This window comes from Chondrus crispus, genomic scaffold (genome assembly GCF_000350225.1).
Source record: "Chondrus crispus Stackhouse genomic scaffold, scaffold_9, whole genome shotgun sequence".
Taxonomy (NCBI): Eukaryota; Rhodophyta; class Florideophyceae; order Gigartinales; family Gigartinaceae; genus Chondrus; species Chondrus crispus.
The window spans coordinates 66,316-120,059 of NW_005178873.1; the positions used below are offsets into that span (position 1 = coordinate 66,316).

Consider the following 53,744-nt stretch of genomic DNA (forward strand, 5'->3'; position numbering starts at 1 on the left):
AATTCCGGACCCTTCTCACGCGCCTCATTCGGCGCATCCATATGCGATACCCCCACCCCCGCCACCCCCGCCCCCGCTCCAGCGCGAAGGCGTCCGCGCGCCGCCCCGTTCTACGCAGCCAACTTGGCCACCGAGCTGTTCTTCGTGTTCGCGGCAGGCGGCGTGCGGCGCGCGCGCGACTGTATGACGACAGTGCGTTTGCGTGGCTTTAAAGAATCACATTTGAGTGGGACATTGGTGGTGCGCGCCCTTCAGGACCGTACACGCCACTGAGTGGCGTGTACGGTCCTGAAGGGCGGCAGTGGCGGCCACTGCCTCGCGCACGTGTCACGCGCGGACCCCGAAACTCCAGCTCGTCATGAAAGCAATGCAAGACGGTTGCGCAGCGACTGTTGCTGCGGCCTGTCGCTCCCGCCTCTTGTCGCTCGCCGCATTGTCTGTGGCGCGGCATAACTCGAGCCCCCGCTTCCGTCCCCGTCTTCTCTAATCGTCTGCACACGCGCCTCCCGCTCTGCCGCTCTGCCGCTCTGCCGCCCTTCCACTCTACCGCCGCCTTGCCCTGCCGCTGCCTCTCGCCAGACCCTCCCCCTCCCGCCTTCCGCCTCCTCGCCCCGCGCCCGCCGAGACTCCCCCCCGCCGCCATGTACGCCGAGATCTTCGGCGGCCTGGTCGTGACGTGCGCCCTGGTGCGCTTTGCGCAGTACTACTTCTCGGACGCGTCGCCTGCGTCGGACGCGGCCAAGCCATCGGACGGCCCGGCCGCGAACACGCCCGACTTCCGCGCCTTCCAGAACAACTAACTGGTCGTATACCTGCTGGCCATCGCGGCCGACTGGCTGCAGGGGCCCTACGTCTACGCGCTGTACGCCGAGTACGGCTACGGGAAGAAGGAGATCGCCCAGCTCTTCATCGCCGGCTTTGGCTCGTCCGCCGTCTTCGGCACTTTTATGTCTCGATCTTAGAAAAACAAGGTGCTGACGCTTGACAAGACAGTGTCTAAGACTGCGAAACAAGTGGGGTCAGCACTGAGCGGGGACCCAGTTGCGGAGTATGGGACAGTTGGACGTTCTACGCACTGGCGGACCGGATAAAATAATCGACGCGGGATTGCGGGAAACTGAGCTGGAGTTGCATGGAAAAGCAATACGCTGCATGTGCTGTGGCACAAATAGGGAAAACGCAGGGATCTGGTGCGAACGTGATGCGGTTTACGAGCCACTACCGGGACGAGCAAGTGAACCAATTTGTGATCCCCCCGGTGGGCCTCACAAACGACGAGGTGGCTGTCAAGAGTAAGACACAAACGGCTAGTGTGGACTTGGAGGAATTGTACGAAGAGGGGATTCTACAAGGTTACACACGCGCGGTCGCGTAAGCGACGGCAGTTTTGTGCGGTTTGCAGGTAGTGAAGAAAAAGTACGCAAACGGGAAAAGGGGATGAAGCTACGACGCGGCAGGGATGTGATCTGGAAAGCGACGGCCAAGAAGCGAACGAAGCTGTGGAAGGGACGGGCGACTACATGGAGAATGCGACCCGCAAGCGAAAGCTATGGAGCAATACGGCCGACGCGAAGGAAGTGAATGAGCAATGCGTGTGAGGACGAGTCGTGCGGAGAAAGCGGTTGGCCGAGGAGATGGAGGACAAGGAGATTGAAGAGCAGGAAAAGGAAAAAGAGAAGGAAAAGGATAATGCGAGTGAGGCCAAGACATCGGGAACGGGGATCGCAGAGAATAGTGGTGGAGAGAAGGAAGCAGCGGAGCTAGCAGAAAAGGATCAGATGAGTGCCTCGTAGTTGTGGTTGTGAGAGGGGAATGGTGCCCTGTAGAATGAAATGATTTCTGTTTTTACTGGAATAAGGGAGGCAGCTGCGCTGACTGGCTCGTCGGTCGCCACCTCAACGTGAGTGCGGGCGCAGCAGCTTGGGGGGCAGGAATGAAAGGGGGTGACTAATACCTAGGACGCGCTATCTACGTCCCCAGTGAGAATGGTATGAGATACAGCCACGCGTAGTGTGCGAGCCATATAAATACCTCTCGAAATGCCCGCCTTATCGCGGATGACGATGAAGCAAGACTGTTGGCTGTAGCTGAGCTGGCAGAACGGTAGAGTTGTCAAAATGGCCGGGCTGGTACGTTCTCAGGCGTGAGTTCGAGCCCGGTCCCGGAATGTCGCGGTCAAGGGGGTAAGTGTATGGTGTGCATGCCGGAGGAGAATTGGCAATTTTTCTTCCACTATACTGCCAGGGGATTTTAACCCCTGGTGCATTTTTGCCCTCCACTGTAAGCCGTTTTTTTAAACAAAAATTAGCATGCAGTGCAGCGCACTACCCTTCGCCTTATCTCAGCCATCTGAAACCATCTTCACGAAACGCAAAGCACAATTCCAAGAGAGAGAGGCATGTGTCGCAGACGGGTGGGGAAAAAGAGAGGCATATCAGCGTCCTCTTCGGCCTTCTGGGCCTCCTCCTTTCCATCCACCTCCTTCTCTCTAACCTCTCCCTCACGCTCCTCGACTTCATCAACCCCCCTCTCCACCGCCACCTCCCATCCTCCTTCCAACTTCCCGCCCCAGCGTCCGCGGCGCCGTACGCCACTGCCGGGCAGATCTTGTTCCTGGCCGTGCCCATGTCCCCGCAGCACGCCGCCCGCACCTTTGTTGCGTCGGACGCCGTGTCGTGCCTGGTGCGCTGTAGTGGCAACATCTCCAAAAGTGGCTCAGTGCCACTACAACCACTTTTGGAGATGTTGCAACTACATGCGGGCCGCCTTTGCGCGCGACCGCGCCGCGGTGCACGCCCTCTGTGCCGCCCTCGTGCGCGACCCGCTCGTCGCCTACGTCCCCGCCCCGCCCGACTTCGTCGACAATTCGCACCACGTCTACCCCTTCCGCGTCCACTCGGCGCGCGAGGTCTTCTAGCGCATCGGCGTCCTGCACGCCCCGTTAAGTACTCCCCGTTCACCCCCCCGCCATCCGCCCAGGCCCCCCCCGCCGCACCACCACCGCATAATCACTTCGAAGTATACTCGCTAACGTTTACATTCCGTTTTGTCTCTAACTGTACGGCTCCACGGCTCTTTTTCATTGCTCAATCACTCTGTATGTTTGAGGAACATTTCATTCACTTAATGCGCTCACTCTTCGCCAGTGCAGGTTCCGAACTCATCGCTTGAATACAACTCAACGCTTTTGCGCTTTCGCGACCCCTTGGATCTGGCCGTCCGCTTCCTCTTCGAAATGTTTTCCATCTCTCGAGGCTTTGGATCTTTATTTTGGGATTTGACGTTGTTGTGAATGAAATAGTGACCTGTGGAATAACTTTCTTCACCAAAGTCGTACGGGTTCGTTTGGATTACAATCAGGAAGTTTTACGCATCAAGAACACAGTCACTAAGTTTTGTGCTTGGTTTGTGCTTGGTATCTAACTATCATATGGACATGCGAGCAATCCATAGAGACTGAGATGCTCTACCAACTACGAACTTTCTTCGTCCGAGAAACTCTCATTGTCGATCTCATTGTCGATCTCGTCGCCTGAATACATGTCAGCACGCTTACGTTTTCCCCTGGTGACACGTTTGTTGTTGCCCCTTTTCTGCACTCCGCTTCCCTTCGCTTTTGTCGGCTCGGGAGCTGCATCGCGGCTTTCCAGCCAGGCTTGGAAATCGGCAAGCATTTTGCCATTGCTCGCAGAGACGCTTGATGCGCGACCGCTGTTATGTTCCGGAGCTCTCTCCGCCAGGTTTTCAACGGCTCCTGCGACCATAACATCATCATGTGCATCTAATGCGTCTTTGGGACGAGCAAGCAACTCATCGCGTTGGTTCCCCTCATTCCCTTGGACTTGTTTGGATCCACGCCGACTCGGTCGCTGACCTCTAGTCTTTGTTTCCTCCTTATCCTTTCTTCGCCCGCGCGCCAGCGGGCTAACTCTCACCCTAGATGCCTTCTTTCCGGATTGACGCGGAATGGAAAGTCTCTGCGAAAAGTTGATTTTCTTTCTAGCTCTTGGAGGCGCCCCACTGTCGTTTAGCAGCGGAGCTTTCAGGGAAGATGATCCGATCGGTCGCGAGTTGACGACACCCGTACTGCTCCCGCGGGACGGTGGAGTACTATTGTTCTTCGATGGCCGTGTCCGGGCGCTTGTAACCTCGTCAATATTCTGCTCGTGGGTATTTCTAGAATCGCTTCCATTCTCGATAAGACTATTGCTGTATGAGCCGTCCGCAATCATTGTCCGAATGCCTTGAAAGCGAACAGATCCAGAGTGCCTCTCTGTCGCAGTGATGGCACTGCTCATCACAGCCGCGGAAACGGGTGGAATAGGTTCCACATCGGGTGAGATGTCTGGCACTACCACGCCTGACGGCACATCTTCAATGCTGTATCGAGGTAAGCTGATTTTTATCTCTTGTTCCGATGCGTTTAGAGCGACTTCCCCACTTCCAGATGTGCCCACAGCTTGAAGGTTTCTTTTTCTCTCTCGTTCTTCGGCTGCCCTCTGTACCTTGCGTTTCGAATATAGCTTTGCAGCCACCATCTTGCGAGTTGGAAATATCCGCACTCCCTGTGTCAACGGATCAAAATTCTCATCTAGGGCTGTCATCAAAACCAACAGCTCTATATGCTCTGGCTTTTCTCTTCTGAGCATGTCATATGTCTTCATTCCGTACAGTGAACCTATGACGGATGGCGCGAGATCCCCAACAATGCGCATGAGAGTTTCCGCCCTGCTCTTATCTTCCACGTCGGTTCCATACCACCTATATTGCATATTAGGGTCGTTCGCATGCTTCTGATTGTGATCGCGAACAAAGTTTCCGACTTCCCGAAGTACATTGAAATATGAGTTCGTGTCTTTCCCTTTGGCTGACGACGGGTTTCGTTTATCCTTTTTTGTGTTTGTTCGTTTCGCGATCTGTTCTGGAATGGGTGGGGGTCGCGCTACATTGAGATCATTAGGAAAAAGTCCGGTGGGAGTCAGCTTTGGACGGAGCTCTCCTAGTTTTCGCCGTACGGTTTCAAGTGGCATGGGCAGTAATTCCTGATTTGGTTCCATCATGGAATACGTGGATGTAAGGATGCTTCACAGGCGGAAGAGGGGTTCGAAGTGGCGTGAAGAGGGGGCGGAGATATCGCGGATGGACGGTGGAGTAGAAAATGTAGAGTTATGCAGTGTGGATGAGGAAACAAGGTTGGATGTGAAAGAGAAGTGAAACGTGGACTTGTGGTCAGCTTTTCAGTAATCCAATCCGGTGTGTTCATGCAGCAACCGCGCTCTCAGATCCGAAGCGAAAGGATGTGCGATGTGAGAAGCACGGGTGCTCTCTCTCTATCTTTCGATTCATCGTTCCTTTCGATTCGTGTACATCTTGGACTGACCAAAGCCCTCCTCGGCTCGTTCTCACATCGTACCACGCAGGATGAAGCCACGTTGCGCATCTCTAGGTTTCTTCTGAGTTCAGAGATGTGGCACCGGCAACTGTACGTTTTCACTACCATGATCTAAGTCTCCGCAACTATCAAAGACGTTTATCTATCTAACCCCCTTCCCGATCTACAAAATGAATCTTTCGGAACACAAGTTCATCTGTCTATCAGCATATCGCTGCAAATGCAGCCATGTCGGAAAGCCGGTTGCACGAAGCACAATGAGAAGACACAGACGAATTGCAAATGCGCAAAGGAGGCAGGATGGTTTAACAGAGTTAGGGAACGGTCCAATATATTCTGCCGAACGCGAAGAGGAACAATTTCGAGCCCTGCTTTCTTCTGGTGAGACCCAGGCATCCTCCACACAAGGACATAGGTCAAATGGAGTTTCAGAAACCCATAACTACGCTTCCCAAAACCTGGTTCAGCTCGAAGTCGACATTGCGGGTGAAGGTGGGCATGGAAGTGCGCCATACGGCTTTGCGAGCGACGATGTCAGTGCACATTCAATGCCGGGAACCGAAGATGAAGCGGACGTTGTTCAGAGCGTCAGTGTAGTGGATGTGACCGAGTTAGATGGTGTCATTCCAGATACTCCGTACGGGGATGGAGCGGAACTTGAGGAGCTGAATGGCAGCGCAGGTGTATTTATCGGTTCAATTGGTAATGAGATAATAGACTCTCGTACAAGCAATGGGAGTAGTCTTATCGAGCAAGTTGGAAAGGAAAACAGTTGTGACATACCCGTACAGTATGGTCCCGCATTGATTGACTCTCAATCACATCATGATGATATTGAGCCTGCCTATCAGCCACAGGATGCATACACTTATGAACCAGGTATTGTTACCTTACCAAATCGTGATGTAGTTCCAGTCGGTGATTTGCTTGTTCAAAGCAGCGGAACAATCCACAGTTCTGAAGCTTCGGAATTCCCCGAAGGTGAACATGCAGCATCCGATTCAAAGCAATTGGAAAGGGGAGGTACACAAGCCAGCGCCGCGGATCGATTCGACGATTGGGTCACGCGAAATCGTGCGTGGATCAAGATCTTCCTCGACCACGGCCTGACACTTGGAGCACAAGACTCAATTCTTACGGAACTGAAAGCCCCCGTCATGGCACGCCAGCTGCGGCGAAACTTTGAGAAGTATACAAACTTCTCAACAATCAATTACCTTGCCTGTAGACGCCACATGCTCCTTAAATCTGTCGCGGGGGCTCTTCGGAATCCAGAGCTGCGTTGTGTGTCATGCGTCGAACAGGGCACTGCTCAAGATATTGTTATTTTTGAGTACCTCCCGCTCCTCGAAAGGATTGAAGCGTGGGCGGCCGATGAAAAGGCCTGCAAACAAGTGTTCTCATATCACCAAGAGAAGTTAGTCCGGCGAGTAGCAGCGGAGGGTGGTCAATCTCGTGAACGATACTATGAAGATTTTTTTGATGGCAACTTATATCACCGGATTGTAGAGGAATGCGGTGGGTATGATGCTGTGAAGTACGACGTGTTCATCGCACCAAGTACGGATGGGTTCCAAACGTTTGAGAACCACAGATATGACTGCTGGCCCATTGCCGCCCTGAACTATAATCTGGATCCGAGCATGCGCTACCTCATCAAGAACATCATTCCGCTCGGCTTCGTGAAAGGTCCAAAGGAGCCTGAATTCATAGACACATGGTTTACACCTTTGGATCAGGAAATACGGAAAATCAACAAATGTGGCGGCACGAGCATCTACTTCCATGATGGTGTTGAGCGAAAGGTTCGCGTTCATGTCATCCATCAAACCGGTGACAAGCTTGCTGTCAACAAGCAAGCCGGATTAGTCGGACACAATGGAAGATGCCCCTGCAGATTTTGTGTCTTCGCCGGCGTGTGGAGTCCTTTCCACAACCACATGTACTACCCTACCCAATGCACAGTTCTCGTTCCTCCAGAAGACGACCCTACTGGTTTCAGAATTCCTAAGGAAGGCTCAAGAGCACCTACGGAGTTCAAGATATTGTGGGATCCCCGAAGACCCACTTATCGCGCGGCGGAGGGCACCGCGCTGACACTTTCTCAGCTGGAAGACCCATACATCTCCAATGCCGAACGGGAACGAATCCGAAAACGAACAGGGATAAAGTGGAGAACTGTACCGCTTTCCATACATTCTGTATATCCTTACACCTCTTTCCCTCTTGACATAATGCACACCTGGATGAACATCTGCAAAGACATGATGGACATTTTCAAGGGTAAATGCATTCATCTGAAAGAAGCCTATCGTAGCGATGATCGATTTATCCTCAGCCCTTCACAGTGGCGGCAAGTAGATGAGGAGATGAATGCGATCCGGAAAGGTACTGCCCAGTCTGCTTTCCCTGATATACCCCGTAATACCGCGCACTACTCAAATTGGAAGGCCTCGGAGTGCATCGAGTTCTTATCGAACTTTGCCATAATAGTTTTTGATGGCATTCTGCCACAGCCGTATCTCCGGAATCTGTACCTTCTTTCTCAACTGGTCGAATTGTCTCGCAGACCCGTCATGTCGCAAAAGCAAGTGGAGGAAATGAAGCAGCTTGGAATAGACTTTGTTTGCGGGTTCGAATCTCTGTACTACCGAAGTGACGTGAGGAGAGTGGGGGTCTGTAAATCAACAGTTCACGACGTTGTCCATCTCGGTTGGATGGTTGAGCAATGTGGACCCCTGGTTAACTATAGTCAATTTTGGATGGAGCGCTTCATTGGCTTTATCAAGCATTTACTGCACGCCACGATCTTGGCGGCAGAGTCAATGAATGAAACAGCCAAAATGACCGAGCGTGTCAAGATATATTTTAGGAACCATTTCGTTTCGAAGAATGACCGAGGTGCTGGCGGGGAAGCTAGGGATGATGCGACTGAAGTGGGGGATTTGAAGCTGCTCTTCCCGCGCGATCGAGAATCACTCAACGATGCATATCACGCAAGAATGGGGACTCGAAAGCTCCTCGCTGCTTTCATATCCAGAGCGGAAGGCATCGTTGAGTCGGAAGCGAGCGCGGCGGTCGAGGAGGATGGGATATGGTGTTACGGCCGAGTCTCCCTGCCGGTTGGTGATGGTTGGCAGATCATTGGTGCGAGCAATGCAAGACGGCATCGCCGTGAAATGACTCGGTCAGATTGGTACATCGCGGCAGAGTTCTCTACAGAACACGGGCACCTCCGTGATGTATATTATGGAAAAGTACTGAAGTTCCTTCGCTACACCTTTCCATTGAATGGAAGCTCTGTCACGAAAGACCTCATTCTGGCTGCCTGGGCAAGCGGTTTGTTTATCAATCAGTATCAACAGGTCTTTAAAACAGGGACAGTGGATGTCGCTTTCAGGAACACAACCGTTGAAGACGTCTCAGTTATACTACACTCGATTGGACAGCTAGAGCACCGCACCAACAGAAGAAGCGGGAGGCATGTAGTGTTTATAGATCCCCAGCGTGCGGCCAGTATGCTTTTGGACAAGGACCAAATAGGATCAGACGGCGTGAATAGGACTTTGGTAGCGTCTCGAAGGTGAGATCTGTCATACTTGAACGCACGGCATGGAGTGTCGAGGAAGAAGACATGGATGGCATGCGAAAGCGGGAGGAAATTATGGAACAGCAAGGAGCAATGGGAGTACGAGGATCGGTAACCTGCTGAGTGTGATGACCATGGAGTTGGGCTCTAAGACATAGCATACGCTGAAATTCAGAGGCGTCCCTGGTTTGACATTCTCTGCAGGAGACTTTGGATCGTCTAGCACGAAAGGAGTGTCCTCATGATTGGCATCTGCAGAAGTGAAGACAATCAACCGGTGCATGGACGCGTCTTTAAAATCATCAAGCGTTTCGTTGAAGTCAACATATGCGTCAAAAATTGCTTGCTTTCTTCTTTCGGGATTTCCAAAAGCTTCATCCTGGGTACAGTGAGCAATACGAAGTACTCCCCAACTCTTGCTTGAGTGAAAATCGTCCCACTCCGAAAAAGGTTTCATGATAAGCGCGACAGACTGATCACGATGGATAATGTCCTAGCGCAAACAGAAAGAATAATCAACCTGAGGCCTTGTCATGTCCTGGTCGGCAGTATGGCGTGGAGAAAGAGGTGCTGAATTCTCCGTCTGTCGAAGTGATACAGATTGGAGCTCCACTTTTGTCGATGTGTAAGAGAGCTCGGAGTTACTCTTACAAACCATATGCCGAGAAACGCCTTTCTGTATGGAGAGGAACGAATTCTGTTGAGAGAACCGCGCAATGTCTTTCGAGGCAGAGTGAATTCGTAACAGAAGTGAGGGGGGAGACGCTTTTGCAAGAGCTTCTCTGAGGGCGGTTGGCATGGATGAGAATGTTGCGTTTCCTGTTGTTCGACGGACTGCTGCTCCTCATGGCAGTACACTGACTGGTACTTCTCGAAATTCAGTGAGGTGTGAGGTCAAAACGATGGTCTTCGTGTGCGTCCGTCGCCGTCCGCATCAGATGTTTCACATCTTCATCACGGTTCATGCTCCGTCTGTTTTCACGCAACACCTTGGAGCATCTCACGATTAAGCTCTCCAAACCGTCTACAGTCACTCCGGACGAGACATCCAGGACAAGTTTACCGAGCGCCATAACCTCCGAACGGCTCGCAACTACAACCTCGTCCACTGCCACCTCGTCTCCTTCGTCTTCCGCTCGACGTTTTTGCGACCCTTCTGAAGTCTTCGCCCCCTCAGATTCCACTACATCAGCAACGACCTTGCTGTTCATCTGGGACCCGCATCTGAGGGTGGTATATTGGACAAATGACTTAGGGTCATGGTGATCGTCATCCGGATCATCGTCATCGTAGTGGTGGCGGCGGTGCGGCGAGTGGCCATCGATATCGCTATTTGTAGTAAAAACCCTTTCATGCGAGGGTGAGGAGTGTCGACGACTGCGCTAGCGATTGCCGAGTTGAAGCTGGTGCTCGAGCTCCTCCTCGTCTGACTGTTTCTGCATGCTTACGCGTGCCATGGCGCGGACCTTGGACGAGCGGACGGGCCGCTTTTCGGCCCCCATGGTGTTTTGCGGCGGGGTTAGTCAAGAATGCGAGACCGACGGAACGGGGCGGAGAGGTGGAGAAAATTAAGACGTGGTCGGCTGGCGGCTGGTCGCACTATGAAATGGATCGGTGCAAGGTGGTGGTGGGGAGGTAGATGAGATGAATGGTGAAAATGCTTGAAAGGAGTACACGTGTGAATAGATATACGAATCTTAAGTCGACAATTGCTCAACGTGGAGTGTAAGTGCATGCGAGTAGAAAGCAAACACTTGGCTTGTGTACGATTCCCATACGGCGCCATCAGATGGCCTCTGATATAGGCGATGTATGAGGTATTTCATCTGTTAAAAGAAGCTCCTCTAGGGGGCTCATTTGCAGTGCACCCGCAGTGCACCGTAGTATGTACGCAGTAGGGTCGTAATGCCACTGTGGGTCACTCCCAGTATCAATACGGATTCCACGTGTGGGGAGCACAGTGCCATTGCTGCACCCCACACGTACTACGGGTATCCTACGGATGCACTGCACGGTACGTACTGCGGTGGCACTGCGTTTGGTTTACTAGGGCCCCGATATGGAGGGTCGAGGCGGGCGAACTTGTCGCGGCGGACTTCGTGGTCCTGCCAGCCTTCCCTGCCGGTTTCGAATCCGGCAGAGGTAAACCGCGCCGGGCGCGGTACGTTGTACCTTCCGCCGTGGCGATACGGCGGATGGTCGGAAGATCGGTCTTCTGACTGCCTGGCAGCCTTTGCACAGTTTCGGATACTGCGGCACGGGTTGCCGGTGCAAGTCCCCGCACGAAGTAGTGCGCGAGGGACTGTTCGGAGAAGACTGCCGTGCATCGGAACGCGGCAGTCTCGAGTCGGTCAGCAAACGTGCTTTCCGTCTCATGCGGTTGTTGTCGCGCCGTAGCGACAGCGTCGTACGCTTCACCCAACACGTCGTCCGTGAGGTAGCGTTTTAAGAATTGGTTCACGAGCCCCGGCCAGCTCACGTCGTCGTGGAGCTGGCCGGCGCGGAGGCCACGCATCGTATAACTCGTATACAAGCGCTCCGCGTCGCGTTCGAGGAAGTGAGCGAGGACTCGTACCGCAACACCTTCGGTCAGGTGTTTCGAGTTGAAGGTGATTCGGATATCCTTCAAAAACGGCAGCAGCTGGATCGGGTCGGTACCGTCGAAGCTGCGCATCGTGGGACGGATCCCACGACAGCGTTGGACGTACTTCGCGATCCGTCCCGCGTCACCCGAGGTAACGAGCTTCGAGGTGTTATCCAAGCGGTACATACGATAGTCAGCAACGGCGCTGAACTCTTGGATCATCGTATGTACCGGCTCGAGCCCGGGTTCAGCGGGACCCAGCGTGCCGAAGGAGGTAACCGGTAGCGTACGGGCGTCTACCGGACCTGGATGCTCGGCGTAACTCGCCGGCGGGTAGCCGCCCCAGCGGGGATCGACGGAGAACAGCGGTTCTCCGGATCCGCGGGCGGCTCCTCCACGGTCCTGTTCGTCCGCGTACGATACGCGGTCCACTTGCCGCCTACTTTCGACGATAGGCGGCAAGGCTTGGGTCTCAGACGCGAAATTCGCGTCTATCGGAGGACGGCTTCCTTCTGCAGTCCGACTGGTAGCGGCACCAGTCGGACGCCAACCCTCGGGGGCGGCGGCGCTCGGAGGTACGGTACCACCGGGCCCTCTCGGGGGGGCACCGGGTAGCCTTTCGGTCATGGTACGTTCCATGTCACGAGCACGCCGACGAGTGGCGTCGAGCTCAGCGGAGAGGTGCGCGAATGCACCCAATTGCTCTGCGGACGGAGAGGTTCGGTCCTCGGGTCGTCTCACCGAGGTCGGCCTCTCAGGGCGACCTTGCCCGGACGGTCCGGGCGAGGCGAAACGGGAGTCTTCGACGAGCACGATCCGCGAGTGTAACTCGTCGATCAATGCTCGGAGATTCTCTAAGGACTGCGTCACTCTATCGAACCTCCCTTCACGCAGGGAGCAGAGTTCGGCCATACATCGAGTGTATACATGGTCCGATACATCGATCCGGAGGGAAGTACGGACTTCCTCGATGTATTCGGCTATGCGTTCGAACATCGCCGCCGCTCTTTCCTCGGAGGATCCGAGCGACGGTTCGCGGTCACGAGGACCTGCGTCGCCGTCACCCGACGGGGCGGATGGGGACTGCACAGCGGTCGGACTCAGATCCGCCGCTTCGGAGCGGATCGAGGTCTCAAACTCTTGGCTCATCTCGACGCGATCGGTTCGCGGAGGGAAGCGGAAGTCTTCTCGGAGATCGGACTCCAGGGTCTTCTAGGTCGGGAGACCACTGTAGCATAAACACCCCCAGCGGAGAGGGGTGTATGCACAGCTCGACGTAGACCCCGTCCGATCGGGAAGACGGGGGTGAAGCAGGACACCAGCTAACGGCACTGGGCAGCGGGCCCGGGTAGCGTGGTAGAGCGGGAACGGGGAGGACGCCGGTACGCGCGAGCGGTTCGACGCCTCGACGCCCCGGCGCGGTACTGGGTAACGATCCAGTACCGACGGGCGGAGGCGGAGCCGGCTCGTGGGCGTACCGCGCGCGTCCTCAACCCGCGCTCGGTGCCGCTCTAAGGTAGTTAGCGAGCGCTACCTTAGAATAAGCGGGAAGTCGGACCTTGACGGTCGGTGGGTGACAAGTCCGTGCTTGTCCTCCTCCACCGCCGCCGGTCCACTCCATATTTAATGTACATAATAACCTATCATAATAGTACAGTACCGATGTACTGTAGCGGTCGGTCGACGCTGTAATACTGTCAGCCATCGGGGCTGACAGTACACGTGTGTGCGCGCTCTTCGGTCCCGCGCGTACACGTGTACATGTGCGCCCCCTGTACTCGGGGGTACACGTGGTGGTACTGTAGAGCATCGAGCCCTACAGTAACCGATCCGATTCTGAGTTGATCTAATCTAAAATAAAGCCCCCAGGGGGGGGTTATACCACAGTGGCGGAGATAAGAAAGCCTTTCTGCCTCCACTTTGCAGAACTGGTCAACCAAGTATTGTTGAAAGAGTCGTGCTGCGTGCAAGATTGTGCTGAACTCGCCTGCTCTTTCGAACAAATGCCATCCGTAGTACATCATCGGAGTAATCTTGGTACGTCTGCCGTCTTGAACACTGGAGAATCGAAGCTCTGGATACCATCCATCTCTACCGTTCGGGAACAAAAGCACGTAACTCAATGGATCGTATGCGCGATGACTGACTGAATTCGGATCCAGCACTTCGTTCCCGTTACCGTTCAAAGTCCCTCTCCTGCGCACGACGATATCTCTTCGCCCAATCTCTCCGTCTCCATTTCCAGGGATCAATGCGGCGACTTCAGAAGCTTCGGGACCATTGTACCGGCGCACGTGGTCATGACTTGGCCTGCGGTTGGCATGGATGACCATCTGGTACGTGGCAGGAGTGTTGTTGTGAGGAGATTGAGCCCATTCTCGCACACACAGAAAAGTCTGCACGTAGTGGTTGCATTCGTGCAGCATGTGTGTCAGTTGCGTCATCAGTGCCTCTTCCAGTTGTCTAGAGTTTCCAAGCCTTGTGCGCGTCTGGGTGGCGTAGTCAGTGTCATGAATGTAAACGGAAGCATAGGAAGGTGCCCGCCCTTTGGATGGCATCATGGGACCCATGTAATGGTACATCCCGCCCTGCATCGTCATTGTGGGGTTAAAATTAGAAGGACCGGGACCTCTGTTCACCCATTTGGCGACCACGGATGCCATCGATAGCGCTACATTGTATGCTCGAATGTTCTTACGGAAGCTGCGGGCCCTTGGAGTATCATCGATGAGAAGAGAGCGCAGAAGAGCTGACGGGTCGGGGAGAAGCGGCAATGACAGCTTCCCCTTCCCACAGCATGTGGAAAAAATGGGCCTTGCGGCAGAGCTGCTCCCGATGCGTTCTTGGACGAAATGCAGAGCTTTGCAGTGCGAACACTAAACACGGATCATGCCGAGATCGCCGTACGAAGGAGAGGACTCGGGTAGTGGAGGGCAGAGCTGTGGAGAGGCACTTCGAGCCTGGCGGTCGGATCTTTGCCGCGCAGCTATGACGGGGGATATATCCACAGCTCTCGCTTGTCGCATTGCCAAGCGATTCGACTCCTGTCTCGAAGATCTCAGTGGAGTATTTTCCTCGGCTCGGCCTCTTTGCGTTGCAATAAGATCCGATTCTCGCCGTTCCTCACGAATAGGAGTACATTCCTCCGCTCTAGCGCCTCGTGTCGCAATGCAATCCGCTTCGCGCCGCGCATTTCGGAGGGGGGTGGTTTCTCCCGCTCTGCGCGCCCTGGCTCTCTCTCTCAGTCGACGGAGACGCTCCTCGCGCTGCTGAGACGTCTCTGCTGCTCTTCGTGCTGCAGTACGTTCACGGTTGGCTTGACGACGCGCTTCCCTCTGAGATTCGGTTCGTTGCCCCGTCCCGATTCTCGCACGGGCTCGACGTGCCTCACGACGTGCTTGAGCGTCAGATTCAGACTCTTGCGCTCTTCTTTCCCTTGCACGCGCGTTTTTTTGCTGCCGCCTTGCTTCTGCCACGTCTTCGCCCGCTGTTCCCGCCATTTATGTTCTGCTCGGCGCGCTAGTGTTATCCCTGCAAGTGCAGCTAGGGTTGACGCAAGTGCGAGGGGTCCGTTGTAGATCGCTATGAGTCGTAGCAAGCAGTCCTCAAAGGTCTAAACGCAACGTCAGCCAGCTAGGTCGTGCGCAAGAGCACTTAGCAAAAGAGTAACAATATAGGGCCTTTATTGTCTTGTACTATCCCGTGATTCAAAAGAACCAAAAACGAAATAGAAATAGAAATAGACTAATGGTCCTACTATACACAGGGTACAGTATTAATACTCAGAGTACGACCACCTTGTCTATTTCTACTCCCAGGGAGCCCGGTATTAGAAAGAACCTCTTGCAAGGCTCTTCCCGCCGGGGTCGCTATGTACGCGCGCTCCCTTTTCTCTCAGTGCGGTGGTTAGGTTTCCCAAGCCCTAACGGCACCTACACTGGGTCTTCTTGCAGCCTCTATAGTTTGACGGAGGCTGCGTTTGATCTTCGTTGTCGACGTTGAAAACAACGTCAGTCCGACGTCCGCAGATTGCTCTGCGGAGGCCGTTGTTCCGAGCCCGATACTACAACACCAAGAAATGGTGTGCTATCAGATTAGGCTTCCTGCACAGCAACAGACTACCACGCTTTACTAAAAGCAAAGCGCAATAGCACCTAGGGACTATCCGGATGCCGTCAAGCAATCCGGTAAACTTTTCGCGGGGAATGCCGTATTCAACCCACTACTAAGCCGGCATAGAATCACGATCGGTGCCTTGCCCAGACTCTGGTCACCACGCTACCAGGGAACCGTCACGTGGTGAAAAATTGCTGAAAGTTGTTGAACTCGAAAGCCGGTACTGTGCTGCCGACGTGCGGCTATGTAAAAAACGTTTCTATTCGTGCGCGCTTTCGCCTCACCGCCACTTGTCACCAGGGGCGGCGCCACGTGTCGCCACTTGTCACTGGCACGCTACTGTAGTGCCGCATTGGTGTAACAGTTCGAAATTCAAAATAAAATTAATTTTACCGCCAGGTGTCGCCATTTGTGACTCAGCGTGGCCGCCACTGGCCACGTGTCGCCACTTGTCACCCGGGGCGCGCCACTTGTCACGACACGCGTCCCCGTGGCGGCCTGGCCTGCGGCCAGGATGCCCCGCACGTGGCCGCCACTTGTCACCGCAGCGCCGCCCCCGTGCGCCAATGGCAACGCGGAAGCGCAAGGACATACAGACAGACACACAGACACGGATTTTAGTAGTTGTGGACTGTACCGAAGGGTTCCCTAAAGGGTATCATCGGGTGCACTAAATCTGGGTCAGAGGACTAATTTGGGTCGCTTTGGCAATTAAAATTATCTAAATGCGCCATTTCAAACAGCCTTCGAAACACTGTAGTTCGCCTGCCGTCAGAACGGCTCATACGATTTCAAATCTGACAAGACGTGCCTTTTTGGCGGGCTTCATTCGATCGATCACCAACTTTGTGCCTCGATTTCCCTTCACAATCCGCCACAGCAGCCTCGCGACTTCGTCACTTCTCTCCTTTTGTCATTCGCATCCTCGGTAGCCTGGATGATCCCAAAACGCGTACTCGCTCCAAAACCTGATGCACGAAGCGAGCAGTACGAAAAAGCCCTTCACAGTCTACGAACCTCCAACATCTCAATACGCAAATGTGCGAAGTCACATTGTGTGTCATATTCAACATTTCAGCGGATGAGCAAACAAACGAACAAAGCACTTCAGAGACGAGGCCGCAAACCCCTCTTTACTCGAGATGAAGAGACCATCATCAAAAATGCACTACTGTCATTCTCACACAGCGGAACGCCACTATCACGCAGCTGCTTCAAGGATTTGGTGCAACATTTTGTAAAGTCACTCCAAACGTGCGCATCAGCTTTGGCTGGCGCATCGCAGTGAGCGCACTGTAGTCCTTGCTGCAAACCGCGCCTCTCGCAGAACTGAAGCGAGGCTACGAGCACTTCAGCGCCGCGCGGGTACTGAAGGTGGCCATTAAAATTGATAGTTTTTTTTGCTTCGGCACGCAACATTTGACCCATTATTTGTGCGTTGTAGGGCTCCTAAGAGGATACCGAACTGCCTTGTATTGACGGTGTTTATGGGACTTTTGCTGCGCCGGATTCGCAGTTCGAGACCTGTGGCTTACTTAACCGGCTGTAAGGGGCACATAAACGACTTTTGAAGGCATATAGTGGATTCCATCCAAAAAATATTTCAAAATCTCTCAAAGTGACCCATTTATTAGTACTTGATGATACAGCTGGATTGCCTTTTTATTTAAGAAACTGTCATGAGAGCCATATGCACACACGTTGCAGACGTACAATAGCGATCAGATCACCACGATCACGGGGTGGTGGTGAACTTTTTTTTCTGCAATAAATTTTTCTTCTGTTTCTTTTTTTTCGCACTTCTCTTTGTGAGGGGAACGGAGTGGTGCTGTCCGCACGGCTGTTCGCAGAGGTGTACCCTTGGATACTGTTCAGGTCATAAGTTGAACCGAAGTCTTGGCCCCACCCCGCCCGAAAGGTTTATACTGTACAGTCACATCCCAATACTGTAATGTATTCAATATTTTTCAGGAATTGCAATAGAAACCTTTCTTTTTGTTTCCTTTTTCTTTCCGCGGAAACGTCTAGGACTCGGGATGCGTGCATCGCAAAGAATTCCTAGACGTTAATCTAGGTGTAAGCAAGAAAAAAGGGGACTCGTTATTACACGTGTTCACTTTTTTTCTGTAAAGTACACGTGTTCACTTCTCCTTATGAGGGGAACGGGGTGTGAGGGGAACGGGGTGGTGCTGAACTTTTCTTCTGTAAAGTGGTAAAGTACACGTGTTCACTTCTCCTTATGAGGGGAACGGGGTGTGAGGGGAACGGGGTGGTGCTGAACTTTTCTTCTGTAAAGTAGTAAAGTACACGTGTTCACTTCTCTTTATGAGGGGAACGTGGTGGTGCTGTCCGCACGGTTGTTCGCAGAAGGGTACCACTCGGTACTGCTCAGGTCATAAGTTGAACCGAAGTCTTGGCGCCAACCCGCCCGAAAGGTTTATACTGTACCCTTCTCACAGGCTCAATGTGGGACGCATAAGAAGTTATGATAAATATGCGAATGCAGTGCGTATTCGAAGAAAATTGCTTTTATTTGGATGGGAGAGTTGGTCTCCGAAGTGTGCCGGGGTCAAAGTGGGACGACGAGAAATTTCATGTCTTGCACGCTTCATCTGTAATGGGAGAGACCCAACAAATGCGACGCTGCCGTGTGCTTGCGGGTCCTCAACAACTCGCCTTCCTCAACCTGCATCCGCTGTTTTCGGGCTCTTGGCCATTGCGAAATTGGCAAGTCGTCGCAAACTATGTCTTCGAGAGGCGACACTGCAGACTGCGCTTTCAGACGTTTCTGAGAGTCAATATTTTTTTGTTTGCAGTATCATTCTCTACATTAAATTCCTGAATGTGATAAACGTTGGGTACGGGCGCTTTTAGAGGATTCCGCCCCTCCAAACGAGGATCAAGAGGCGTGCAGTGCTTGTCTGTGCCTGTACGGCCGTGGACGGGCTCTCCCTCATTCGCGTCTGCCGTGCAGATGTTAGGGCCACCGCGTAGGATTTGATTTGTATTTTCGTCTTTGACGAACACAGTAAAAAGATACCCGATGAGACTTAGGTGCCGGCTGAGAGGGACGCCCGAAGACTCGCTCACATCTGCAAATTGCACCGGCCGCATGCATTGCTGACAATGGGCGTGTGGAATGCGATGTTGTGTCCGCTGAGCACAAAAAACATTCCCATGGTTAGTAAACCTTGTTCAATGTCTCGAGATAAACCAATTCTCAATGGCCTCACAACTCTCGATCGGGGCCGCTGTGCAACTTCTTACTTCGTCTGTCACATCGCCACAGAGAACTGTGCCTTTCGCAACGCGCTTGCGCTCTTCTTCTCGCAAGACGTCCATGTACGCCCCTTGCAATGCTCGATGTGCTTTTCACCCAACACGCGCTCCTATTCCCTGCAACATCTCTCAAACGACACCTTTCCTCTCTCCGGTCTCCCGACGCCTTTCTCCCCTCGCAAACCTATTCGCGGTCCCACAAAGGCGTTTTCTTCGGCGCCCCCGGCAACCTCGGAAACGCCCGTGCCGTTGCCTTCACCTTTCTTACGGCCACAATACACTTTTTCCTTCCGTCAACCTCTTCCGCCTCTTCTCCCTGCCCCTACATCCACCCCCACGGCCACGCCTCGCGCACACCTTCCAGCTTCCCGCCCAGCCTTCTGATAGCTCCCTTCGCGGCGGCCACCGCCTCAGCGCCCACGCCCACGCTTTTTTGCGTGAAAACGCGCCCCCCCACCTTTGCCAGCAGCACACACAGTTCGCAGCAGATGCGCATTTCCGCCAACGACCGTGCCACGACCGCGTCATACCGTCCCCGATGCATCTTACCCTGCCCGACCTTCCCTGCCCTCCCCTACACGGACGCGCCGTTGGGCAGGGTCAGCTCACGCTCCACCAGGTCATGGAAGCGCGTCTTCTTGCGCGCGGCCTCGAGCAGCGTGACCTCCCACTGCGGCCTCGTCATGGCCAGGACGAGCCCCGGGAACCTCGCACCCGTGCCGAGGTCAACGACGCGCACTGCGCGGGGGCGCGACAGCGGCCTCCCCCTCTAGCGCCAGTAGCCGGCGCAGCGCGTCCTCAACGGTCTTGAGGAACACGGCGTTCTGATCGCCGTGAGGTTGGACCGCTTGCTCTCGCTGAAAAACAGATCCGTCAGGCGCACGGGGCCGTTGAGCGGCGCCACGTCCAGGTGCTGCGAGTCGGCGGCGCGGCGCAGCACTGCGAGCGCGGGGGCGATGCTTCGCTGGGTAACGCAAGCGCGCAGGGCCACGCGCCGATGCGGCGGCGCGCGGCATGTGGGTCGCAGCACGTGACGCGCGCACTGAGTCGGCAGCGAGACGGCAAAAGGGATGCGGCAGGCGGTGAGCCACGGAGCCCTGCAGACGAAGATGGTGCGTTGGGGGCGGCGGGCGTGGAATGTAGGAAATATTTGCAATGAGACCGAGAAGAATCTGTGGGAGGGGACCCGATTTTGGCGGGCGTCGGCGGGCGTGTTGCCACACGGTGTGAACACGGTGTGAAGGATCTTATGTTGCTGTTCCCCACTTGAGGCCGCTGCGGCCACGGTCACGAGGCGAGTGGTAAGCCGGTGCGGCGGAGCTGTCGGAGGCCGACTGAGGGATGGGCTAAACTGGGCGACCGATGGATTCGGGTAAGGAAAGTCGGCTACTCTGCCTGGAAACAAAGTATCGCTAGAGTACATTTATGTTACCCGGACCGAGGGTGCTGGAGGTAAAAGTGTACTCCTGATGTTTCAAATCCTTCATGCAAATGCAACTTTATGAAATTGAACAATGGTTGGTGAATTACCACACCTTGGAGTCCGTATGATACTTCACTACTTCAACTACCACAACGGCGTGAACGTGCCCTAACCCCCTTTCTGGGCAAGACGCTCCTCGTCAGTATCGAGTTTGATTGGTACCTTTCCCCCGTTTCTCTTTGGGCATCCGACCTTCTTCCCAATCTTGCCATCATCATACCTCCCGCCTCCTCCTCTGATCGCCCGATGCACGGCACATGCCGTACATTCGTCTCAAGTGTACAATAGTACCGTACCGTTCTGTGCCTTTACATGCTCCCTTGGTGCATTCCCGAGGTTGAGCTGCCCACGTCCGAATGCTGTAGTCACCTGTACTGGGTGTCAATTACCGCATCTCCTAGTCGTACAGAATCTTCCTTAAGTGTACCCACTGGTTCTGGCCGAGGTCACCATCCATCTCGGCAGCGAGCGGGCTGCAGCCTACGACTTCATTTGTAGACGCAACCTGCTAGTTCATTTGTGCCGCCCTGCCTTTACCCTTCGGACCAACCATCAACTGCTGCCTTTCGCCAAATGCTGCAGCGCACTGATGGGAAGTAGGACGTGCTGTCTACATAGCTGTACTTCTACCATACATGTACAGCAGAATACTTGACCTCAATCCATGACACATCATCTAACCAGCTTTTGAGACTGCTCGGGTTCAAAAACGGGACCCACCGGCTCACGGACCGCAACATTTCATCCAGCTTTCCTTTCCGTTCTTCGAGAAGGCCCACATTGGCTTCCGAAAGATGCACCCTTTTGACATTTTGCAGGGAAAGCGCATTTGCTGCCGTACCCCGTAGCCCCGATGAGACCGACTCCAACCTACAGTTATATTTACAAATCGTCGCAATCAGGATTTGGAAGCGCTCGAAACTCGAGTCGGCCTGTCTGCTCAAAGAGACTCCAAAATGCTTCAACCGATTTCCAAGATGCCTCAAGACATCGACAACCCCTTCTGTGGGAATGCGCACATCTAAAAGCTCCAAACTTTCCAATACAGGCGTCTGTCGCACAAGCTGCATGACTGACTCAACCGTTTCCACATGGAACTCTGGGAAGACGGCCACACCTGTGCTGATGTTCCCATCTCGAGCTGTCTTGATATATCTGCACTTTAAGAAATTCGTTCCTTGCAGGCCACAAGCCCATCTGAGACTCAAGTACTTTAGTACCGGCATGAAGTGCACTGCATGATTGAGCGCACGAAGGTCGCGGTCGTCAGGCCTTAAGCTTAGCCGCAAGTCAGATAATCCGACGCATTTTGAAAGCGCGCGTATACTGGGATCGTCGCCACTGCGTTGGAATCGATCTGATATGCTCGTGACGACGGGACCGAGAAGCGCAGCATGCTCTAACATATCCTTAATCCGAACCGACTCCAGAGCTTTCAAACGATCAAGCACGCGAGGCTCGATGCCGCAACTGCGGAAATAGTATCCTTGGAGAGTGGCCGTGCGAATATTCGGCAGCGTTTCCCAGATCCTCCAAAAAGGGCTGAACTTGCTTCCTCCACTACAACGGGACGAACATTTGCGGAGCGAGCCAAACTCGATGAGGTGTGGGCAGGAGCGGGCAAGCATGAGCCCCGCCTCGTCTTGCAGGCGTTGCATTCGTTGGAAGATGCATTCGCGACACTTGTTATAGTGCTGGAGCCCTTGGTGGCATACAATGTCGAGCTTGCGCAACGACATAGAACTCGGTGTCACAATTTGAGCCTTGTCACAGATTGAGCCTGTGAGAAGGGTACAGTCACACCCCAATACTGTAATGTATTCAATATTTTTCAGGAATTGCAATAGAAACCTTTCTTTTTGTTTCCTTTTTCTTTCTGCGGAAACGTCTACGACTCGCGATGCGTGCATCGCAAAGAATGGTAGAGCGGTAATTTCTGTGTCCTGTCTTACACGTGTACATAGCTCACCTACAGTACTTAACACCGTCGTCGCTCCTCCCACTAGTAAACCCGACCAAAGTCTTGAGTCTCTCCTACATTCTGGCTGCACCCAGTACAGTACAGGAAGGGGGGCCCTTAAATGGGACAAATCGAAAGATGGAAGAAGTATTTGTCCTCTGGGCGTCCGTATAATCTGAAATTTATATGGTTAGAAAGCTCTTTCATGGGCCTGTATGACTCTTTGAAATAGTTGGCAATGGACATTTGGGTAGCCAGCAACACTAGTGCAAAGTCCGGGCAATATTTAGACGAAAAGTCGGCAACAAGTGGGACTGCGGTAAAATTTGCAGAATGCAAATTATCGTGCAATTTTTAATCGATCACTGGGCCAATCTTGGATTTCATGTCCTTTGCGACTGCTGCGCGAACTTTGAAAGAGCGAGGCAGAACAGCAGCATCGCCGTACGCAAGGACGCCACGCTTCATACCGGACATCTCAAACTCCCTGCGAGCCGTGCGCTTCAATTTGCGCTGTTTCGCATAGGCTATCTCCTCGTCGGCCTCCTTTGAGGCCTTTTGCGTATTCTTGCGGCGCTCTGTTGACTCCTTCTCAGCAATGTCACGTATGGCCTCCTCCTGCGAAACCACGAGACCATGCGTACTGTTCAAAAAATCTCTTCTTATTTCAATTGGCTGTAGACAATTCCCCTCACGCACCTGCACTTGCTTCGCATCCAGCATCGCAGAGAGTTGGTCCGCAGTAATCATTGCATCGGGCTCGAATGCAATAGCAGGGCGTGGAACCCCAAGGATAGCGGATCCGTCAAAGGACCACAAACCAGACTTCCGGAATGAAGACCGAGTATTGGTCTTCGTGAACGACGCCGCGTATGCCCGTGTAATCATATGGAGTAAATCGAACTGGTCGAACTCCGAACCATACCCACACTGCTCTGCGGTATGGACCTCGTCATGCAAGCGGGACTTAACGGGCCGTATATTCCAACGTCTAACGGCTGTGTTCTTCCACTCGTATGGGCCGGGAGGTAATACGCGATAATACCGCCCTTGCTCAGAATATCCAGCGCTCGCAGAGTAATGTGACATCGATATCCATCGTAGGTGAGGAGCACCTTGCGCCCATTCATGGTCTTCGGCCTCATCGCAGTTACGAAATGTCTAGCCCAATTCGCAAAATTCCACTGATCCACAGAAGCGGTTTCGTTGCAAACCGTCAGCAGTGAGCCGTCCGGGAGGCAATCAAAGACTGATTCCATCTCGTATCGGTTGTCGACGACGATTTCCCTGTACGGAATGCGCATTGCTTTCAACACAAAAAACGGAGGAATGATGAACGATCTGCGCATACAGTCGCCATCATCGTTATCCTGTCGACATTCTTAAAATGGGTGGTGCGCACTTGGGTGGTCTTGGACATAGACGTGCGCAGAAGCATCTTTTGGCATGTATGCTTGGCCGTATCGCGGCTCGGAGCAACTCCGGTGTCATCTAGGTTCTACACCTGTGAAGCAGTGATTCCATTTTCCACCAGGACGTTCTCCAAAGAGGCTAGATGCGTTGTTAGCGTATGGGGCATTGCACGCTCTCTGTCGCTCTTCAGTCTCTTTTGCGGGACGGCCCAAGCGAATCATTTCGGCGTTCCGTTTCAAGAAGTTCCGTAGAAAATCCCTTCCTGGGGTGAGGTTGTCGAACGGAAGTTTTGCCTGTCGCTCAACACTCAACGCAGATGCAAACATGTAAAAAGCGTCATTGAGGTCCCGCCGAGTGAAGGGACGCCCGCGGTCTGCTTCACGAACAAGCAGTTGGCAGATGGTAGCTTCTTCTTCGTCCAACAGCGCGCAATTCTGGCCGCGTTTGGCTGATGAGGTGGCCGGATGGTCCTGTCCAATCATGCTGTTCCCACGCCCATGAAAAGCGGACTTGCTGAGTTGCGCAATGCGGGGGGCTTTGCAGACTGGCAGGCCTTGTTTGTCGGCATTCAATGCAGCGCGGAGCCGAGCTTCTTGACGCTTCTGATACCGCTAGCCTTTGTAATCGCGAGGCAATGACGTACCAATATCACGGGACAGAGCCGTTATGCTTCGCAATGCTCCACTATTATATGCATTATATTCTTACATTTACTGTTTCCCGCGGAATGGACTTCCGTTCTTTGGATTCTTTCCGGTCCTGTTTCGCTTTGCCGCGAAGTATGCTTTGATATCCATGTTGTGTGGCCCGTATCACCTGTACTTTTGCATTATCGTTCTCAGTTCTTCGCGAGAACTGTAAAGAGACTGTCTCATCAAGCGTTGTATGTATTTAGCTTTTACTTTCATGGAGCCGTTCAGCTACAACGGAGAACCGTTGAGCCGAAAGTCGGTCAGGGAGAGCTGTTTTCAGACGAAATATTTAATTGAATTAAAAAATACATGTCCCGGGTTATACCCGACTTGTCCCACTTGTACCCACCCCCTCCTGTACTTGTATCCCCACCAACTCCCCGTCCTGGTGAAGGTGGATCCACCCTGTGATGATACCCGTACACGTGCACACGCACACAAGTACCACACTTCGCACAGCCACTCACCGGCGACGGAGTTTCCACCACTGAAATTGTCGTATGCTACATGTGTACACAGCTCCCAGTACTTAGCACCGTCGTCGCTCCTCCTCCCCCTCAGAGGGCCGTCAGTAAACCTGACCAGAATCATGAGTCTCTCCTACAGTAATCATATTAAACTGAGTACTGTACGTGTTCCTAGACGTTATTATTCCTAGACGTTAGTCTAGTCTAGGTGTAAGCAAGAAAAAGGGGACGGCTTGTTACACGTGTTCACTTTTCTGTAAAACACACGTGTTCACTTCTCTTTATGAGCCTTTATGACGGGAACGGGGTGGTGCTGAACTTTTCTGTAAAGTAGTAAAGTACACGAGTTCACTTCTCTTTATGAGGGGAACGGGGTGGTCCTGTCCGCACGGCTGTTCGCAGAGCTGTACAGTCACACCCCAATGCTGTAACGGCTGTTCGCAGAAGTGATGTGCAGGGGTGAATGCAGCCCGCCGAGCCCAGCGCGCTGCGCGTCGTGGACGTCGGCACAGGTGCGAAGTTCCCAGGGCTCGTCCTGGCCATCGCGAGGCCGCAGTGGGACGTCACGCTGCTCGAGGCCGCGCGTAAGAATACGCGCCTCCATGACATCGTAGAGCGCGAGCTGGCCCTGCAAAACGTCACGTCCGTGTGGGGGAGGACGGAGAAGGTCGGGTAGAGTAGGATGCATCGGGCCGGTATGACGCGGTCGTGGCACGGTCGTTGGCAGATATGTGCGTTTGCTGTGAGCTGTGCGTGCCGCTGGAAAAGGTGGGGGCCGTGTTTTTCTGGCAGAAGAGCGTAGGCGCGAGAGCTGAGGAGATTGGCGCCGTGAAGGAAGCCAGCAGAAGGCTGAGCATCGACACAAAGTACCTGAAGTCCGTAGCTTCAATTATAAGTCCCACAAGAGGTGTTACTTTTGGAATTGATGAAGGTCCCATCAATGGCGTGCTCGGGTCCGGTTCTCCCTTCTCACCGCCATTCTCGGAGAAACAGCCCTTTCCTCAGAGCCCCGATTTGCCCCCGGCTGTCACGCCAGCTGCCTCCGGGCCGAAATCTCTTGCTCACAATCCGATAGATTTGAAGTTCTACTTATAATGCTTCCTTGATATGACCCATCCCGTCACATCCTTCAAAGAGATATGTATTTCTACCCGCCCAAACGAGTGGTTGCAAGACCCCTTCCGCGAGGACCAACCCATCGGCCAAGTCAACGTCTCCTTTGAGGAGCTGTTCCAGAATATGACCACTTCCATCGTTCGCGGGGACCCCGCCGATGGCGAAGAGAATACGAAGATCGCCTGCGTGAAGTTCCCTAGATGAAGCCGCAGTACTACAACGCTGATGGCATGCCTGAAGGGCCGGCAGATCCCTACGACTCGGGCGTCTCCGTCCGCGGATGCGTCCTTATCGTCGTCGGAGCCAAGCCCGGAAACGTCGAGGAGCCAATCCTTGGGCCATGCCCGCCCGTTACGCGACCGAAAATCGAGTTTTACAAGATGGAATTTTCCGTCTTACGTCCGACCGAGCTCCCGCTCTTGGGCGGGAAGTTGGAAGGTGTGTGCGAGGCGTGGCCGTGGGAGTGTATGCAGGGGCAGGGGAAAGAGGCGGAAGAGATTGACGAAAGAAAGAAGTGAATTATGGCCGAAAAAAAGGTGATGGAAACGCCACGGGCGTTTTCGAGGTTGCCGGTGTGCGGAAAAAGAGGCGTTTGTGACACCGCGAATAGGTTTACGAGGGGAGACAGGCGTCGGGAGACCGGAGAGAGGAAAGGTGTCGGTTGAGAGATGTGCCAGGGAATAAGAGCGCGTGTTGGGTGAAAAGCACACCGAGCATGGCAAGGAGGGTACATGTACGTCTTGCGAGGGAAACAGCGGAATAACTTGGCCTCGTAGAGCTTCACAGCGCCTGCGACACCATTTTTGTACTCTATCCCTTCCGTGCCTCGCTAGGTTGCCTAGCCTGAACAGGGTGTTGCCGTCGTTGGCATGCTGACGACTGGTGAGGCTGCTCTGCTCGGAGGCCGCCTTCTCGTCCTGTTTCATGCTCTCTGGGGCTGCTATTGGTAAACTGATGCTCGGTACGAGCTACCCTTGAAGGGTGAAGGGTAGTGTTTGAGGGGGGGCACGGTCACAGTGGCGCAATTGTCAACCTCGGCAAAATTCAGCTCGTGCTGCCAAGTTGTTCGAGAACGCCATCGAGAAGGCTCATGATTGCGACGCTATGTTCAACCTAGCAATCTTAGTAAGGGATGGAAGAGACGGTGTTGTGCGGGACGCACCGCGCGCTGTGAAACTGTTTGAGGATGCGATTGAGGAACACGACGATGTTGGTGCCATGGTGCTTCTCGCCAATCTGCTGCTAGATGGTGCGGAGGGATTCGAGGCGAATTAAGTTCGCGCTACGGAATTGTACTTGCGCACAATTGAGAAGAGTGATGATACGCAGGCCATGGTGACAGCACAGGGTGGCGTACTGTTCAAGTGATATGTTGAATCGAAGTCTTGGCGCCAACCCGCCCGAAAGGTTTATACTGTATAGTCACACCCCGACACTGTAGTGTATTCAATACTTTTCAGGAATTGCAATAGAAACCTTTCTTTTTGTTTCCTTTTTCTTTCTGCGGAAACGTCTAGGACTCGCAATGCGTGCATCGCAGAGAATCTACGTGCAGCAAGAAAAGGGGACGGCTCGTTACAAGTGTTCACTTCTGTAAAGTATCTTCTGTTTACAGAAGTGAACACGTGTAACGAGGGGAACGGGGTGGTGCTGTCCGCACGGCTGTTTGCAGAGGTGAACACTTGTTTCTGCGAAAACGTCTAGGCAAAGAATGTTGAGACATCCTTGTTGGTGTCTACACGTGCCCAGGAGACGATCTGGCATTGTTGTAGACATTGCTGTGTGATTTTCGGCCAGGATGGGACGATGACGATGCACCCCATTCCCGTCTTCGTCACATTTTGCTCTCTCATGGAGCACTTACGGAGGATTAGTCGGTCATGGAGCCCTCATGGGAAATTCGGTGTGTGAAGCCGATAGGGATTGGAAGAGGGCACCCTCTTCTTTGCTGTATGGTAAGGTTGGCCCAAGCAGGTTCATCCTGGTCACATAAAAGGGCTTTTCGAGATGCGTTGTGCTAACGTTTTCATCGAGTTGAGGTTTGTTTTGCGACTCTATGAACTGAACTTTGCTCAGATCAAAAGTAAGGTGCTGCGCCTAGAATATCTTCCTCTCACCTTAACTACTGTATATGCTGTACCTGAACTTGTCGATTTTGTGTACACAAAAACGACGAGTACAGTATGAGTAATAACGCGTACGAGTACAGCTGAAAAGTGAGGCTCTGTCTTAAGACAGTTTGGACGGCCTTGGACAGCCTCGTTTTGGGCGGTCGTGGACACTTTTTTTGAAGTACATAAAATAATCGAGCTGTAATTATGAAGTGTGCGGAAATCAGGATCTCGTCTTTCGCGACACGGTCAACACAACAAAATTTCAGTTGTGTGCCCTCTTCCATGTTACGCTCTCCTTCAATGTATCACCGTACATACACGCACACATCCCCGCGCCTCCTTTTCACCACACACGCTCATCTACAACTCTTACCCCTCTCATCTCTCCGCCCTCGCTCCGCCCTCCCGCCCACACCCCCTCCCCCGCTCTGCCTCCACACATACGCCATTTCTTCATCCTTCGATCTTGTATACATTCCTTCCTCTGGAGTATACATTCCTTCCCCCTCCATCCCCATTCAACTCCACTCCGTCCCTTGTCACACCTGTCTTTCAACCCCAATTCATTATGAGCAACTCTTCATCCCTGCCGCCGGGTGCTCACCTTCCCCACCGCCTCGCCCTCTCCGCCCCGCATTTCCAGGACTCCTCCTCCCTAAGAGATGCAATATCTCGAACAGAATGGCTTGTACCCCACTTGTCAGTGGCACCACGAAAACGGTGCGGCGTCTCATTCTCCGCCGAGGGCTCGCATCTCGTCACCCCGGTATCGACGAGCATTCAAAATCGATGCGCGGAGAATGCCCTATCCGCAAACTTCTGTACCCCGTCCTGAACGAGGGTCTTTGCTGCCACGGCGTCTTTGCACCAAGTGCTATCTGCAGATCCGTCCCCCGCACCACGAAAAGGAGCCGTGTCTGTTTTTCAAGTACAAGCAGGTCGCGGCGTCGTGGAAAAGGCTGTGGGACAAACGAGACATGGACCGCGAGGAGCTCAGCTGTTTCCGACATTCTCCATCTCACCCATCGGATGCTTGCTGTTCCCGATGCAGGCCTAACGAGAGTTGTCCCGCCTACCCACAACTTTTCTCCGGTACCTGTAGGGAGAGCAGACAGAGAAACGTTTTTGGGATTTGTTCCAAGGCTGAGCATACAAACTATTTCTACGTCCCATGGCGGGTGAAGAAATTCAGTTTCCCAAATGTCTTCAATCCACGGTCTTCTTTTTTGCGACGGTACCATATTCATCACCATTCCAGCGCCACTGTGTAGCTCGGCAGATCTATTCACCTTCATTTACAATAGACACCTTCTCTCTAATCTTTTGCGATGAATATGGCTCCGGACGGACTTCAATTCGTCTACGACAAACGTATAGGGCAGCCCGTTGGTTCCCTCCCTTACGATCGTCGTTTGATGGCACGGTCGGGCTTCCCTACCGAAACTCCGATTGCCGAAAACGTCCTCAGCCAGGCTGAGAAAATTATTGAAACGCTGAAAGTTCGTCCTCTTGGTAGCGACGAAGCATTGACAGGGAGCTCGTATTCGTCCGAGGAGGAAGGCTACTCAGCTATTGCGGCCGCAATCTTTTTATCTCAGCAGAAACGAGGGTCAAGCATCGTTGAGCCAGCTACCCGAGAACCGAGCTCCCATTTATGTACACGATTTCTTTTGAAGATGTGGTCAAGAGGTTCTCCCCGCCAATGTTCGGCAAGGCTTACCGGATGTCGCTTCCGGCATTCAGTGCGCTCCTGAGCCTGGTGCGATATCTTTTGGATAGGCCTTTCAAAGGCCCCAGTGAGTACAGAAGGGGAACTATTCCATCTGACAAAAGGCTCGCAGTGACACTGAGGTTATTGGCAGGGGGGAGCTATTGTGACCTAGTGCTTGCGTATCAGATCCAGAGGTCTACCATTTACAGCATTGTCAACAGCACTTGCAGAGCCCTTAACGAGCGCCTACGTTTGAAAGGTTTTCCTGAAACCACTGCTGAACTGCAGGAGATTGCGAATAAATTTCAAACCTCTCCAAATCCAATAAGCCCCTTGTCTGGATGCGTGGCGCTCTGGATGGGATATGCTTCAAGGTCAAGAAACCTTCTAAAAAGGAGAACCCTGCACAGTTTTAATCCCGCAAGGGCTTTTACGCAATTCCTGTTCAAGCGCTATGCGATTCGAGCTATATTTTCCGCTTTTGGTCCGCTCTGTGCACCGGCTCCACGCATGATGCTCTGGCATACTCTGTGTCTGGACTGAAGAGGGAAATAGAAAAGGTGTGTTAGGAGAAATCTTCTACATTGTAGGAGACGAGGCTTACACATGAACGGAACAGGTGATCACACCCTTTCCTAAGAGTGAAGCAGACTGTGACCAGGACAACTTCAACTTTTATCAATCCTCGTTACGCATGCACATTGAGCAGGCTTTTGGAATGCTCGTCGGGCGATGGAGGATTATGAGAGGTGGATTGGAGTTTTCAGTTAAGAAGAGTACCAATCTTATCTGTTTATTAATGAAACTACACAAGTACTGCCTGGAAAGCGATACCGAGAGAGCGCAGGTTGTTTATGAACTAACGAACAGCGAAAGAGAAATGCTTGAAAGTGATGTGCGGACGTGGTCCGAAATATCGAGGGGAGTTGCCCGGGAATTCCAGAACCTGCCGGATGACGAGCGTCCAGCACATGAAGGGATCCTACTCCCGCTTAACATCAACTCTATCTCTAACAAGCGGGATAAAATTGTGGCCGTAATCAAGGGGAAAGGGAAAGAACGTCCATATCCGGTGGTCACTTTGTTGCATACTGTAGGTCAGCATTGTAGTTCGGGAGAATCTACTGATGGGAACTCTGACTGAAGGGGGTACCCGCGCCCCGGGGAGTCAGAACGGACGAAGCGGGCGACGAGGGAGGCGCAGAGGCGTGGGCGTCGGCAGACGTCCAATCTGTTGCGGTCTGCGTTCCGCGCGTGTGCGGAATTGGAATGGCGCAGGCTGCCCCATTCCAACTACACATCTGTCTCACTCCGCCGGAGTACTCCAGCCCGCACCTGCACCCGTCCCTCAGGGATAGGTGCAGGTGGCGCGATGAGAGGGCGTGCACCTAGGGCGGGAATTTGTACCACGGGGCGTGCGGCAGGTCGTGAGCAACGCGCAAGAGAGTGAGATTCTTGCCCTTGCGCTATCGCGGGAGGCGTCCGGGGATAGCTGCCCACTCGCAGCGGCGAGGGAGCAGCGTCCGGCGGGGATGACAAGACGGTGCGCATTGATGCGGGCAGCGGCGCTTCGGAGTGCGTGCTCTCAGAGGGCGCGCGCGCGTCTGAGACGGCACTAAGCGTGGCGGGGGGCAAGTCGCAGACTGTGTAGGCTGGCGGAATCGAAAGTACCCTGCGTTCGTACGCTTCCGGTGCGCGGACTAGGGGCTGCTGGGCGCCCATCGCAGAGGTCCACGCTCGCAGTGGGGTCGTGCGCGCGCTGCCTCTGGTTGCACGACCAAGACGACTTTAGGTCATATGCAAAGATGACTGGGGAACTAAATGAGTTAATTCAGATCGTTGGAGACGATCTACTCGTCACAAATCCTGAACGAATAGAAAGGGCTATCGAGACGAGTGCCTGTAATGGCTTGCTGCTTAAAGTGAATCAAATTGGAACAGCGACAGAAGCTATTGAGGCCAACAATCTCTCACGAAATGCGGGCTTCGGCGTGATGGTGAGCCACAGGTCTGGAGAGATGGAAGATGCTTTCATAGCAGCGCTCTGCGCAGGACTCGGCACCGGCCAAATTAAAGCGGGGGCACCTTGTCGATCCGAGCGGCTTGCCAAGTACAACGAACTACTGCGAATTGAAGAAGAGATGGGAGATCAAGCTGTTTTCGCGGGTGAATATTGGAGAGACCCGTGGATGCTGCAGGACTCCTCTAAAGGAGCTTCGAATTGGTAGTCAACTCCCACGTATTGGGCATTCCTCCACGATTACAAACGGTCGTCGCTGTTTAAATGATGCAATTTGACGAGTTCTCGCCGAGACGAAGCTATTATCCTCACCTTGAATCGGATGTCGCATACGGATTAGGGCTGGAGGCTTCGCTAAATACGGAGGCCGATTAACATTTAGAGATGAATCTGAAGATAACCGAAAGAAAAAACACAGAAACCCGTTTGGCGTAAACTCTATTGATCCTGAGACTCGTCTTCCCCTTCGTTGGCAATGGCTTCCGTCCACCTGTCCGACAATTCCAGCGACGGATGACACAGGATGTAGATACCATCGGTTTCCGCACGTAAAGTACACGGTTCTGGCATAGTAAATACGTACGGGAGGAATTTTTGTGCCGGCGGGCTCTCTTTGTACTTGCACCCTCCCGGTACTTCATATTCCCCTTTTCCCGCCTCCATGTGTTTCTCGAATAAATCCCCTTTCTGCGGCAATGCAGGAGACGTTGCATGGTTCGGACCCGTGTCCCCAACAGGACCTGGAGCAGTATTATCCTCGAGGTTCTTTTGGTGTTTGTCGACTGACAGCCCCTTGAGTCTGCCTTCCATATTTTCCTTCTCGTCATCTTCCCCACTTGTGCCTCAATCGCTGTCGTATTCATCACTGGTGCTTGAATCCTGTTGACCCCCGTTGATCTCATGTCGACCTTGCGCCTCTCTCATGTGTTGGGGTGAGACAGCTTCTACAATGCCTAGCAAGTGCTGAAACAGTTACAAACGGCCCTTTGTGACAGACGCAGTACCTGCCTTCGCAAGTCCCTTCCAATACAGCGTTAGCTCTTCTAAGAGAGCCATTCCGCGCCGGTGCCTCTGTCTTCCGGGCACTCGAACAGGGGCATCTTCTGATCGATATATTCCAAGTGGTGTTGCACCATGACGAATAAGAGACCTAAATACTGAGATGTAGGGTAAAAACAGTTGCCCATTTTTGAAAACAGCACCGCGGTCCATCCTGAAGAGCGTTTTTGGGATTTGAACGAGTCAGATTTTCAAGCTGGGAGTTGGTTGTACCGTGCCCAGCATGTCAGAAAAGAAATGGATAAATCCGGGCTCGACACACTCTCGCACAAGCAACTTAATTGCACTTGAATGAATAAGCAACTCACCGGACGCATACCGACTCCGTGAAAACAGAGAGCTGCACCTGGCTCGAGCCGCGCCGGGCTTATTTGATGGATCTACTGCAGCTGCTCCATTCTCAGGAACCAGGTTTCCTGGCTCGAGCAACCTAAAGGACATTCGTCTCAATTGCTTACTATGTCGTGATTCTCCGCTCTTCACAGAACCGTGTCCCTTTCCGACTACTGCAGCTACTGCAGACTTCTTGCGGTCCTTCGCTGAAGTAAGGACGACATGCACCGGATTTGCCGCACCTCGACTATTAGTAGTGGAATCTTCGCCTGGTGGGCTTGGCACATTGATATGGAGTTCCGTGCCTGAAGCTGCTTTCGGCGGCAGTTCTCCTGGTAGATCTGCCCCTGGCAATTCTCTACCTTCGCTTCTAGTACTGCTGCAGGCATTGATTGAACTGCATCTTGTTGCTCCCCAAGTCGGGAGGAAATCTCTGGAGAAGCAACTGAGGAATGTGCAGGAGATGCAGAAAATTGGCTGCGAGATACATTGGCAGACGTTTGGCGTGACGTCTCTCCCAGACTTGCACCACGTCTACGGGGGTGTGATGGTTCTCTCAAAAATTCTAACGATTTCTCGTCAACTAATTCAGAACAAATGAACAAATCGTGGTCATGATTGGTGTTGACATCAAGAGTCAAAAGCGTGAATATGGTTCGAGCATCTGATATACTCCACGGACGGGTGCAATCCGCCATAGTAGCAACTGACTTCGCAGTCTTTAGCCTTGCCCTTGCCCACGGGTCAGCAGAAGACGGAGACCCTTCCGCAAAGAATAAAGACTCCCTTTCGTGTCTCGTGAATAGTTTGCGATACTTGTCAGTAATGGATGAATGGATTACCACTTCTTGAGATCGCCGTGCGTTCCTCATGGTGTTGTGCGGCATGTACCGGCGCGTGACTGCGTAGGACGTCGGCGGGCGGCGCGTGCGGGAGGCGCGAGCCGCGTCGGCGACCATGGACGTCGCGAACGGCGCCATGGAGGCAGTGGTCTTCGCGCACAAGGGCGGGGCCGTGCGGCTGTCGGATTATATTACCCTCTCTGTTAACATACAACGCAAGGATTACAGAAATTCGAGGCCACAACTTGTTGCCGGGTGCGTACTTTCTTTACTCACGGTGAGAAAGAACGGCATCCGTTTGCACCGTTGGCACGTCATTTCTTAAGACAGTACCATCAATTGATAAAGACCCAGTCGTATCGCTGTCTTTTGCAGGTCCCACAGCAGCTGCAACTCCATCACTCCTCTCTATTCCACCGCTATGAAATTTCTTTTGAGACCTGGACTGCAGCGTTGAGCTTAACAATTTCATAAATTCCTTCGTCGCGTCCTTCAACATCGCGTTTCCAGTAGCCTTGAAACCATCTTCCAAACCTCCCGCAGCATGAGCATACGTGTCATTTGCGAAACTAAAGAGCTGCAAGAGCTTTCCTTGCTCCTCTAAGTCCCGCAGCTCTTTGCTGGAACCAGCTTCCTCTCTCTTCTCAACTCTTCTCTCATCCATGATGCACTGTGACTCCGCTCTCATTCGATGAGAATCTGTCACAACGTTGACCAACTGCTTGAAAGATGTTTTCATAGACTCCCCACTCTCGGTGTCACGGCGTTTGCGTTTCTTTCCTTTGGCGAATCCATCCCCATTCCCTTGGCCGCTGCCACTTTCATCATATCCCCCTCCATGGGGTATAAACTTTGTGCACATGTTTGTAAAGTTCTCTTCGGCATGATCTGTGCCTTGTCTTGTACAAGTAAACAGTACCATCAACCTTTTTCCAATCGCTTTGAACTGACCATTCGCGCCATAGGTGAGAAAGTTTCTGAAGTTATCGGGATCGTTCTGTCCAGACGCTCTCCATTTCTGCAGAATTTCTGTGAATTGCGCCCTGCTTTCCATAAACGTATCCTTTAAAAACGATGCACAGCGATGACAGGGCGGCAAAAAGGTTGAATCTGCGTCGTCAACACTGGAAAAGCATTCTCCTCAACCTTATTTGAGAGTTAAAGCGTGACTCTATAATTCCCCAGTATGAGTCCCGTGTAAAACCCGTGTCCAACTGGGCTCTACTGATCTCTTGTCCTGTACTTGCTAATGCGGCCTTTGCAAGTTCATCATCTCTCATAACGACACAGGCGCGAAAACTCGCTAATGCTGAACGGGGGGTGGCTCCTGCACTGGGAATTTCATAGGTAATTTGTTCTGGCTGAGAAGATGGACTGTACGAGGGATAAGTTGCTGATTCTGTATTTTGTGCACGTTGTCCTTGATGGTCTTGATTTATCGGCGTACGCCCTGACCTCTCAATTGAGTTGCGTCGACACCTCGCACGTTCTAGCCACAGCTTAAGTCGCTTATACGCAGCTGCCTATCCAAATGAGACTTCTTGCAATAAAGTTGACTCTTGCGGCGCTCGTCGGATCATCATAGGGGAGAGCTCATCCCTTTCAAGCTTTCTTTGAAGCCAGGCAGAAAATCGTGCTGTTTGTGGATGTGTGTGTAAAGTTGCTTGTAACGTTTTACCAGACAAGACCGCCGTCTTTAAATACAAGAAGGCCCTTGATATGTAAGCGAGCTTATTTTTTCCTTGCTTACAACCCCAGTGTTTAAGAACTGGCCTCAAATCCTTGACCGACAAAGTCCAGAGAAATCCGTAAACTGCAGAGGTTTCATCAGCTTCAGATATTCTCATCTCTCCAGCTCCGCCCTCTTTGTCAGAAATATGCCCATTTGCATTTCTATTCGGCCCTTGAGTCCTGCCCCTGAGATCACCGGAGATTTCATCAATGTCGCGTGGCGGTGTTGTCTGGTCGCTGCGCCCGCGCACGGCATCAGAATAGTGTAGGATTAGGGATGTCTCCGGCCAGTTTTTCGGGGGTACTGTCGGACTTTTCGAGACATAGGGTGTTTCGCTTTCTGGTTCGCAACTCCCCTGCACACGAGGATCGGAAACTCCGGTCGTTACCGCTCTCAACATTTCACATTCCGTACCGTTTGCCGATCCGCCCAGACCAACTGCTACTGCGTTGGGCACTGGAGAGGTCTCTGCGCTTGAACGAAGTAGTACTTCGCTCCTGGACATGTGGTTTTGATGACTCTGTGTGATCTCTGGCGCGTCTGTGATATTCTTTTCACGAATGTCCTCGCAGCTGAGAACGGATGCCAACTCACTGCTTTCATGAAAGCGCCAACGACGACTGTCGATGCATGCAGCGGGATCATAGCGATTTGAATCCACTCGTAGAAGGCGGGGGCTGCGTCGGGAAGGCCGCTTGTAGTCATCCTGCTTGCAGAAAAGGCAGAGAAAGTCAGAGACGACAGAGGGGAAGGTGATGATCAAAAATAGGTGTGGTGAAAACAGTAGTCGAGGCAAGCAAAGTTGAGAATAAAATGGGTCGCGAGGCGGCTCTTGCTTTTTGCTTTGCTCGTTGGTGGGGAGATGCAAGTTGCAGAGGGCGAAATGTTCGGATGAGGATTGCTTTCAAGGAAGAACAGGTACTACCCTCCCAGCTATGAAAGGGTCTCCTATGGCGGGAGAATGGTGCACAGTTCGTATCTCCAAGATTGCAAGTTTGGCGCCGTGATGATTTGAAAGTTGGAGGTTTGAAATGGATCTTCTTCAGATTTATGTGATCTGCGATAGCCAATTAAGTTTTGTTTCGTGGCATCGGTTAGGGCAGAGATGTAATGCAGGGGGTTAAATTAATCTGCAGTGCATTGACATGTACATGTTAAGGAATGTTGAAAATAGACCAATGAGAAGCCGTTTTGCACATGAGACGCCCGCGACCGTCCAAAAACAAGCCCGTCCAAACTGTCTTAAGACTGGATCTCAAAGCATCAAAGCACTGTTGCCGGAGGTAGTACATCCCTGATACTACAGTACACTGCTGCCAAAGGACGCACCTGCATGCCATGTCCCAACCCCGAGATATCCAGACGCCACCTCGTGCATGCCTGCCTCCATACGGCCTCGACAACGTGTCTTTTTGATAGCCACCGACAACAAGGCCTTTTCTCCCTTCTCATCTCCGCTGAAATGAACCAGGGATAGATCCCTTCTTGTGTCTGTCGCACACCGTCTATCCTTGTCCAATGCCCCCTGTTTCTACAAAAGACTCCACTTTCTCCCCTCACCTTCCCCCCGTGTTACCTCGCTAGACCGTAGTACTTCCTACCTAGTGTCTATTGGACATATGACCTCATATGAGGTCACTTTTCAACTTATTTTTTCTCTACTTGTGCCTTCTCAACAAGAAGGAATAAGATACTCTCGCCACCGCAGTTGACTTCTGCTTTGCGGAAGAGTAGAGTTTGGTGAGATCTGCACGTCTTTTCCAGCCATTTTTAGAATGTCTACAAAAGAAGCCTTTTTGTCCAACCTCAAAACGTTATGTGTTGATATCTTCGAAACTAAAACGCATGTTTAAAATATCAACAGACCATTGAAATTTCATTGGATACTTAGTCTTTCTGTGTATCCACAACTGCTATCCCAATGTTTTGCAAGATGTTATTGCCGAGGGAATAAACGTTAAAGAAATGGCGTCCAAACTGACTTTATAAAGTTTCGATTTAATGCATATATTTTTGCAAAAAAAAGCTGGCCTCATATGAGGCAAACTCCATGTCAAAATAGACACTAGGAGTGCCCTGTTTCCAAATCTGCGTCCCTGTCTCACGCCGCAGTGTTACCCAATCCGCAAAAACGCCCTCCGCCATGCCTGGCAGTCCATCACGCGATTCCTGTCCGACCGCACAGGACAGCCTGTCCTATACAGGACAGACTTAACCCACGAGCGACGACGAGATAACGAGGAATCATCGGTCTCCAGTTCACACAATTCCAACAAAAGCTATTTTTCGCAACACCTGTCTTTACTGCAAATACCACTCACCGCAGATCATGCCGTGCTGTCATGCCGTGCTGTCGGATGAAGAGGCCGTATATCTTTTTTTCGACATGGCGCATGTGCGATGATAGGCAGTTGAGCTGTTGAGCTGCCTTGAACACCGATTTTCAGTTCGAACGCCCACTGAAAGAAGGAAACGCATCCTTGCATTTTTTCGATCGTGTTGGCATCTCATAATTCGCAGAAAATGAGTCTTCATAAGAGTATCCCCAACGTTCAGCCCAAATCCCAAAATCCGAGTTTGGTCCAGATTTTGGTCTGAAATTAACCCCACCGACCGCCCAGCCCAAAGCCCAAATCCAAGCCCAAAAGTTGTGCTTGGTCCCAAATCTAGCCCAAAGCAAAACGCATTGGTCTAGAATCCCAAACTTTTGGGCAAGGCCAGAGAGTGCTTCAAATTAGCGGAAAACCCGAAACACTGTCTACAGTGCGCATCCGATTTCTGGATGAAATAGGAATTCACGGCGCAAACGTCAGCACGTAACATTTCGTATATCTCTCGAGGCATTCGATAGAAGCGCTCAAACATGGCTTCAGAGAAGGTTGGTTCGCCTGCACTACATGTATGGCGCCAAAAGTAGTCCCTGTCTATTCTAAATGCAGCCTGCACGCGCCGTACATCTCTGTTTCCCTTTTTGCCCTTGCGAGAACCGCCTCTCCGCCCCGGAAGTTTGGACAATACTGACATCATTGTCATTGTCGTCGCACAGCTAATAACAACTGCTGCGGCATAATTTTCTAGCTTCGAGTCGGAACTCGAGCCAGAATCGGAACCTGTAGGGAAGGACGTTGGATGGCGCGCGCGAGGGGAGGGGCCAGTTTTTGGTTTGGTCGGAATTATGGATGGAAGACCAGTGGGGATGACAGATTTTTGGGAATGATCCCAAAACCGTGTTTTAGTCTGACCAATCACAGCACAACAAATTTTGGTCTTTGGGCTGATACGGTGGGGATGCTCTAAGATGTTAGGATATCTTCGTGTCCGCAAGCAGGACGAGCGCTCCGCTGGGATCCGTGCCCTTTGCTGAACTTCTCCCCATACAGGAAACCACTTTGGTTATCGGGATATTCCCTCTCTCGCGCTCACCTCATACACACCCGAGAAAGTTTGCCGTACTAAGGACACGGCCTTTTTGTATGCGACAAAGGGGTTTGAATTGAAAGCCATTTGCAAGCGCCGCAGTGTCGGGTTTTGGTAAGGGAGGCTATGTTCTTTTCGGCACAGGACAACGATAACAATGTTGAGGGAGAAAACATCTTTGACATGAATAGTTTTAGATTTGGGCAGCATATTCTCTTGCTGCTCAATGGTTTCTCGTTGCACGTATCCAGGAGGTTTTCATCTCTCAACATTTGAACATGTGGCAGAGACGCTATTCTGCTGGCTCACACGCAACCTGGCGGTTGGACAGACGAACAGGGGTACTTCAAATGGAGATTTGGTGAATAGAGTCAGTGCGAAGCAAGAGGTTCCTGGCTAGTGTCCTTTCTCACTCAATATCTTTCGCATCGTCTGTGCAACACACATTATTGCATCTAGTTGACCGAGAGCAGATGTATCGATGCTGTTCATTGGCGCTCACTATTACATTGTTCGAGTTAGCCGTGCGCCATGGTACGAATCGGGGTTGGCGTCGAGGTCTTGAGAGGGCAATTCACTATCCCAAACACCTAAATATCACCGCCCTCGCCCATGCTTGAGTAGGCAATAGGCCAAACGGCGAGCGCATGTTCTGTGCTGAGGAAGTTCCCTCGGTTCTCAAACGATGAGAAGCATTGTTGTATTCTATGTATCCACAAGTGTCGAGTACGTTCGGCGTCGCATCGCATCTTAACGAGGAAAGGACCTGTCGGTCCCAAGAAGAGGACCCGATTTTCCTTCATTTCTGCATGTCTTTCTGCTTGGGATAAGTAGATTAATATTAGACTTTCGGAAAGTGGATCCGTTTTTCGCTGATAAAATGACTCTACTTCCTCTATTTTACAACTTGGTCGCATCTTCTTAACCCAATTCCCAGTTCCGTTCGTTTGATGAACCGGATATTAATTTCGTATGCTTTATGACAGTTTCAGCAGACGCAGTCTTATAGTTTCAAAGAGAATTTCCCCATTAAATAGCAACCCATGTATCACGACAAGGGTCTGCCGGCGGAATTGTCCGGTTCGGATCTAATCGTATCGTAATCAATGCTCTCCTTCATTCTTCTACAGTGGCATCGTTTGCTATTATCATTTGTGTCTAAAGCCATCCTTTCCTTTTATTCGAGGACTGACAGTGCTTCGGTCCTTTGTCGTGCTGTGGGATCTGTCCCGGTCTGTGGAGAAGGGTCCTCTCGATACCCGTTTGTATATCGACCATCGGGACATGCTTGAAGCATCTGTGAGGAAGCAATTTCTCTTGGGGTCATGGTCCTCGTCTGCTTGTGCCATCAATAGAGGCCTCAACTGTTACACGCTTTTATTTTGTTTGAATGAGGGTAGCACCTGCACAACATCCGGTCTCATTTTAGATGAGGTCTGGACAACTGATATCAGAACTTACAATGATTGGCCATCTCTCAAAATCAACACTGCGCACCAAACGAGCTGGAATCGTGTCATCCCTGAACATCATGGACAGCTCTGCATCTATATAAGACATGCACGAACCAGTTACTTTGCGCTTCAACATCCCTCGCACCACAAGCCTTTCTCCGATCCAAGCCGAAAACCATCAAACCATCCGAAAAACCAGGTCTACCTCTTCAACATGTATCATCGCCGTACATGTTTTCTCTTGGCCCTCTTGGCCCTGGTCACAGTCGCCTTTGCAGTGAATGCCAAGCGCTTCGAGAAAGACATCTCCATTCAGGGAGATGCCGCGGACGACATGGAAGTTGCGGAACGAGGTGGCTGCCGTTGCTACAAGCGCAGGTATCACCACTGCCGTCACCGTTGCTATTACTATTCACACGGTAAAAAGTACAAGGGATGGTATTGCTGCTAGATTCATCGTCAGGACTGCTCGCTGAGCTACCCGCACCACCTGGAGTGCAGTTGTTAGAATGGACTCCAGCCGTCACAATGGGATTATCAAATTCTTTGCTAGCCAGGGAGTCGACTACAGCTGTTTCCAGTCTCAATGCCAATACATCGCAAAACAATTTCAAATCCCTTTCATGAAGTGTAGTTGCTCGTGAAATTCCCTGCAAAGGGCATCCTTAGTTGGCTGTGTGTGTGGGCATCGCGATGTACCCCGTTTTAATTTAGAATATGGCGATGAGAAGCAGTATCAATGCTTCTTCAAATAAAAACGTCTTGTTTCCATACCAAAACTTCACCCATGCAATCTAAGGCTATCAGAAAACAACGGCTGCCGCCTTTCTGCGGAATAATGGTGCCTTTTATGGCAACTTCTTTATTAAGAACTCAGATCCACGTGTACTCCGAGGTTAATGTACCTGTTAGATATAAGTTCACCATGGGTCATAAATCAATACGGAGAGTACTGTATCTTAACATTGTAAAGTGCTCCGTCCTTTTTCGTACACTAGGTTGCTATGGTATCTCTTCAGTTTTTCCCGACATGTTAGATGCTGCGTCCTGCGGTGGGAACACTGCCACCTGGACATGTCCCTCACATGACAACGACCCTCTCTGTGCACAAAATAGTGGCCCCTCTTTGCACTACACATCAAATGTCAGACAATGGTCAGGACTGAGAAGGCGGATGATGCTGTTGTGTTTATTCAGATAGAGTTGCTTGCGAGAACTGTGTATATGCAGTATTGTATGTGCAGATGCGTCCTCAATGCATTCCAGATTGTATGACGTAATCAAGCTGAATTCGGGTGAATTGAGGAAATCGGTGCTGTGCATATCATGTTAGATACGGGCAATCAACTATAATTATGAGAAGTTGTGGAAAGGGGGTAGCAATTTAGCAGTGGTAGCTTGAACAAGAACCAAGTACTTTAAAAATCTGAAGTTGCATGAACAGAAATCTGTGTGCTCGATCGCCGGAATGCCCTCCGGATGTTCCATTTACAAAATGTTGGCATAAGTACACTTCAGTGTTTTGCTTTCACAATTTTGTGTCAGCCAAGAATGTGGCCATGATAATCCAAACTCATGAATTCGAATAAGAATATGCAATACTCCTCTCTCGCTCTTCTTTGCCTTCAACCCGTAAAATGAACAGTATCTCGGAACATTGAGTCTTTAAGAGATATAGTTATTTCTCTAGAGAAGAGGGTTAGTTCCAGAGCTTGACTGAGAGGGTTGTTTGCCTTGGTTAGAGGATCGGCCAGATAGACTTTTCCGGGGATCTAAAAAATTAGAGTCACTTTGAACGTTTCAAACTCATATCTGATCACACTGACATCAGCTCGAATAGATCTATCAATAGTGTTGTTCCCCGACGACCGACCGGAACGCGAACAGAGAATTATTTCTTAGTGAACGGGCGGCTCGTGAAGCTCGAGAGTATATGCAAGGGCGACCGCTGCGAGGAGCCAGGTTCGAGATGCTGCCGTGAATTTAATGTGTTTTAGTTGATGGGAATGCCAGTATGGTGTACTGCTGGAGCGCATCCTGCATCAAGAGTAATAGGACTACAGCGACACGTAGGTTAGAGTAGGTTCAGTATAATCGACCCCAAAGTTGACGGCCCATGTCTGACATGCTACAGTACCAATTTCCTCGATTCAGCGGAATTGAGGTTGATTACGTTATACAAACTGGAATGCACTGAGAACGCATCTGCACATGCAATGCAGTATATATCCAAGTATCGTACTGCAGCTCTAACAGAATAAAACTACAACATCTTCAACCTTCACGACCTGTTCCCATCAGATGTTTTTACCACAAGAAAGCCAAATGAATTGACGCCCTACGCGGGCATGACATGCCATCGGTCAGCACAGATGACATGGATTATTTCCCTACAATAGTGTCGTTTTTCTCTATTGTTAAGGCCGTTGAATTTTGTTGAGGATAAACCTGTACACCTCAACTCTTCCTCCCTGGTTCTACGAAGGGAAGACAAAACATGGTATCTCTGTACTGTGTTGACAGCGAAGATAGAGTGGATTCGGTATAATCGGAGCCGTAGTCTGTGGTGCAGGAACGATACCCTTCGTTTACTCTCTGATCCGGTTCCCTCTACACTAAGTACGGCGGCTGCTTGCCATCGTAGGTGACACGATATCCGTTTGTGATTTGTACTACGTGTGTACGTGTATAGTTATTATCACATAGTCAATGGCCCTATCTAATAAGTTACAGTGCTGATTCCCTCAATTCGGCAGAATTGAGGCCGACTACGTCACATAATCTGGAACGCACTGAGATGGTATCTGCAGATACAAAGTAGTATAAATTAGGTCTTGTGTAGCAACTCTAAGGAATAAAAATACACAACTTCAACAGGTTTTGGTGCCCAGACGCTACACGCATTACCGCACATCTCTGATATAACATTTCGGGCATCTACCGCGATGGATGACACCCGACAGGAGACGGTGGATACTTCCAGGTACCACCTCACTCCGCTCAACGCGAACAACTACTTCCTTTGGTCACTCAAACTCGAGTTTATCTTGCGCGCGAAAGGATTATGGCACATCGTCACAGGGGAAGAACAGATACTCTCTGATGCGACTGACCGCGCGAAATTCAAGCGTAGAAGTGCCTTGGCGTGGACCAATATTATCCTTTCTATCGAGGATTCTGTCAGCACGGCGTTGATCACCATACGAGACCCGAAGAAGATGTGAGACAATTTGAAAGAAATGAATGCTATAGTGTCGGAGGCAAGAATAGATGTGTACCTGCAACTGTTGCAGAACGCACAAATGCTTCAAGAAGAAAGCATCAGTCTATTTGTGAATCGACTACAGGACCTCTAGAATAAACTGGCTTCCATCGGCCACCTCATACCGGATATAGAGTAGCGCCGCGCACTGCTCAGGGGATTGTCACCAAAGTTTGACATCTGTGCTGGTATCATCCGGGCCACTGGTAAATCGTACCATGAGTAAGTAGCTTTTCTCATCTCTGCAGAAGCTGAGAAGTGCGAAGGGCAAGAATGGAAGATTGGTTTTCAGGGAAATGCTGCACTACACGTAAGGAACAACAGCGCACAGTGCACGTTCTGTAGCCGCAGTGGTCATAACAAGACCAAATGCTACTATAATCTCGAAAGCACATCCTACAGACCGCAGCGAGCTGTAAAGCGAGCCAACCGTCGGAAGATCTACCAAATCTGCGGACAAAGTCGTCCACCTCGCAAGTCTCAGAAGCTGAATGAAGACGCGAGGCAGAACCAAGCCGCGTATTTTGATGTCTCGTTCATGTCTACTGAAAAATGTTCTCGAATAATTCTGGAGGGACCTTTCAAGGACAAGTGGCACATAGACTCAGGGGCATCAGCCCACATGTGCAACGATAGGTCAGCGTTTGACAAACTGAAAACGTATGAAGGACGCAATGTATCAGTCGGCACTGGAGAGCTCACTGCTGTGCTTCGCTCAGGATCAATTGTCTACCAAAGTACAGTAGGGGCAGAAACTAAAACGATTCGACTGGAAGAAGTGCTCTATGTGCCTTCTCTAGTACGCAACTTACTTTCTGCAAGTCGCATGCGAAAAGCAGAATTGAAGGTGGTGTTCGACACAGATGGCAACCAAAACGGAATTTTTCAAGTGACACCACGGGACGAGTCGAAGGTGCTTGTGCAAGGCTTTGAGCACCAACAAGGGGGACTGTACGAGGCAACCATATGCCCGGAAAAGACGCACTCTCCGCGTTCACTACTGTCTTTTGATTATTGGCATGCTCGAATGGGCCACATTTCGCAAAGGACGATGGAGAAAACACTCCCAATGGTCAAGGACATAGCACTTCAGAAAGTGCAGAAACTCTCACACTGTGAACCGTGCAAGATGGCCAAGCCAACTCGCGTACCTCAACCCTCATCTAACAGTCGATAACATACTCAACCCCTCGAACTATTGCACATGGAAATTGTGGGACCATTGTCGACGCCTTCACTCGCCGGACGCCGGTACTTCATGCTTGTCTACGACGACTGTACCGCCTGTTCTATTGTCAAATTTCTAAGGATTAAAGGTGAGGCTCCCAAAGCTAAACAGGACTCTGTCAAAGAGCTCAAACGCAGCCCCGCTTGTAGAGAAGAATTTTCGCGTCGCTCGCATTCGGTCTGACAATGCAAAGGAGTTAGCTAGTAGAAAGCTCAACGACTGGTTGGACGAAAAAGAAATTGGACAGGAGTTCAGTGCCCCATACTCTCCAGAGTCCAACGGCAAAGCTGAGCGGCTAAACCGAACAGTTATGGACATGGCACGAACTCTCTTAGCCTCCGCTGGGAACGTTCCCAACACGGATGCGCTTTCGGCGGAAGCCGTGTATCACGCAAACTACCTACGTAATCGCGTACACACGCCAGCTTGCAGTATTCCTGATAATTTTCCTTATGAGGCCGTAGTTGAAAGAAGCCAAAACTCGGGCACACTCGGGCACAACCGCAAATTCGATTCAGTACCATATGTTCATATCCTGAAGCCGAGGGGCACCGACAAGCTTGCGCTCCGAGCTGAAAAGAGCTTCTACGTTGGCGTGTCCGTAGGTAATGGATACAGGATATGTATTCCCAGTTCGAGGCAAGCCATCGTCACAAGAGATGCACACTTTGTGGAGGATGTAACTTGCACACACGTGATCATAGACATCACGTCCACGCGAGTATTCGAAAGCGCACTAAACGACGAAACCTCGGATACTGAAGTCGAAATACCAACGTCTCCCTTCAACACCACCGACGACATAGATGCAGACACGGAGGAAGATACTGTACCTGGAACTCCTGGAGAGGTCACATATCGTCCCCTGGGACCACGCAGATCCGGGAGAGGTACACAACCGACACGTTTCTACAGTCGTCATGATTCGACAATGATGTTTGCGCTTCTTCATCATATGAGAAATGATGGATCTCAAGCACCCCTCTCGCACCACCAGGCATTACAGTGCAGTGAACGACATGACTGGAAGAAAGCCATGGACGCTGAGATTGCGCAGCTCGAGAAGCAAACGTGGAAACTGGTTTCGCTTCCAGAAGGAAAGAAACCGGTGAAGTCGAAGTGGGTTTTCATGAACAAAACGAACGCACGTGGCAATGTAAGTCGGAAGCAAGCTCGCCCTGTGGCGAAGCGATTTACCCAGAGGTACGGAATTGACTTTGAAGAGGTTTTCTCTCCAGTGGCAAAGTTCAGTACAGTTCGATTCATGTTAGCCTTTGCGGTACAACAGGACCTCGACTTACTGTAGCTAGACGTCAAAGCCGCATTCCTCAACGGCGAACTTGATGAGGAGATATATCTGTAGTACAACAGCGCGAAGGCAACGGCGCCACCGCTGCCGCCCCGGGATACAGTACGATGGGCTGTAAGCGCGAGAAGAACTGTAAGGAGTTATATTTACAGCACACGGCTGGTGCGGAGTACAGTAGTACCCGCTGGTTACACGTGTAGGATCCGAACGGTAAGTAATTAGTAATTAGTAGTTAATGGCACAAATTAGCCAATTTAGCACAGTAGCTGGTATACAGTAAGTAACAGCTACTGTAGCGGGACAGGTGTCCTGGCGTCCCACTTAGGGGTTAAGACCGGGGGCACCTGCCCCGTTCCAGTAAACGGGGGCAGACTCGCCTCCCTTCCCTTTACGGCTTTTTGCTAACTCCGTCCGGTTTTACCTCTAAGTCTCAGGCTTCTAACCCGTGACCGGCCGTCCGGATCTGACACCACCGACCGGCTGCGCGTCACCGGCCACGTGAGCCTTCCCTCTTTTCGAGTCCTTCCGTACGGTTCGCGCTCGCGTGGGTTACCCAGCGTCGCGCGCTCCCTTACCTCTAACCCCCCTCGTTCCGAGTGGTCGGGACGAAGGTAGTTATACCACATTTTGGTACTCTTGTGGAGGGTATAACTACAGAGGTTGAGCCCGCACTGGATCGCCAGCGCGAGCAACTACCGATCGGATTGAAAGAGGTCGAAAATCACCGCGTCGATCGCCAGTGATCATCGACGATGAACCGTGCGGATTCCGCCGGAGAAGATACCGCCTCCGGGCGAGCAAGTACCCGCAGTGGCAGAGGCGCACAGCGCCCCCGGATCGACAATCCGGAAGCCCTGCTACGCCCGCCGTCTACCAGGGGCCAGAAGACTCCTTCCGTTTCGGACACCACCGCCGGGCTACCGGCTGGTGGGAGGAACCGCGTACAAGTACTGTACGACGCGTTACTCCCGCGATTACAAACCTGGATGGAGGATTTGCTCGCTGAGGAACTACCTCAGGTCGTCCAGGTTTGCCTCGACCGAACGGCACCAAGACTGGTGGCGGAGCATGCGGACACCGCGCTCCGCGCCCTGCTGGACGAGAAGATCGCCCCCCTCGTACGCGACGAGGTGGTGGCAGCGCTCGCCGCGGAGGAGGACGAATCTCCGACCGCATTGGCTCTAAAGGGAGCTATTAGCTCCGCCGTGGCCATCCGTCTGGCCACGACATTTACCGAAACGGGAGGCGCGGTACCGCCGCCGGCGCCGCGCCGTGAAACCGTTCCGGGCTCAAGCTTTAATATCGCTGATCCGATCGGCGCCGTACCCGGGATTGATAGGATGGACCCTCACCCGGAGGGCAGAGCCATCTATCTCCCAACCGTTCACGGTGCTACAGGGAGGACCACAGAAAATGTCCTCCCCATACTCGCCGGTACGGGCTACCCCCGCGGGACAGACAACCGCCTGGGGCTCCCCGAGACAGAGAATCGGGACCCGTACCGGTTGAGCAGAAGACGTGCACCCGGCACGCACAGGACCGAAGCGGAATACACCCGGTATTCCGACGCAGAAGACCCCCGTCACAGGACGGATGAAGACCGCGAGGGACGCCGCTGGCGATACCGCGATAACCGCGAGGCACGCCACGGGCGATACCGCGATGCCGGAGGGGGAGGATACCCCTCCGATGATGACCCATCCGGTTCGGAAGACTCTCGCAGGCGGGGCCACAGGGCACGCCGCGACAGGAGCCGAGACCGGCACCGGCACGACCCGTCCGACTCGGAAGACTACCACACCGAGTCGGATGAGGAACGTCGTCGCTCGGGCAGACACCGCCGGGCTGCCTCGAAGAGCGACGAGCGACGGCCCACGGTAAGGTTACTTCCCGCCACGTGCGCGCAGGTCCGCAATTACCTCGCTACGCACCCGGATGTGGATTACCAATCCGTCGCTCGCTATGCGCAAGCGATCGGGGAAACCAATCGGGCTTCCCGTCGACAGGGGATGTCCGCCATGGCGCACCGAGAACCTCCCGGAGCGGCTAGAAGATCTGACCGCACCGCAAGGACGAGGCCCGTGCTGTCGGTTGAGTCGGCATCCGACATCCCGATGGCTGGGGGATTTGCTGAAGAAGCAATCCTGGCCGTGACGGACCAAACCGCCACGCCAACCTCGATGAGCTCGCCACCGACGGGTTACTATCCGTCGCCGGCAGCTTTGACGGCGGGCGCCCCGGTTCCGCCCGCCAACCCTGGCGACGTGCGCACAGGACCGTACGGGAGGCAAGGGCAGGATCCACGCGTCCGGTTCTCCGGCGGGAGATTTCCCAGACCGCCACCGTGCCGGTTCTGCCTGGACACCACGCACCGACAAGAGGGGTGCCCCGTCGTTGCCGATGCCGGCCTGCGGGCCAAGCTTCTGGAGGCACGAGAGGCCAACTACCAGAAGCTACGCATCCGGCAAGGCCTCCGCCCGGGATCCCCGTTCAACCGCCAGGAGCCGTCCGCTTGGCAAAACCAGCGTCTAACGGCCCCCGCAGGCGTCAACGTGGTCGAGGAACCGCACCTCGACCACACCGAGGACGCCGTGGCGCGAGCCGCGGATGAAATCCGCGAGGACTTGCTGCTGACGGGGGAAGCCGGGGAGGACGCGTAGAGGCGACGATGTCTCTCTCCGTGCCCAGCGTCAGAAGCTTAGGCACCCCCCATCCGGCTGCGCCAGTGGAAGCGCAGCCGGGTAACCGAACGGAAATCCAGGCCATCTGCTTCTTCAAGAAGCAGAATTACAAGATCTCCGCGAGGGTTGGTCAGAAGCAGGCGTTGATGGTCGCCATCACACCAGTGCTGGACTCAGGAGCCGGCTGGAACCTCATCCATTTACGGTGTGTCGCCGAGTCGTGGCGACCATCGATAAAACCGGTTCGGAGCCCAGCGCTCATCGACGCGTCAAACCGCGCGATGAAGGCACTAGAGGAAATCCCCCTGCTCGTCCAAATCGGTGAGTTTGTGGCGCGCGTCCCGTTCCTGGTAGTCACGAGCCTCGCCGTAGACTGTATCCTCGGTACGACCTTCCTGGATCGCCACATCAAGGCGATCCTCCCACCGCAACGGACGGTCGTGTTCCACGACGCGCCACCCGTGGCGTTAGTCGGAACAACCCCCTCGAGGCACGACCGCAAGATGGCCTCGAGGAGCACCGCACAACAACTACCGCCGTCGGATAAACCCGAACGGAGGCAGGTGGCGTTCCCCGCCAACACACCGTCACGGATAATCCGCCTCGTCAGAGGGGTGACAATTCCCCCGATGACGCAGGCCATGGTGAGGGTCGCCACGCCGGTGGGGGGGCTGTGTTTTTTACAGAACTCCCCAAAAACCGCGCACAGGAATTTGACCCTCATGGCACAGGGGGTCATGGATGTTGCCCCCAAAAACCGTTCTCGGTAATGCTCAGCAATTTTGGGCACCGCTCGGTTCACATTCCGAAGCATACCGTAGTCAGACTGGCTCTTCCGTCGCCCACGCACATCCTGACCCTTGGCGACTCGGCCGCGGAAGCGGCCGAAGCTAAGGAAGGGGGAGGGATATTTAATTCCAACCTCTCAACCGCAAAGGAGGGCGCGGAAGAAGCCGCTGACAACCGTACGGACAAGGGCGGGGCTGAACAAGCCACGCCGCCCAAGGCCCACCCCGGGGCGGTTGGAACGGATAAACGCGAAGACACCGCCGCCCCTGAGGAGGACCCCAACGCCTGGCAGGAGGACGTCCACATCGGTGCCGAGGACAACGAGGTACGCTCGGAGATCCTCGAGGTACTGTCCGAATTTAAGGACATGTGGACCGGCCGGCTGGGAAAAATCGGGGCCACGAAGCACCGGATTGAGCTCAAGCCCGGTGCTCGCCCGATTTACCAGGCGCCCTACCGCGCTGGACCAACCGCACGGGAGAAAGAGAAAACGGAGATCGACCGCATGCTCCGGGCAGGGGTAATCGAACCCGCCACGGCCGAATGGGCAAGCCCTGTGGTATTCGTCCCTAAAAAGGATGGTACCATGCGGTTCTGTGTCGACTACAGAAAGCTCAACGCAGTCACCGTTCGGGATTCCTATCCGTTGCCGAGGATGGACGAGTGCATCGATTCCCTCGGCGACGCTACTGTCTTTACCACGCTAGATTGCGACAGCGGGTATTGGTAAGTAGAAATCGCCGAGGAGGACTGCGACAAGACGACGTTCGCGTCGCATTGCGGGTTGTACCATTTCCTCCGCATGCCGTTCGGTTTGAAGAACGCCCCCGCGACCTTTCAGCGGGCCGTCGACATCATACTGTCGCGGGTAAAATGGGAAACCGCTCTGGTCTACCTGGATGATGTTATCATCTACTCCAAGACCGTAACGGAACACGTCGCGCACGTCCGCGGGGTTCTACGCCTACTGCGGGACGCGGGTGTGTCGCTGAAGCTGTCGAAGTGCGCCTTCTTCGACACCTCGGTCACCTACCTGGGACACGTGATTCGACCAGGTAGGTTGGAGGTCGAACGCCGCAACGTGGTCGCCATCGAGCGCGCTCGACCTCCCCAGAACCAAACGGAATTGCGGTCATTCTTAGGAATGTGCAATGTTTACCGCCGGTTCGTGAAGGGCTTCGCGAAGATAGCCGCTCCTTTAAACCGGAAAACGGGCAAGATCCAACCCTTCGAGTTAGAAGTCCTGACCGATGAGGAATACGAGGCGTTCGTGGAACTGAAGAAGCGCCTCGTGTTCCCACCGATATTGGCCCTACCCCGTTACGGAAAGAAGTACACCCTGGATACAGACGCGTGCGCGTACCAGGTCGGCTGCGCCCTGCTACAGGAGCAGCCGGACGGCGACCGCCTACCGATCGGTTATTGGAGCCGCGCCCTCACGGACGCGGAGAAGAACTACACCACTACCGAGAAGGAATGCCTCGCCGTCGTGTGGAGTATTCTCACGCTTCGACCATACCTGTATGGGAATACGTTCGACCTTCGTACGGATCATGAGGCCCTCCGCTGGGTTCTCAACCTGGCGGATAGCTCCGGCCGGCTAGCGCGCTGGCGCCTCCGCCTAGCCGAGTACGAATATGACGTACAGTACCGGCCGGGAATTAAACACCAACTCGCGGGTGGTGTATCACGCCTCCGAGTTGACGGCGCCAGTCCCGAACCGGTTGACGACGAGGTCCCGTGTATCCCGGTACAATGACGAGAGGAGGAGCAAAGCCCCCGCCAGGGTACTGTACACTGGGAGACCCCCGTCAAACCAGGGGGGCCCGGACACGCGTTCGCGGTTACACCCGAAGAACGCGACGTCTCATCCGTAACGGTGGAAGAATTTCTTCGGGAGCAGGCCGAGGACTCCTTCTGTAGGGCGGCCGCCGAAACCGTAGGGAACCCAGACTCTCGTTACGACGTGGATCGATATGGGTTCCTCGTCGGCAAGTCCCCCCTCGACGGGACTCTACAGCGGGTCGTACCTAAACGGTTGAGAGCAAAGGTACTGTACCTTGCTCACCATCCCCGCCTAGCCGGACACCCGGGCGGTACGAGGATGTACTATACCCTCCGGCGGGAATATTATTGGCCTCATATGGCCAACGACGCCTTCAGTACCATACAGAATTGCGCGTCATGCGCTGCCACCCGGGGAACCCTGGTGAGGCACCAGAAGGATCTCAAGCTCTTCCCAGCGGCAGGACCGCTGGATTTCGTCGCAATGGACCTGCTCGGCCCCTTACTGAAGACGGCGCACGGGAATCGCCACGTGCTCGTCATGACCGACCGGTTCACCAAGCTTACGCGCAGTATCCCGTTACGGACCACCACCGCGTCGGTTGTGGCTAACGCCTTCTTGGACAACTGGGTCTACGTATACGGCGCACCACGTTACGTGCTAACTGATAACGGACCGCAGTTTGCCACCAAGTTCTTCGACGCGGTGTGTGACCTCCTGGGGGTGAGGCATTACCTGACTACCGCCTATCACCCCCAGACGAATGGGCAAACCGAGCGGTTCAACCGTACTCTGGTACAGCGCCTCCGACATTATGTCGCGGAGCATCAGAGGGACTGAGACGAATACATCCAGCCCCTGACCTTCGCGTATAACACGCAGGTCCACCGGTCGACGGAGGCAAACCCGTTCGACCTGGTGCTGACGCGACCACCGTCCGGTTTGGCACTGCCTGGTACTGTACCGCAGGATGCCGTCTCCAACACGGAAGATCCGAGGACCCCGGTACAATACAAGCGCGCTTCGCTGGGTAAACTCCGCGACGCCCTTGAGCACACGCGGGTGAAACTAACCGCGGCGCAAAGGCGATACAGGGCCGACTTCGATAAGAAGGTGCGTTTCCGTCCGGTCATCGAGGTGGGAGACCTGGTCTATGTCGACCGCCCACCTCGGCCATTGACGAGTACCGAACGGGGAGACCTGCCAAGTAATGACGGGGGACCCTCCGTCAAGCTTTTACCGAAAACGGAAGGCCCGTTTCGGGTCCGATCCGCTACGGAGACCACAGCGGTCGTCGATCAAGACGGGGTCTCAAACCGCGTGAGCATCGACCGGATAACCCGGATGCCGCGGGGACCCCGCGACGTCACTGCGGCCGCCCCGACCCAGCCCGCGGCGGACGGAGAACCGGAACCCGCCGCGGAGTATGTGGTCGACCATCTGGTCGGTCACCGGGAGAACCGCACAGGAACCCAGTACAAGGTCCGCTGGTATGGCTACGCCCGAGCGGACGATACCTGGGAACCCGGGGAGGGACTCCCCCAGGCCTTCATAGACCGCTTCTGCCGCACGCGGGCGGCCGCACGCCACCGCTAACACCGCACTGGGCGACCCGGCGCGGGGCCGGACGAGCCCGCGGAGGACTTCCCCCGGGCAACGATCAATCGCCACAGACGCACGCGGAACCCCGCGCGCGTCACCGCAAACCCCGCGCCGGAAGACCCGACGCAGGAGGGGGCAAGGTCGCCACAGGCGCACGCGGAACCCCGCGCGCGTCACAGCAAACCCCGCGCCGAAAAACCCGGCGCAGGAGGGGGCAAGTTCGCCAGAGACGCACGCGGAACCCCGCGCGCGTCACCGCAAACCCCGCGCCGGAAGACCCGGCGCAGGAGGGGGCAAGGTCGCCACAGACGCGC

The 53,744-nt window shown here is 53.1% G+C and overlaps 7 protein-coding genes; 3 read left to right on the top strand and 4 right to left on the bottom strand.

Moving 5' to 3' along the window:
* Positions 1 to 18,459: 18,459 nt before the first annotated feature.
* CHC_T00007895001 (hypothetical protein) lies at positions 18,460 to 18,795 on the bottom strand. Its single transcript, XM_005712197.1, has one exon. It carries the CDS (start codon positions 18,793 to 18,795, stop codon positions 18,460 to 18,462), a length of 336 nt encoding a protein of 111 aa, XP_005712254.1.
* A 12-nt stretch (positions 18,796 to 18,807) lies between these two features.
* On the top strand, positions 18,808 to 19,344 carry CHC_T00007896001 (hypothetical protein). Its single transcript, XM_005712198.1, has one exon. It carries the CDS (start codon positions 18,808 to 18,810, stop codon positions 19,342 to 19,344), a length of 537 nt encoding a protein of 178 aa, XP_005712255.1.
* A 385-nt stretch (positions 19,345 to 19,729) lies between these two features.
* CHC_T00007897001 (hypothetical protein) lies at positions 19,730 to 20,383 on the bottom strand. The gene has a single exon (XM_005712199.1). The coding sequence runs from the start codon at positions 20,381 to 20,383 to the stop codon at positions 19,730 to 19,732; it is 654 nt and encodes a 217-aa protein (XP_005712256.1).
* A 49-nt stretch (positions 20,384 to 20,432) lies between these two features.
* On the bottom strand, positions 20,433 to 22,182 carry CHC_T00007898001 (hypothetical protein). XM_005712200.1 is given in 2 exon segments: positions 20,433 to 21,069; positions 21,070 to 22,182. The coding sequence occupies 1 exon segment, from the start codon at positions 22,180 to 22,182 to the stop codon at positions 21,070 to 21,072; it is 1,113 nt and encodes a 370-aa protein (XP_005712257.1). The 3' UTR covers positions 20,433 to 21,069.
* Positions 22,183 to 31,721: 9,539 nt separating this feature from the next.
* On the top strand, positions 31,722 to 32,387 carry CHC_T00007899001 (hypothetical protein). XM_005712201.1 is given in 2 exon segments: positions 31,722 to 32,144; positions 32,145 to 32,387. The coding sequence occupies 1 exon segment, from the start codon at positions 31,722 to 31,724 to the stop codon at positions 32,142 to 32,144; it is 423 nt and encodes a 140-aa protein (XP_005712258.1). The 3' UTR covers positions 32,145 to 32,387.
* A 791-nt stretch (positions 32,388 to 33,178) lies between these two features.
* Positions 33,179 to 33,436, bottom strand: CHC_T00007900001 (hypothetical protein). The gene has a single exon (XM_005712202.1). The coding sequence runs from the start codon at positions 33,434 to 33,436 to the stop codon at positions 33,179 to 33,181; it is 258 nt and encodes an 85-aa protein (XP_005712259.1).
* A 7,167-nt stretch (positions 33,437 to 40,603) lies between these two features.
* On the top strand, positions 40,604 to 41,552 carry CHC_T00007901001 (hypothetical protein). XM_005712203.1 is given in 2 exon segments: positions 40,604 to 41,224; positions 41,225 to 41,552. The coding sequence occupies 1 exon segment, from the start codon at positions 40,604 to 40,606 to the stop codon at positions 41,222 to 41,224; it is 621 nt and encodes a 206-aa protein (XP_005712260.1). The 3' UTR covers positions 41,225 to 41,552.
* The last annotated feature ends 12,192 nt before the right edge of the window (positions 41,553 to 53,744 follow it).

What these genes read in the sequence shown, in the direction of transcription:
- CHC_T00007895001 (XM_005712197.1), bottom strand. Translation starts at nt 18,795, where the DNA reads ATGCGGCCGGTGCAATTTGCAGATGTGAGCGAGTCTTCGGGCGTCCCT.
- CHC_T00007896001 (XM_005712198.1), top strand. Translation starts at nt 18,808, where the DNA reads ATGGGCGTGTGGAATGCGATGTTGTGTCCGCTGAGCACAAAAAACATT.
- CHC_T00007897001 (XM_005712199.1), bottom strand. Translation starts at nt 20,383, where the DNA reads ATGTACTCTAGCGATACTTTGTTTCCAGGCAGAGTAGCCGACTTTCCT.
- CHC_T00007898001 (XM_005712200.1), bottom strand. Translation starts at nt 22,182, where the DNA reads ATGTCGTTGCGCAAGCTCGACATTGTATGCCACCAAGGGCTCCAGCAC.
- CHC_T00007899001 (XM_005712201.1), top strand. Translation starts at nt 31,722, where the DNA reads ATGACTGGGGAACTAAATGAGTTAATTCAGATCGTTGGAGACGATCTA.
- CHC_T00007900001 (XM_005712202.1), bottom strand. Translation starts at nt 33,436, where the DNA reads ATGTCCTTTAGGTTGCTCGAGCCAGGAAACCTGGTTCCTGAGAATGGA.
- CHC_T00007901001 (XM_005712203.1), top strand. Translation starts at nt 40,604, where the DNA reads ATGCTTGAAGCATCTGTGAGGAAGCAATTTCTCTTGGGGTCATGGTCC.